Raw genomic sequence first — 72,089 nt, forward strand, 5'->3', positions numbered from 1 at the left:
AGTTTAAGAAGCTGAGAGTGTGGGCTGTGGAGGGCACAACAGTCAGACGTCCACGCTGTGTGTGGGGAGAAGACCTGGCACCTGTGGATCAATGGGGAGGAAGAGAGCTCCAAGCCCATGGCCAGAAAATTGCTTCATCTACAAAACTGCCTCCCTTGTATGTGGTTTGCTGCTGGGTGGGTCAGAGAACTCTAAGCCCAGGTCAAGCAGAGGCTGGGTTTCATAGCTTCATCCTTTCTTCGGGGTGATTTACTACTGGGAAGGGACTGAAAGTGCAGAGACTGACCCTCAGTGTTTGGCTCTGCTTCCAACCTCCATTTGACAACACACTTGGAAGTCACCCATGGGCCTGGAGTTTTGCTGTCCTTACTCAGGTGCTTCCGGATATTCATGTGTAGACGACTGAAACCAGACCGCTATCTATCACTTTATAGAAAAATTAACTCAAGTTTGGTGCCATGGCTCATGCCTGTAATCATAGCTACTCAGCAGGCAGAGATCAGGAGGATCCTGGTTTGAAGTGAGCCAAGGCAAATAGCTTGCAAGACCCTTTCTTGAAAAAATCCATCACAGAAAAGGGCTGATGGAGTGGCTCAAGGTGTAGGTCCTAAGTTCAAACCCAAGTACTGCCCCAAAAAAGGTTTTAACTATTATCACTGCATTGTGAGGCAAATCTCCTGAACTTACTTCTCCCATCCAACTGAAATACGGATTCCTTTGAATATTATTTTTGTAATACCCCAAGTCTTTATTTTTCTTTTCAATTTTTATTTTACTTATTTATTTGTGGTTGGATTGGGGTTTAAACTCAGAGCTTCATGCAATTTTTTGTGAGCACATGCTATTGTACAATGTGGGGAAGTTTACTGTGATATTTTTCACATGCATATGTACTTCAATCATATTTGCACCTGTACCCAAATGATTTTCTTGGAGAGAAAACAGTGTGTAGAAACATCCATCTGTCTGCAGCATCATGTCAAAACAACTGATGGCATTCTTTCCCCACCACTGTTCAGCTTGATTGAATGGGATGTGATTTGTCCTTGTTGGAGCTTGCCTGTAATTCCAGCACTTAGGAAGCATAGGCTGGAGGATTGTGAATTTGAGGCTAGTTTGGTTCCCATAGGGAGTACCCATCTACTCCCCCACCAAAAACAACAACAACAAAAAACCTCACATCAGATCTGATCCACTTTTCACATCTTATGCAAACATGAGCTCATAATGGATCATAGACCTAAAAGGAAAACCTAAACTTCCATAGTTTGAAAGAAAACATGGGTGACATAATTTCACCTTGAGTTACATTAAAAAAAATCATAACTGAAATAAAAATACAGGATTCATGAAAAACTCAGACATTAACATTATGAAAATTAAGAACTTCAGCTTCTTCAAATGCAATGTTAATAACATATGAAGTGTCATGATAGATTGGAAGAAAATACCTACAAACCATAATCAGATGAAGCATTTATATGGAGAATATATAAAGAATTCTCACAAAGTAATAATTAAAACAAAAACAATGCAATTAACATTTGACAGTAGAATAGTTCTCAGAGGCAACATGTGAAATGTCACTTAACATCATTATTCATTGGACAAGGACAAATTTAAAGCACAATTAAAATACAAACACACCTATGTGTATTTGAATTTACAGCAGGCATGGTGGTGCAGGCTATAAACCCAGCACTTGGGAGGCAAGGCAGGAGGATTGTGAGTTTGAGACCAACCTAAGCTACATACTCAGTTCCAAATTAGCCTGCAGTGAGGCCCTATACAAAGGGGAAAAATACCTCATTATTTGAGTATAAGATCATGGTTTCCTTGGTTGGAATTTTCTTATTGTTATCATATACTGTTAAGTTCTAAGAAGCCTAAAGAATTCTCAAAATAAATTGTTTATACTAAGTTTAAATGAATACAAACACGTGGAAGCCCCATGCAGGTGAATAAATAGGTCATGGTCACCTCTGTCGTGTCTTTCTGCATCCAGAGATGAGCAAAGGATGAATGTTTGGACATTCTTCATAGCTTTACCATCTACTTATCACTAAGCAGGGTAACCTTGTTTTGCTTCTTGTTTTTTTGAATGTTTTTATTGCCATTAATATAGCATCAGCATTGTGCTGAAAAGGTTTTATTGTTTCGGTATCTTTGTCTCCATCTGCTGCACATGGGTTGGCAGATGAGGCTGCAGTGGATCCAATTCACTCTCATTCCACTGCCTTTGGATCTTGAGTGCTCTTGGTTTTTTTGTTTTTGTTTTTTGTTTGTTTTGCAGTATTGGGGGCTTGAACTCAGGGCCTACACCTTGAACCACTCTACGAACCCTTTTTTGTGATGGGTTTTTCGAGATAAGGACTTGCGAACTATTTGCCCAGTCTGGCTTCAAACTGCAATCCTCATCTCTGCCTCCTGAGAAGCTAGGGTTACAGGTGTGAGTCACTTGTGCCAGGCTCTTGTTTTTTTTTTAACTTTGTTCAAAACATCATTCTTGATTTTGTTCCTAAGTGCTAATTTGTCATAATTGTTTCTACACAATTTGAAAAAAAAATCAGTTTTGTAGGTTTTGGTAACTTCAAATTTCATGAAAATATATTGCTTTATACTGATTACCACTGGTGGTGAACATTTGTAGGTCAAGGAATAGGGTCACTCTGTGAACATAAAGATGTTCAATGTTGAGACAATCTTCAGCCATACTTTAGAGCACACTATGAATGACAAACTCCTACTGGAGAAGAACCAAGTGAAAGTCATCAGTCCTTCATCTGTAAATGTTCCATTCAGAACTCACACTGGCCACAATCATGTGAGTGTGAGGAATATGGAGAAAAGTCATCCAAATGTAAGGAATGTGGAAAAGCCTTCAGTTTTCCATGTTTTCAGAAAAATGATAGGACTTACAGTGGAGAGAGAAGCCATGAATGTAAGTAGTGTGGGAAAGCCATCTTTTCTTTGAGTAATGTTTGAAAACATAAATGAATTCCCAGGGGAAAAATCCTTTTCATCTAAGGAATGCAAGAAAGCCTCCTCTGTGGTTTTTAGGGCCTTGCAGAAACAAAATTAATCCATACAGGGGCTGGCCAAGTGGCTCAAGTGGTAGAGCACCTGCTTACCATGCATGAAGCCCTGAGTTCAAATCCTAGTATCCCCCCACCCCCAAACAAACAAAAACAAACTGACAGTGCAGGGAAACCCTTTCTATGTAAGCAATGAGGAAAAATCTTTATTTTTGAGTAATGTTCAAAAACATGAACGAATGCATAGTGGAGAGAAACCCTTTGTATGTAAGAAATGTGGGAGAGCCTTCAGTGATCAAGTTCCCTTCACAAACACAAAATAACTCACACAGGAGAAGCCCTACACATGCAAGCAATGTGGAAAAGCCTTCTTTCTGTTGGGTGACATTTAAAGACATTCGTGAACTCACAGGAAGAGAAACCCTCTGTATGTAAGCAACATGGAAAAGCCTTCAGTTGTTCCAGTTACATCAAAGTTCATGAAAAATTACACTGGAGAGAAACCCTATGTGTCAGCAATGCAGGAAAGCCTTCTATGCTTAAATCAATTCTCCATGACATGCATGAACTCAGTGAAGAGAAAAACCTTCCTTTTTTTGAGTGACTTGCACAGACATGGACAACTACTGAGCAGAAACCCTATGTTTTGGTTTGACTATGAAATGTCTTCTACAGGCTCATGTCAAATGCTAGATCTCCAGTTAGTGGTGCTATTTTGGGAGGCGTAGAAAGGTTGGGAGGTACAGCTTCAGTGATCAAAGAAGGTCATGGCTCTAAGGGCTTGGAATATAAATTACAACACCGTGAGACAAAAGACCCCAATTACTCTGTTTAGGCTGAGGCTGGAGCATTACACGTTCATGGTTTGAAGTCAGAGGACAGCCTAGGGTACAGACTAAGACCTTGCTGAAAACAAACCCAAATGATAAATAGATGAATACATCTTCCATTTAAGTTGTTTATGTCAGGTATTTTATCATAGCAACTGAGAAAAGTAACTAACACACTTCAGGAGTGTAAGCAATGTGAGAAGGCATGCAATCAGGTGCAAAACGTGCAAAGCAGGTCCTCTAGTACTTGAGCCATACCTCCAGCCCATTTTGCTCTGGTTATTTTAGAGATGGAGGATCAAAGGAACTATTTGCTCAGGCTGGTCTGAAACTGTGATCCTCCTGATCCCACTCTCTTAAGTAGCTGGGATTATGGCATAAGTCACCGGTACCATTCACTTTCTCATGCATGAAAGAACTCACATTGCAGACTAATCCTGATAAAATGTAGACTTCATTATCACACGAGTTTCTAGCAAACCTAAGAATGAAGAGTGGAGAGAACTTTTATCCAATGATGTTTGATATACAGATATGACAAGTCATGACAGTTGTCTAATGAACAGCTCGATGCATAATAATATCTGTAGATGTCTCCAGAAAGGACAGCCTGAGGGAATATCCCAAGTTTGTCTAATACAGGTTTTTACTCTGTGATTGCCATGAATCTTACTAAAACCCATCTTTTGATGATAACAAGCAATTATGAAATGATAACAACTTGATGCAATCATACAGATAAGAACAGAAACAAACAAAATGACACATGCACACATTAATATACTTTTAGTTTATTGTAATTTGTTTTTCACTCATCATATTAAATACAACAAATTGGTGGGAATGCTCTCTTACCACACACTTCCAGGCCACACCTTTTGCGAATAAGATGCACTGAATTCTAGTAATGAATCTAACCTCTTTCCACATATATGGTTCATCATTTAGGGCAATCTCTATAGCGTTTCTGACAGGTTTGGTATGCATCTAGGGCACCTGATTGCTATTCAGTGTAGGAGGTGCCCCCATCTGCTGGATGCCCTGAGAGTATCTGTTCTTCTATTGCTAGCAATTATCACCGTTCTCACTTGGAAGGCTGAGTAATGGAATGAACATCTAGCTCAGGACAAAGATCTGTCAGTCCCCTAAGTGAGGAGAGGGTAGTAAGAATCAGATCGTAGCTGGGTGATGGTGGCTCACACCTATGATCCTAGCTACTCTGGAGGTGTACATCAGGAGAATTGCAGCTCAAAGCTAGACTGGGCAAATAGTTTGTGAGACCCTATCTCAAAAACCCCAACACAAAAAAGGACTAGTGGAGTGGATCAAGGTATAGACTCTGAGTTCAAATGCCAGTACCACACACAACATTTTTTTCCCATCTCCTTCAGTTGTTACATATTTTTTGGTGGGACTGATATTTGAACTCATGGCTTCATGCTTGCAACACAGGCACTTGTGTGCTAGAGCCACAACTCCAGTCCATATTATTTATTTTAGAAATGGGGTGAGCCAAGGAACTGTGGGAATGTACCAGAGGGAATTCGGGTTTTCAAGTGAAAGCCCAGGAGTTTGGGCTTCTGAGTCTTTCCTGGATTATTGGCACTTCTCAGAAGTTACATGTCTAGTTCCCAAAGGCTTGATTTCTCCTGGTAAGAGAGAGATGAGGGGCATGGTAGTGCAGAAGAGAACAAAAAGAGGATATGATAAGCCTGACTCATTGAGTAAGCCTGGCTAATAATTAGGAATAAAGCTAAAATTTTATCTGGGAGAATTTTTTTTGGTGTACTTACGGATTACACTCAGGGCCTCAGGTTTCTTAGGCAGGTGCTCTACCACTTGAGCCACTGTACCAGACTTATTTTGTATTGGGTATTTTCGAGATGGAGTCTCTTGAAGTATTTGCCTGGGTTGGCTTGGAACTTCCATCCTCTTGACCTCATACTCCCGAGTAGCTAGGATTGCAAGAATGACTCACAAGTGCCTGGCATCTTTGAACATTTGTGGATACCTTTTCCCTTTACAACTGGGTCATCAAAGTATTTGTTGTAAATGACAACTTTGCCATCATTTTCACATTAAAAAGGTTTTGATATGGGTGCGATCTTACATGTTGGCTAACTGAACACTTTGGAACATTCCACACTATGCTATTTTATGTTCTTGAATTCAACGGGGCTGACTAGAGGCTTTCCCAGTTTACATGATAGCCACTTACATTCCATATGCAGTGTCATGCTAGCTGGAAAGGTCACGTCATAATGAGGCCTTCTTACATTCTTTATTAGGAATTATCTCCTGCATGAGTTCACACATGTTTCTTAAGGCAACTAGAACAAATGTAGGACTTTCCACATTGCTCGCATTCATAGGGTTTCTCACCAGTCTGGATTTCTTCATGACTTCAAAGATTACTGAGCCAAATGAACACTTTGTCACAGTGCTCACATACATAGGGCCTCTCTCCACTGGGATGTCATTCACGTGCTCAAAAGTCACTTAAAGTAATGAATACTTTCCCACATTGCTTCCATACATAGCGTTTCTCTCCACTGTGAATTTTTTCATGTTTTCAAACTTCAAAGACAAGAAGGCTTTCCCATATTGCTTACATACATAGGGTTCCTCTCCAGTGAGGATGCTTTCATGTATCTCAATATAGAGGAAGTAAAGGCCTTTCCACAGTGCTTACATATGTAGGGTTTCTAACCACTGTGACTCTTTGCATGGTAAAGAAGGAAACTGTAATATAGGAAGGCTTTACCACACTGCTTACATATCCAACGTTTCAATCCAGTGTGAATATTTTTATACGTTAAGTTAACAGGCACAAATGAACACCTGTCCACATTGCATACACACACAGGGTTTCTCTACACTGTGTTATTTCATGCCTTAGTAGAGACACAGAACAAGCAAAGGCTCTTCCACATTGTTTAAAACTGTAGGGTTTCTCTCCACTGTGTACCACTGCATGAAATCAGAGGGAACTGGAATTAGTGAAAGCTTCCCACAAGACTTACCCACAAAAGGCTTCTCTCTCATGTGGCTGCTTTCATGTGTTAGAAGGGAACTGGAATCAGCAAAGGTTTTACCACAATGTTTATAGGCATAGGGCTTCAAGTGTCTGAAGGAATTCAGACTGAATAAAGGCTTTCCCATATTCCTTACATACATAGGGTTTCCCTCTCTTGTGAACTCGTTGATGTCTTTGGAAGGAACTGGAAGAAATGAAAACTTTCCCACACTGACTACATTCTCGCAGTTTCTCTCTAGTATGAGTCCTGTCCTGTATATGACTGGAACTGAGACATCCAAAGGCATCATCACACTGTTTATTATCATATGGGTTCTCTACAGTGAGAGCCATAGAAGGTATGCTTCTGCAGGCACTCAGGAGATATGGAGGCTTGTGCACACTTCTTATGTTCACACAGCTTCTCTCCATATTCCTGATGCTCATCTGGTATGTGCCCTAAAAGAGTTCTGTGGGGGACATTTACTGATGAATAAGCAATGAGGACTTTTTCACATGGGCAGTTTTCACATGGTGTTTTCTGTTTCACAATATGCACTATAGTCTGCTGGAAGAATTCAACACAATGACTACCTTGGTTACATTCAAAGAGTTTATCTGACACTGTACTTCTGTAAAAAATGAGGAGCACATAACGATTTATTTATTTACTTATTTATGGTTGTACTGAGGTTTGAACTCAGTGCCTCATGCTTGCTGGGTAGGCCCTGCAGCACTTGAGGTACTCTGCTAGCCCTTTTTTACGTTGGGTATCTGGGAGACTGGGTTTCCTAAACTATTTGCCCAGGCTGGCTTAGAACAACAATCCTGAATTTTGTCTCCCGAACAGCAAGGATTAAAGACCTGAGGCATGAGTGCCTGGCAGGAATACATTGTTAAGACTTTGTTAATGATTTGCCTGAAGAAGTGTTGGTTTTCTGCCCTGTAAGAATTTATGAACATGGGCTGGGGGGCATGATAGGATGCCTGGGTAGCAAGCAGGAGATCCTGAGTTCAAACCACACCAACTATCCCTCTCTCTCCCTCCCCCCTTCTCTCAAAAATTTTGATCACGGCTAGGTGCCTCTGGCTCATGCCTATAATCCTAGTTACTCAGGATGCAGAGATACGTAAATAGTTCATGAAACCCTATCTCAAAATCCTTCATAAAAATAGGGCTAGTAGAGTGGCTCAAAGTGAAGGCCCTGAGTTCAAGTCCCAGTGCCAAAAATTTTTTTATCATGATCTGACCAAATTCCCTGAGACATGGCACAGACAGCTGTGTTCTAAACAGTAGTACAGTAGTATTTATGTTCTGTACTCTAATATTGTCTCCCACAGAGGAATCTGGCAGTGAAAGTTTCTGAGATTATATAAATTTGAAGATAGATATATTTATATCGTTTCCTTGTTTTAAAACAAACAAAATTATGAAGAAACATTGCTATATATTGTGAGTGCAATTTAGCTTAGATTTTGTCCTGAAGTTTCTGTACTCATGTTCAATGTTTCACTATTCCTGGGCTTTTCCTAAAATTTAGACCCAGAAAACCCATTATAATTTATTACAACATTGTAGAATAACTCCTAAATTCCTGCTATCTTCATGGTATAAAGCCACCTTGCCTGCTGGATATTCACCAAAATATTCCTTTTCCATATTTCAAATCATGCAATAGCACTGATAACACAGAAACACTTGCTCTCCGAGTGACAAAGTAAGGGAATGCTAATGTCTTTACCTATAGCAGTCAGGCTCCTGAAGGTTTCCAGCATCACATCTTTGTATCATATCCTTTCTGGGAAGGATTCAACAGGGCCCACTCTTTCAGGGTGAAGTTCATAGTCACATCCTCAAAAGTCACGAACTCCTAAAACACCCCACATATAGTTCCAGGAAGAAGGGAGAGTCACAGTACTGTAGCTCTAGACTCAGGCCATAACCAGTTCACACTATGCTGTTTCCCAAAGTTTCACTCCACTACAGTCACCACCCTCTTACACTCCACCCACTCTCACAGCCTCTCATGCTGCAGTTCTGGTACTAGATGGGAATGGTTGGGCAAAGCAAAATCAGAACAGAGAAGCTGTCTGTGCTCATGGGTCACCCTAATTTCTCTTTGTACCCCGGTACTCTAGGAATTCTATAATAAATTCCTATCACTCAGAGCCCACAACAGAGGGAACATGAACTGTCCTGAGACTGCACATTCTTCCATGTGCTAGAGAGCAAAGTTTCTTTCTCCTGATGTCTGGGAAATCTTGTTTGGATGGGTAACTCACTGGCCTACCTATAAAGGTGGCTTGATTTTCTGAGTTGAGCAAAGTTGACACCTGTTCTCCCTCTGAATGTTTGCAGTATGCTCATATGCTCATTAGAGGTGGTCTACTGGTTAGAATTCAAGTAACACCTGCATGATGAAATGCCATCAGCTGGCATAACAAATATTATTTAATACTTCCTCACAACTTTCTTCTTAAAGCCTGGACTAGGGGCTCAAACTTTTAATCTCAGCTACTCAGGAGGCAGAGATCAGTAGGATCAAAGTGTGAAACCAGCCCAGGTATAGTTTAGAAGACCCTATCTCGAAAATAACAAACACAAAAATGCACTGACAGAGTAGCTAAACTGCTACAGCATCTATCTAGAAAACTTGAAGCCCTGAGTTCAAGAGCCAGTGCCACCCAAAACAACAACAAAAAAGGAAACAACTTGCTCCTTACGGAACTGGGCACATCCTTTGGGACTAAACTGAGAGGTAGAAATTGGATGTTTGTATGTGTCTTCTTACAAATTACTCTTAATGAAAAACTAGACAGGACTCCTAGATTCAGCACCCAGAAATATAGAACAAATAAGGTTTCACAATATGTGGCAATGAACATATGTATTCAGAAGGAACAAACAAACATGTCAATGGCCAAGTGACATAATTGTATACAAAAAGAACATGTCAAAGGACCCACAAAACAGTCCTGGGATTTCTGATCTTAATTTACAGAAATCCATAGTTTTACCCAGGTGCCATTAGTTCAGGCCTGTAAATCACAGCTACTCCAGAGGCAGAGATCAGGAACATGGAAGTTTGAAGCCAGCACAAGCAAATACTTCAAGAGATTCTAACTGAAAAAATATCAAACACCAAAAACAGGGCTGGTGGAGTACCTCAGAGACTAGAGTGCTTGCCTAGCAAGTATGAGTTCAAACACCAGTACCACCACCACCACCAACAAAACATTTCATGGTTTTATTATTATCTACTATAAGCAACTAATCTTGAAATAAGTTTCTTTTGTGTGTGTGTGTGGCAGCACTGGGATTTGAACTAAAGCCCTGTAATTAGATCATTACAGTGCTGTCAATTTACACAATAAACATCCATAAAATGTCAGATGACAGATGCATGTACTGTTATCAGAATTGAAATTGGGTAAATTTCAATTTACCCAGAATATACTCAATGCAGGAACAATTATTTTCTCACTCTTTAAAAACAAAAGGCTGGCAGAGTAGCTCAGCAGTAAGAGGACCTGCCTAGCAAGCAGGAGGCCCTGAGTTCAAACCCCCATACCGCAAAAAAGAAAGAAAAGAAAAAAAATCTTGATGCATTAGCAGTGGGTGCTAAAGTCAAGAATTAGATTCTCAGTAACCAACTGAAACCCTCCCATCACCTTAAGGCAGGCTGACTTCAGGGGACCATGTTCTCTGCTCTACCTTCTCTTAATCTGTTTCCTTCTCCCTAGAAAGAACAGCCCTTTCATCCCCACCATAGTGGAGCTAAGGGACCTAACACTTGGGCTGTGCCTATGACAGGATTTTAGGCAAGGTCAGCTCAGTAGAAGCAGCTGCCACCCACACAACCATCAGTGACAAGCAAGTTCAGCAGAAGCAGCTGTGACAGGCAAAACAATGAAAAAAATCCAAGAGACAAACTGCCAGTGGGCCTGGAGTCTTTACACCATTCCTGCCCTTTTCACCTCTGTCACTCAGATTAGGGAATCTCCCACCTCTTTGGTTTTTGATCCAATTCTGAAAAAGTCTGTACAAAGGTGAGGCACAGACCTCATTAGCACGTCATTAAAGTTGTGATTTTACAAGGAAATGCCTCACAAATCACCACCTAGAATCTGAATGGACCTTGTAAGGCGATGTTCTCCTTGGCTTTGGCTTCCTTTTAATAATACTTGCTAGAGAAATCCAGGGTCTCCATAAGTCCTTCCTTCTGTTGCACAACAACCACTGGCTCCCAGTGTCTGATCTGACTTGGGTTGTCACACCCCATTCAAATGTGGTCCCCTCTTTCTTCCATCAGTTTTACCTTGGTAAAACCTGCTCTAGAAACAGGGGAGCATGGTAAATGTGACGTCACAGAGGGTCACCATGTCCTCTCCCTCCAACTCTGGCCACCATACACGGGGACTCCTCCTCCTGCAAGTGTTGCGGGAGGCTTTTAGCTGAAATACAGACACTGATAAGGAAACCCAGAGAGAGATCAAAGCCGGGAGGAAAGGATCAAAGATGAGTAAAGCCCTTCCCCTTAGCCAGGGCCATCCAGGTATCTGGTTAGAACCTATGGATGCCCCTCGTCCACAGGTGGGCTGACATGATATATTGTAACCGTGAACAGCTAACCGCCAAGTCTGCTTCTGCACTACCTGCTTGCTTGCTGCAGCTTTTCTCAGTATAAAAACCTCACCCACCCTGAGCTCGGGGCCTGCGCCATTTTGGAGATATTCAGGAGCTGGCCTGCTGGCGTAATAAACCTTCCTTTCCTCCAACCACCTGGGTTTGAGTCTTATTCTCACTGGTCAGTCATACTTCCAGTACTGTTCCTCCAACATTTTGGAGGTCCCAGCGAGACTAAGCTGCCACGCCCCATTGGGCAGTGGGTCCCTGCTCCCTGGCCCTGTACCCTGCAGAGGTTCCTGGAACTGGGAAGTGCGCACCCACGGTGTGATTCCGGGGTCTCCTTCCAGACAACTGAAGGAGGCTGCGGAGCCAAGGACCAGGCCCTCGGACTGGTGGAGTGAAACGGAGACCTGCAACAGACGTCTGGCCAGGTAGGAACCCCCAGGGTAGTCAGTATAGGAGCCAGCATGGACTGATCCCCGCAGGGGTCTGGCTGAGCCCTGATGTGATTCCAGGGTGACACATCCCCTTCCTCTGGGACCAATGTGATTCCGGTCATCTGGTTTAGAGGCCAGCAAGATTCTAGCCAACTGGGTTGAAGGCTAGCCAGGATTTTAGGGGAAATAAATAGGGACTGATTGTTTTAAACTCTGAGTGAATGGTGTATGAATGAGCAGCTTGACTCGTTTGCAATTCAAGCTTGAATCTGTGGCTCCACGGCTGGGCACCTTTGAGGTCCCCTGAAGGCTATGGAGTCCGAATGGGCTCACCTGTGATTTCATGATGATTGACATATGGTCTATGGTGGGATTGGACTAGCGTCCAATCATAAGTCACCCTGTTGGGCTGAATCCACTCTGGTTAAGTCACATGGCTCCACTGTCTGGAGTTGTGGTCAGGCAAGCATCTGTGTTGACCCCTCCCTTGTCTGTCTTGTGACACCGGCCACTGTCAGGCACATATAAAATGGGCTCCTCTGGGTCAAAGCACCTGATGGTACTCCAGACTATGCTTGCTAACTTTAGGGAAGGCTTTTTTGGTGACTATGGGGTTAAAATGAAATGAGCCAATCTTCAGAGATTCTGTGAATTGGAAAGGCCCACCTATGATGCAGGATGGCCAGCAGAGGGCACTCTAGACTTGGCTATTATTGCCCGCATCAGAGACAAAGTCTTAGGGGACCCAGGCCATCTGGACTAGTTTCCCTACATCAACACCTGGTACATCCTGACCGCCTGCCCACCTGACTGGCTCCATTTTCATGCCCCCAGAGGTATGCAGTCATTTTGGTTAATGGCAAAATAAAAGAAAAAAATTTGAGGTCCACCACACCTCAGAATCTGAGTCATCAGATACACCATCATACGTCCTTCCAGTGCGCTCAGCCGCTCCGGCCTCCCCAAGATCTGAGTTTAATGCAGGGGACCCCAATGGAAAGAAGGAAACATCGGGCCCCCACCATGCCACCCAGCGGCTTCCTCATTATATCCCCCTTTATCTCCAATGGCCCCAGAAGAAGAGTCACTGGGGAGGTCACCAAACTCTGGGAGGCTGGCAAGCAAGAAAGGAGGGGCCCCATCAGCAGCCCTATGCCCCCTTTGTCAGGCTCCTGGGCCACCGCTACCCCAGGCAGATGGGTCATACACAGCTGGACCCATGCAACATGTGTATCAGCCATTCACCACCTCTGACCTCCTGAACTGGCAACAGCACAGCCCAGCATACTCAGAGGAGCCACAAGCTGTGAGAGAGCTCCTAGCCAACATCATGCACAGCCACCAGCCCAACTTGGATGACTGTTGTCCACTCATGTCCACCTTCTTCACTTCTGATGAGCACCAACAAGTATACGAGGCAGCCAGAGCCTGGCGAGTCACACAAGCACCATTGCAGACTGCAAATCCAGAGCGACGGGCAGATGAGAGAATCCCAGACACCAGACCAGACTGGGACCCCAACACTCCAGATGGGCTCCAATCCATCAGCACATGAGACAAGCTATCTTGGAGGGAGCCCACCAAGGGGCAAGAGGGGTAACCAATCTCGTCAGGGTCAGTGAAGTCACACAGAAGTCTGATGAGCTGCCTAGCCAGTTCTATGAGTGGTTATGTGATGCTTATCGTCGGCACACCCCATTCAACCACAAACCGATCCATGATTAACACCGCCTTCCTCCAATAGTCTGCCCTGATGTTTGCCGAAAGCTGCAGTAGATGGAGGGCTTTGCAGGTGCCAACCCTGACCAACTAATTCATTAGCATAGCAGCCAAGGTGGTGGCAAACAGAGAAGAAATGGCTAAAAGAGAGAAGAAAAAATATTTAGAGAAAAAGGCAAAGATCCTGGCCATGGCCCTCAAGGAGGGAGGCAAAGGGACTGAAGGCCAGAGAGGGGGCCCCAACAGGAAAGGATGGAAAAACCCTCTTGGGAGGAACCAGTGTGCATACTGCAAGGAAGAGGGACTTTGGAAAAATGAATGCCCTAATAAGGGAAAGAAGGGAAAGGAAAAGGTGACACTGGCTACCACTAAATCCAAGGAAGCCTACAACCTAGAGACAAACACAGCCTAGGGAAATGAGTCTGACTGAGACAGACTAGGCTCCCTTCTGATCGGCCCTCAGGAGCCCATGGTCAAGACTGATGGAGAGGGCTGCCAAGCAGACTTCATTCTGGACACTGGGGCAGCCATTTCCACCATGACCTCTCCAACCGGCCAGCTCACTAAGGACTCAATTACCATAGTAGGGGCCACCAGGAACACCAAGAAGTACCAGTTCTGTGAACCCCAAGAATGCACAGTTGGTGGACACCGGGTCAGACACTGATTTCTGTATGTACCAGAGGCTCCAGGCCCCCTTCTGGGAAGAGACTTACTTTCTAAACTGGGCACCACAGTATCTATGGACTTAGGACTGCCTGGCATGACTGCCTTGCCAGTGCTAATCTTAGAGGTCAGTCTTAAGGAGATTGGTACATACATACCCCAAGGGACAATAAACCTGCCAGTCCTCCACCATTCCAAGCTCACCTTATGAAGTAATTCCCAGGCAGATGGGACCAAGATGGGCAGACTGGGCTAGCAACAGGACACCCTCCAATATTGGTCACCATCAAACCAGGAGCCAACCCGGTGTGCCAAAGGCAATATCCAATACACCTGGAAGGAAACTGCACCACACATCCAACGCCTGTGAGACCAGGGAATCCTGGGAGTACAGTCAGCCTGGAACACTCCTTTACTTCCTGTCAGGAAGCCAGGGTTCAATGATTACCAACCAGTTCAAGACTTGCGCTGGGCAAACGAGGCAACAGAGACCATTCATCCAGTTGTCCCCAATCCATACGCTTTGCTGAGTTTGATTCCACCCACCACCAAGGTGTTCACATGTCTGGACTTTAAGGACGCCTTCTTCTGCCTGTGACTGGCGGAGGCCAGCCAGCCACTGTTTGCATTTGAGTGGGAGGGCCCTGACACAGGAATGAAAGGACAATTGACCTGGACTAGGCTCCCACAAGACTTTAAGAACTCCCCCACTATCTTAGGGGAGGCCTTAGCCCGGGACCTAGAGAACTGCCAACCAAAAGACTGCACCATCCTCCAGTATGTAGCTGACATACTCCTAGTGGCTCCCACTCCACAGGCGTGCAAGACTTGGACAGAGGAGCTACTCCAGCTCCTGCGGGAAGCAGGATACAAGGCCATACTAAAGAAAACACAGATCTGCCAAGAGGAGGTCATATACCTTTGGTATCACCTGAGCCAAGGCAAAAGAAGGCTAGGAACTAGGAGAAAAGAGGTGATCCTCCAGTACCCATGCCCAGAGTCCCAGAGGCAACTGAGAGAGTTTCTGGGTGCTGCAGGCTTCTGACATCTATGGATCCCGGGATTCTCAGCCACAGCCGGTCCACTCTATGAGGCACTAAAGGGGGACCCCACAGGACCGTTACACTGGGGCCCTGAACAAGAGGATACATTCCAAAAGCTTAAACGACACCTCGGTGAGGCACCAGCCCTGGTTCTTCCAGATGTCACTTGCCCCTTCCACCTCTAAGTCCATGAGAAGGGTAGCAAAGGATTAGGTGTCCTGACCCAATCACTGGGGCCAAGTAACCGACCAGTAACCTACCTGTCCAAGAAGCTAGACCCTGTGACCTAGCTTCAGGTTGGCCCCCAACTACAAGTCTCCCCAGGGCAGGGGCCCAGGCCCCCACTACAAGTCTCCGGGCATTGGCAGCAATAGTCTGTCCTCTTAATGCAAGAAGCAGATAAACTGACCCTGGGACAAAACATCACCCTCCTGGTCTCCCACCAAGTAACTTCTCTGCTCAATGGCACTGCCAGTTGGTGGATGACTGGGGAACAAGTGGCCAGATATCAGGCTTTATTGGGGGAAAACCCCCAGGTAAGAGTCAAAGTGATGAGGGCTCTCAATCCAGCCAAATATTTACCAGGAGGGGGAGCCCCTCCACTTCTGTGAAGAGGTTTTAGACAAAGTCTTCTCTTCTCGGCCCAACTTAGTGGACAGTGCTATTCCCAATGCTGACCTGGAGCTCTTCACTGATGGAAGCTGGAGCATACAAGAAAGAGGATACCAGATTGGGTATGCAGTGACCACTGTCACACAAATTGTGGAACATGAACAACTGCCAGACCACTGGTCAGCTCAACAGGCAGAATTACATGCCCTTACTCAGGCCCTCACCATAGCAGACGGGAAGGGAGCCAATATCTACACTGACTCCTGTTATGCCTTTGCCACCTTACATATCCATGGGGCCATTTACAGAGAGAGGCCTACTGACATCTGGGGGTAAAGAGATCAAAAATAGCCAGCAAATCCTGCAACTGTTAGAGGCAGTCAGGAAACCTAGAGCCATTACAGTCATCCACTGTCCAGCCCATACCAACTGAACAGACAAGGTCATCCAGGGAAGTGGACTAGTGAACAAGACAGCAAAGGAAGCAACCCTCTTAAAAGAAGTCCAAAGAGAAGATGCTCCTTCAGCCAAAGTATGCTTTGCCCTCCTCGTCCTCCCGGACCAGCCGGAGTCCAACCCACAAGAAAGAGAACAGGCCCATAAAACAGGGTTAAAAAGAACTCAGAAGGCTGGCTCATCACCCCAGAAGGAAGGATCCTGACACCAGAAAAGGCAGCTGCCGGCCTGGTAAGGCTGACACACAACATCACTCATTTGGGCAAAACCTTCCTACAAGAACTGTTACAAAAGCAGCTGGTCATTCCCCAACTGGCAACTCTAACTCAGCTGGACAGCAAGGCTTGCCTGCTCTGTGTGTCCAACACAACCCAGGGCAGGGGCCCAGGCCCCCACTACAAGTCCAGAAAAGAGGTGTCTACCCATTCCAACACCTGGAAATAAACTTCACTAAAATCCAACAAAGCAAAACTTATCGGTACCTTCTGGTGGTGGTCTGCACTTTTACAGGCTGGGTGGAAGCACACCCCACCCACACAGAAAAGGCTACAGAGGTATCAAGAGCACTAACCAAAGAAATCATTCCCCGGTTCAGGGTGCCTAGCAATATCGGGTCAGACAATGGGCCTGCTTTTGTCAGTCAGGTGATCAAAGAAATATCTCATGCGGTTGGCCTGACCTAGGACTTGCATACCCAGTATCACCCCCCAGTCATTAAGCCAAGTGGAGAGGATGAACAGAACTATTAAAACAGCTTTGGCAAAACAATGTCAAGAAACAGGGCTGCCCTGGCCAGATGTGTTGCCTTTGGCCCTATTCAAGATCAGATGCACGCCAGGAAATGCAGCCTCTCCCCTTTTGAAATCTTATATGGACAGCCACCACCACTAATACCTGGGCAGGCTGGAGACAAAGTTTGAGAATATGAACAGATAGGCCTCCACAAATTCCTAAGAGGCTTAGTACACACCTCTAGGGAGCTTGCCCGGCACCTAAGACACCCGAAGAGCCCAGAAGACTGGGTTTGGGTAAAAACCCCAGTTAGAGGGAGTTTAGATCCCCAATGGGAGGGACCTTACCATGTCATTCTAACCACCCCTTCAGCTCTTAAGGTTGCAGGGCTAAGACCGTGGATCCATCACACACACACTAGGCCAACAGAGGATTCAGGCCAGGAGTGGAGATCTCGAGCCAACCCAGAATAGCTGCTGAAGCTGACCTTGACCCAAGGAAGTCCGGATGAGGCGTCAGAAAGACCTGCTGATGACTGTAATCATAATGACTAACCCACAAGTGAAGCCTCCTGGCCCTACTGGGATCTTCCATAAGCTAATATGGGAGGTCAGACTCTTGGAAGGACAGGAGGGAACAATATTAATTAACCAAACCACCTGCGCCTTGTCAGGCCCTTGTGTTGTTTCCTTTAGGTACTGCCTAGACTCAGAAGTCAGAGCAATAGCTCACTTAGGGCCCACCACCCTGGTCTGTTCTGGCCAATTCAAAGATTGCTTATCCAATGTGTATGGCCAAACACCATGGACCTGGAATGACTGTGGGGGGCCCTCATGGTCCTTTTTACAATACTGGTCATGTGTTGATTTTGCTTCCTGGGGAGCTTGGGAAGGGGCCCCCACCAAAGGCCAGGGTGTCAGTATCCAGAGATTAACTGGACTTCTTCCAGTTAACAATATATGAATCTCAACGGTGGGCAGTTAGGGTCTTTGGACTGGGATGGTTCCTTAAACATAACTGAAAAAGTCGAGCAGTCTTAAAAACCCTTAGACTTTAAATTACAACAACAAATCACTCTCTCCCAGTCAGTAAAGCCAACTCTCTAGACCCCTGGGGGCAGGGACAAATCCTCCCTCCGTCCTTGGACAGGACTGATCAGCCCCCATTATACCCTGACACCCCTCTCATCAAGGTGATGGCTCGGGAAAACAGTAGCCATCAACTAATACTGCAAGCAAACCCTGAACTGGGTAGAGACTGTTGGATTTGCCTGAGGGCCAGTCAAGTGTCATATGCCAGGGTGGGCCTGGCTAACATATCAGAAATATGTAAGCTGGGCCTGGAAAACTCTACCCAGCATGATAATACCTGCCTCACAGGCCCGGCTGTCCAAATAACTGGAGAAACTAAATGCTTTGACAAAGGGAAAAACTACATTAATGTGATAAAAGAGGCCAAGGCACCCAATGGAACTTACTTTGCCTGCCAGGGCGGCATCCATACTTGTTATCCTGGGGAAGACTGTGTCTTAGTTTTCCTAGTCCCAGACCTAGACATACTTCCTGGGACTGAAGTTGCTCAGTACCTGAACCAGCAGACTGAAGGCCAGACCCACTTCCAACAGAACCCCATCCTCCTCCCAGTACTTTTGGGAGTTGCCCTGGCAGGAGTAATGGCTACAGAGGCTACTGCCATTGGTCTCCAACAAGTCCAGCATAGCCAGCTATCTGAAAAAATCCATGAGGATTTAGGATTAGTACAGCAGAGCATTGTCACCCTGCAAAATCAGTTAGACTCACTAGCAGCTGTAGTCTTGCAAAACCACCGGGGCCTGTATCTCATTACTGTGGAAAAAGGGGGGAATTTATGCATTTCTAGGGGAAGAATGTTGCTTCTATGCAAACCAGTCAGGAACAGTGAGAGGAAATGCTCACCAGTTGCTAGAAAGAATCAAGGCAAGAAACCAGGAAACATTTTGGAGTGCAGGGTGGAGGAGCTGGGCCCCCTGGGTACCTCCCCTGGTGGTCCCACTCACTATATTACTCTTACCACTACTCCTAGAGCCTCCTATGATAAACCTCCTCACCAGTTTCATTCACAACCGCATGGACACAGTTAAATTGCAGTTAGTGAGACTGAACCAAAGATTGCCTCTAGATGACATCCCAGAAACAGTCATAAGGGACTATGATGGACAAGAGGAGGGAATAATAAGGAAACTCGGAGAGAGATCAAAGCTGGGGAAAAGGATCAAAGATGAGTAAAGCCTTTCCCCTTAGCTGGGGCCCCTACATCCAGCTATCTCTTTAGAAACTATGGATGCCCCTCGTCCACAGATGTGCTGACATGATATATTGTAACTTTAAACAGCTAACCACCAAGTCTGCTTCTGCACTCCCTGCTTGCTTGCTGCAGCTTTTCTCATTATAAAAACCTCACCCACCCTGAGCTCGGGGCCTGTGCCATTTTGGAGCTATTCAGGAGCTGGCCTGCTAGTGTAATAAACTTTCCTTTCCTCCAACCACCTGGGTTTGAGTCTTATTCTCGCTGGTCAGTCATACTTTCAGTACTGTTCCTGCAACATTTCACTAAGGCAATTTAGCAGGAAGCAGCGTTTATTGTGCCAGCACAGACTCAGTGGACTCGTGTCCAAAGGCTGAGCCCCGAGAACAAAGGGGTCTCACCTTATATACCCTTGCAAGCAGGCTACAGAGGCAATAAAATTAAAAGAACAAGGTTTAACAAATATATGGTTAATACATGCAACTCTATAGGGTACTTCACGCTAGTGTTTTAGTGCCCTTCTACCCCTAGAGCTACATGACCTTCCTCATTTTTCTCACATTTTTCAGGTTTTACCTCTCTGCTATGCTGTCCCTTCCTCCCTGCTACTTTATCAGGACTCAGGCCTAGTCTGTTTTCTTCTGATCCTCTTCCCTGCTACACAAGGGCCTTGGGCAAAGTGAGGAGGACTTGGGAGTGGGGTGGGGTTCATGGATATCAGAAGCATGGCCTGGGGACAAGTCATGGAATTTAGATGACCCTTACCTGACCCTGAAGACTCAGGGAAACCAAGCATCACAGACAAAGGGACCCCACCCACAGCACAAACCTCCCCCCTAGGGGCCACTGTGACCGGAGTCACTGCGCCATTGGGTACATGCAGGGCCGAGTTGCCCACAGGAGAGGAGGTAGCCACTCACATCACCAAGGGGAAGGCTCCAACCCAGCCCAACCCTGCGACCCAGAAGAGCTAGGGACAAGCAGAGTCAGCAGGTACATGGACTGCTTCCGGCTGGACCCCCGCCGCTGCTCCGTGAAATCTTACCATTTTATACCATTGTCCCTAGGCTCCTGCAGTCAGAGGACACAGAGCCAAGTACACTAGGGCTTCTCAGGTCAGAAGCAGGTTTCAAATATGGTGACTTGGGAAACAAAAATCGTGCTGTGGGCAGAGGATGTCTCCTTATATCCACACTCCTTATAGGACAGTTGTTTCTGCCACAGAACCCCCTCCCCTTTAAGCATGACTGATAGAAGTCTTGTCTGCTACCTGGCTATGAAGAACCCAAAGGACATATTCAGCTCCCTGCTTGCAGCTATCTACTTCTACTTGGGCGAAAACAAAACAAACAAAAAAATAGAACAGAAGCAAAGAAACTGAAGAAGGATGGCAAATATACCATCAAAATCATAGAAGAACTTTGCAAGTTTCAGAAGTTTGAGACGTGGAAAGATGTTACTTTGTGCTTACAACTACAGATTTTCTTTTCTACATGTAAAAATTTACTTTTCATGCACATATTGATATACTTTTAGCTTTGTCCTCTACTCATCATATTAAACACCTCAAGCTGGTGGGAATGCCCTCTCTCCAGACACTGCAGGCCACAACTTTTGTGAATAGGATGTATTGAATTCTAGTAATTAATCCATCCTCTCACCACATATGTGGTTCATCATTTAGGGAATTCCTGACAGGACTGGTGTGTGTTTAGGACACTGATGGCTATTCATTGTAGGAAGTGCCCTAATGTGCTGAATGCCCTGAGAGGGTGCTGGTGTTCTATTGCTGGTAATCATCACAGTTCTCACTTAGTGGCTGAGTAAAGGAATGAAGGGATATTTAGCTCAGGACAAGGATCCATGTCCTTTCACTGAGAAAGGGGGCAATTTTGCTACATAAGAATCACAATGTAGCTGGGTGCAGGTGGCTCACACCTATAATCCTAGGTACTCGGGAGGTGGAGATCAGGAGGACAGTGGTTGAAATCCAGCCTGGGAAAATAATTCCCGAGATCCAACTTCACAAATACTTGTAACCAAAAAAAAAAAGAGGGGCTGGTGGAGCGGCTCAAAGTGTGGGTCCTGAGTTTAAACCAAGTACTGCAAAAAGAAAGAAAAGAAGAGAAGAGGAGAGGAGGGAAGGAGAGGGAGAGGGAGAGAGAGAAGGAGAGAGAGAGAGGAAGGAAGGAAGGAAGGAAGGAAGGAAGGAAGGAAGGAAGGAAGGAAGGAAGGAAGGAAGGAAATTTAAAAAAAGAAAGAGGATCAGAATATACTGTTTTACTATTATTAGAGAGACACATGCACAGGATGTCTTTATTTTTACCCTGCTCCATCCTGGTAAGTGAGGAACACCATGTCCTGTCCGAAGTGTGTTACATATATCTTCCAAGGAGGGCGCCAACTCCAGGCTTTTGGACAGGTTTCTGATTACTATCTAAACAATGCAGCAAGAATATGCTCCCAAACTTCTGAAATGGTTACACTCTGATAAACCCACAAGAAGGTAAAAATGTAAAAGACAAATGCATTGATACATTTAACCTAGGGGACATCAAAACTGAGCCTAGTCTACATGAAATAAATTTATTTAGCCAACTGTTAAGCAAATCTTCTATCAAAAAGGCTCTTTTGCAATGCAGTGTTGAATGTCTCATGTAACTCATGAACACTGTACCTGTAGAGTACATCACCGGTTTTTTCGAATGTGAACCCATGGCTCACTGTGCTGCAGCTCAGTGCTACTACCCAGCATCGTCAGACAGTATCACCCCACACATCGCTCTCCAGCAAGAGATCCAATTTTGAAACTTAAAGACCTTTTATTATGGGCATTTACACCTTCCCTCAGTCCTAATATCATGTGACACATCATGTCTAAGAACACAAGCCAGTGTCCATCCTTATCTCACTTAAATTCACTTACTCCTACGCAAGCTATATAATATTTCTACTTAAATCTCTGAGCCTCAGGAGAACGACGTGTTGAGGTACTACATTGTTGGGAGTCCAAGTCCATGAACGAAGAGATGATACCCTATTCATTCAAACTTTCATTCCTAAGAAGCTATGCTCTATCAGGTATTGAAAATAAGGTTTCTGAGACAGGATCTCACAATGTAGACCTGGCTGGTCTGGAACTATGAATGAGGCTGTTGTAGACTAATTTATAGGTATTGCATGTAGTTGCCTTGTCCTTTTGTCCTTCCCCCCACCCTTTTTTTTGGTGCTAGGGATTGATCCCAGGCCCTTGTGCATGCTAGGCAAGTGCTTTACCAGAGCTACATCTGAGTCCTATTTTTCATTTGTTTGAGACAGGGTCTCACTGTGTAGCACAGGCTGGCATCAAACTTTTCCTCAGACTCATACTTCAGCCTCTCAGAGAGCTGGAACCTAAGGCCTGATGGGCCTTAAATACATTTTCAATGTATGATGTTTTCAACTTTCCATGAGTTTATTATAACATTATCTCATTGTCACTCAAGAAATATCTGTGAAATCATTTAAATTGTTAGTAAAATGATGATCACTACGATACCAATTTCAGATTCTTTACTTGTTAAATGCTGTATTAATGAGTTCTCCAGAGGAAGAGAATCAATAGACTATCATGAATGTATACAAATTATAAGAAATTCACTAGAATGCCTCACAAGATCAGAGGCTGAATAGACCCATAATCCATGTCTATAGGATGGAGAGCTGGATAGACAGGTACCCGCTCAGTGCAAGAATTTAGAAGCCTCAGAACAATGATGCAGCCTCAGTTTGAGGGAGAAGGCACTGGTGGCCAGCACACATTGAAACATAGATACGTCTGGAGTCTGATGTCCACAGGTGATGGCAGCAGTGCTGCTCTCAAGAATGTTTTTGTTGTTTCAGGGCTTCTCTCCACTGTGAGTCATTGCATGGGAGAGAACAGAACTGCAACAGGGAAGGCTTTATCACATTGCTCACACACCCATTTCTCTCCAGTGTAAATAATTTTATCCTTTTTAAAATAGTAACTGGCACAACTGAAACTTTTCGACGTTGTATATACATTTAGGGTTTCTCTTTGCTGTGAGTTGGTTCATGCTTTCGTATAGAAGTAGAACAGCAAAGGTGTTTCCACATTGCTTAGAACTATAGGGTTTCTCTCCACTGTGCATCACTGCATGAAATCGAAGGGAACTCAAATCAGTGAAAGCCTTCCCACAAGATTTACACATATAGGGTTTCTCGCCCAGGTGGCTCTTTTCATGTGTCAGAAGGGAATTGGACAAGGCAAAGGCTTTGCCACAATACTTACACGCACAGGGCTTCACACCTGTGTGAATTCTTTCATGTGTCTGAAGGGAATCAGAATGAGTAAAAGCTTTCCTGCATTCCTTACATACATAGTGTTTCTCTCCCTTGTGAACTTGTTCATGTCTTCAAAGGAATTGGAAGAAATGAAAACTTTCCAACTCTGCTTACATTCCCAAAGGACCACAAAACTCCTGGAATCCCTGAGCTGAATTTACAAAAACACATAGTTTTAGCCAGGCATTATTAGCTCAGACCTGCAATCCTTGCTACTCAGGAGGTAAAGATCAGGAACATTGACGTTCGAAGCCAGCCTTCACAAGACCCTATCTTAAAAACAACCCAACACAAAAAACAGGGCTGGAAGAATGCCTAAAGGACTAGAGCACCTGCCTAGCAAGTGTGAGACCCTGAGTTCAAACACCAGTCCTGCCAAAAAAAAGTATGGTTTTATTATTATCTACTCTAAATAACTGAACTTGAAATGACATCAGAACACATTTACATAGTACAGAGAAACAGAAGGAGGGAAGAAAGGACAAAGAAACGTAGAGAGAAACTACTCTCACCATCCATAAAAGCCCAAGTATGAAAAATGTTTAATGCCAGATGTAAGTAGAATAACACAGCATATGGTCATACAGAAATGTTCTGTAAATCTAGATTAAAAATGAATTAGATTACCAGTACTGCCAATTCACACAATAAACACATGCATAAAATGTCAGATGATAAATGCATACACTACCATCAAAATTTCCCACTAAATTTGAATTTATCCAGAATGTGCTATACATAGGAACAATTATTTTCCCACTTTGTAAAAAGAAAAAAATCCTGATGCATTACCACTGGATGCCTACGTCAAGAATAAGATTCTCAATAACAACCTGAGCCTCACAGGCAGAGGAATGAATAAGCAGGGTACAGTTACAGACTTTACCTTTCACAGTATGTTGAAGGGATTAAAGAAAAGAACCACAAAAAAGGATTTCCAGCATAATAGTGATGTTATATGAATGGCCATATTACACAATACAAAATTCAAGAGGGGAAACCAAGGAATGTTGTTCTTAGTGATTAAAAGCTAGAGTGGCTCAAAAATCCACAGTGATCTCTCTTGGCGATGAATCAGGAGACCCATCAGGAGACATTCAAGGTGACTCCATGATGTTTATGTTCTCATTACACCTTAGTATGAAACAAAAGACTTATTTCAACAATTCTCTTTGCTTCTTCTGACCTCCTCATTGTATCTGTTAATGAAACTGGTACAGACTGACATCAGAAGACTACCAAAATCTTTGTGTCCAGCAGGTAAGAATCCATTGCAGGACACATGGGTATAAACAAAGGTTTATTAAATGTTAGGGAAAGGGAAATACAAAGGGGAACATGATGGAGCTTAGGTGGAGTGGACCAGCAGACAGGGGAGAGAGAGAGAGAGAGAGAGAGAGAGAGAGAGAGAGAGAGAGAGAGAGAGAGAGAGAGAGAGAGAGAGAGACAAGGAAGGAATCGGGTAAATTCCATCCAATAATCAACAAGTAGGGAGGGGCACGCGTGGTTCCTGGCCAGGTAAGGGTCGTGTGTCCCTGGGCAACCTACATATGAGTACCAAACTTTCCCTCATTCTAGTCTGTCTCATACCCACCCAGGTTCCATGCAATAAAATCACCATCTTACACTCAATTTGTAGAAAAAAAATATGAAGCACTTTAGTGAACTGGTGTTTTGTAGAAATGAGATTCTCCACAGCAAAAAAAGAGGCAGCAACCAGAGAAAACTGCCTCCTTCACCCACATTACACAAGAGAATCCACACTGTTCTGAAGAGATTGGGAGGTTGACTGAGAGCAACTTAAAGGAAAACAATTCAAGACACCCTTATTCCACAAGATCTTGGGGCTAGCATTCCTGTGCTGAAAACTGGGACAATGGCCAAATATTTCATGTACTACACACCCACACAAAGACTTTTCTATGCAAAGAAGTGTTACATGCTGGTGTGAAATGTTGCAGGCCAATGTCGAGGGTTCTTGCCTTCACAGGCCAGAGAACTGGCTCGTGAGGCAGCTGTTTGACTTGAGAGGCAAGGCTGATACACAAAGTAGGATTTACCAAACAGAAAGAAAAGGCTACAGTTAGAGCAGCACAGCGGAGCCCAGAAACTGGTGGCTCCCTTTCAGGAGAATGCTGAGGCTTTTATGGATGTTTTAACTCTCGGTTTGGGTAAGGGTTAGGTGGGCTCTTTTCATTGACTGTGGATTTGCAGGCTCTCTTAGACGGGCTGGTCTGTTTGTCCCTTATGGGAGGGGCCCTGTGGCAGATCTATGAGACCCTGTATCTCCTCTTCAGGGTGCAGGAATGCAGATTTACAACTCCTTCTCAGGATGCAGGAATCTTAGTGCTCTCCATGAGGGATGGGAGACTCACTCATCTGCCCTTTAGGGCTCCAGACCCAACAAGTCCCCCTCTGAGACAAGTACCCAACTGCTTTTGAGGAGAGGGATGATGACTCATCTAGCTGATTCGTGCTGGCAATGGGGTGACATGAGGTAGAGGTGGTGGTACTTTTGTCTCAGGGGTTGACCCGTGTAGTCTCCAGAGGCCTCGATAGAACAGGATGGAGGGCTCATGTGTAGGGAGAGGTGAGTATTCCTTGACTAAGAGCTGGAGTTTGATCCATTGGACCTGTTGAGATATGAATCTGGAGATAGCATTTATTATGCAAGGCCTAAAAAGGAGGATTAGAAGAGGCATAAAAAGGGGCCAGCCAGAGGCAGTGCCCAAGGAACCCAGCTCCATATGTTACTCCAGAAGGACCACGAATTGGCTGGCTCTTGTCTCCTTTTTGTAACACGTTCTTTTAATTGTCGGGCCATGTCTCTGACCACCCCAGATTTGTTAGTATAAAAGCAACATTCCTCATTTAGGAAAAGGCATGTTCCACCCTTTTCAGCAGTTAGTAGGTCAAGGGCACATCTATTTTGAAGCACTACTGATGCATGAATCTACCTCATATTGTAAAGCCTCTATGGATGGTGTGACCCATTCCAGGTCATTAGTAAATTCTATTGACAGCTTTTGTATGACTGATGAGGAGATGCCCCCAATGCCAGTACCTATTCTAGCCATGATCCCCATAGCTATCAGTAGGGGAGTGACTTGGATAGCTCTCTTTGATCAAGTGGAGGCCTCTAGAGGAATAGGAAGGGACTGGTTACCAGGAACAACATCAATTTGTGGGGTTAGGAGAGCCTTAGTACAGATTCCCTTACAGCCAGGAGTAAGGAGTGTAAGGAGTGTAAGCAAGTGTAAGGAGCAGTTCCTGAAACAAAAGAAATTTCAGGAGAAAACAAACACTGAGTGTCATTTCTTGACTGTGTGATATGATGCAAAGGTTTTTGGAGGTTTCCCCCAGTGGAATAGACCCCTGTAAACTTTGGAGGCACTGGGGAGCAGGATTATGTTGGTAATATTAGGTCTTGTTAGGGGAGGGCTTAATTTATTACCTTATGAGGCCTCAAGTGAGTCCATGGGGGTTGCCAATACCTGTGGAAGGCTCGGAGAGAGACAAAGGCAGCAATTCTCAGCCAAAGTGGGGTTTGTAGAGTTTAAAAGATGATGGACAGAGTTGAGTAACTGGTACAGCTGGGTATCTAGATTTATAGGTGGCTGAGGCTGCAGGGGTTTTATTGTTCTTCTGGGAGGGGGAGTGGGAAATGGGAGTCTCCGTCATACATAGTTTACATGATCCTCATGTGACATGTCATCCATTATTTCGACTTTAGTTTTTATAGTTTTCTTTGTTTTTTAATTTTCTCCCTCTGTCTCTCCCTATGGCCAACAGACCCACTGGCCTGCTCTCCGAAGGCATTCGGTGGGACCACACATGCTGACAAAACCTGTGCCTAAGGATTTTCCGTATAGTTGTCCATTTCTTAAACAGCGAAAGTTGCTGTTGGAACAACCAGGTGCAGCACTGTAGTAACTGCAATCATGGGGGCAGGGAGGTGGAACCTGCAGCCAAGGTGCAGACTATAAGAGGGAGGAGAGCACAAAGAGCAGGGTACACAAAATGAGATACCCACCGCTTAAGGTTATTTGTTGGGGCCATAACCACTTAGGGGGAGAAGTTGCCCACAAACCAACACTCAGAATAAAGAGAACCAGAATGTAAACAGCTCACAAAAAGGGAGAAAGTGAATACATAAGTCACGTGCTTGAAGTGTTCCTATTGAAAAGATATTTGAGGTCTTCCACTGGCTCACAGGAGTAGGCTGGTGGAGCAGGGTGTGGCTCAGGGTGGGTGTGTCAGGCTCTGGTGTCCAACATTTGGCTGGGGAGTTGTGAGTCCAGGAGTCTAGCCCAGCAACCTTAATTCCTGCGGGGGTAGATAACAAGACCAGGAATGGCCCTTCCCAAGGGGCTTCAGAGAGACCCCAGGGATTATGGGGAAATTTGATAAGGACTAGATCTCCAGGACAAAAGGCAGCCAGGGAGAGGCCTTGGGGTTCTTCCCTCCCTACTTCACAGAGGACCTGCTGAAACTTGGCTAGTTGTGTGATATGACAGCCTAGGTTAGTTACTTTGGGGTCTAAAATTAAATCTTTTTGGAAAAAGGGTCTCCCATACAATGCTTCAAAGGGAGTAAGGCCCATTTTATTTGGGGTATTTCTAAGTCAGATTAAGGCTAGAGGTAGTAATTTTTGCCAGGGAAGGTGAGTTTCTTGAGCCAACTTAGAACCCAAGGTATCTTTCTCCCATACTGCCCCTCACTTTCTCAATTAGGACAAATTACACCCTGACAACACTAACTCATTGTTTCCACAACCAAGAGCTGGAAATGTCCACTTCTACCCAGAGTTTGTAATCCAGGCAAAGAGTTGTGATTAAAGACATCCTACCATCCCACTGCTGAGGAGCAGCAAGCAAGTGCAAACAAACACTCTTCCCCTTAGACTTACATGAGTCCTCCCAGTTTTCTTTTTAAACAAACAAAAAAATCAGGCCAACTTTCCTTAAGTTTCTCTGCTTCCTCCAGACCTGGGCTTCTCATCCACCCTTGTCCTGAGACCCGCACATTATTTCTCCAGTACCTTTGAGGCAGGTAAGACTTAGGGAAAGTTTGGGACTCTTAAAATTTCGGGTTGAACATTCTCCCTTTGAGCCTTCTTTTCAATTCCAAACGTATGTAGTTGTTTCACACCCTAGCTCAGGGACAACTCAAACCATCCCAACCTGGCCCAGGGACCACCTATGTCCCTCTCCACTCATTGATTATTGGTGGTTAGATTACCAGTTTCTTCCCTTCCCATTAAAATCAATGGAAGAGAGAAGCACTCTCAATCTCTGCTTCAAGCTGGGGTTCACAATGCCCCCTTTTGTTATTCCTTTCCTGAACTTCTAATAAACTCCATTGCATGTAACCTGCCATGGATTCTTCCACATGGAACACAAAGACTTTGGAAATCTGATTAGAGACTGCATCACTGCCATTAACACCACCACCCTAAGGACAGGCTAACTTCAGAGGACCACGTTCCCTGGTCCAGGAATTGATGCTTGCCCCACACACCACCACCTTCTTTTAACCCTGTTTCCTCCTCCCTAGAAAGAATGGCCCTTTCAGCCTCACCATAGAGGAGCTAAGGGACCTAACATTTGGGCTCTTCACAGGACAGGATTTTAGGCAAGATGGGCTCAGTAGAAGCAGCTGCCACCCACACTACCGCCAGTGACAAGCAGGCTTAGCTGAAGCAGCTTCAACAGGCAAAACGACGAAAAACATCCAAGAGAGACAAACACCAGTGGCCTGGAGTCTACACTGTTCCCGCCCTGCTTTTAACCTCACTCTAATACATCGCGTCACTCAGTATTGTCCATCTCCTGCTTTTTTTGGTTTTTGGCCCAGTTCTGCATAAATTCTGCAAAAAGTCTGTACAGAGGTGAGGCACAGACTTCATTACCATGTAACTAAAGTTGTGACTTTACAGAGGAAATGCCTCACAAACTGCCACCGTGGTCCCGAACGGACGTTGTAAGGCACTGCCCTTCCTAGCTCTGCCTTGCTTTTAATGATGGTTGTTGATGAAATCCCAGTGTCCCCACCCCAAGTCCTTTTTCCTGCGAGACAAGAACCGTTGCTCCCAGACTCTAACCAGCCCTGGGCTACAACACAGCTGCAGCCACACCCCATGCAAAAACTCCTGTCTCCCCATCAGCTTTTCCCTTGTAAAACCACGTCTGGTAACAGTGGAATTCGGTAACCGAGACGTCACAGAGGGTGGCGGTGTCCCCTCCCCTCCACCACCAGCCACCTTGCACGGGACCGCCCTTTGCAGGGCGTCGGCGATGTCGGAGGACTTGGGAGGGGGGGTGCATGGCCAGCGCCCAGAAGCACGGCCTGGGGACAGGTACTGGAGCTCCACGATCCCTCCCCGACCCTGAAGACTCCGGAAAACCGGGAGCCACCAAGGAGACACGGTGACCCCACCCCACGGCGCGCCCCCGCGGCCGCCGTCACCGCGCCCTTGGGGACACGCGGGGCCAAGCGGAGCCAGCAGCAGACGCTGACCGCACACCAGGGTGGAGCGGCAGGCCACGCCCTCCACCGCCCCTTCCGGCTGCTTTCCCGCCGCTGCTCCGCGACTCGGCCGAAATCTCACCATTTCACGGCGATCCCGTGTCCTCCCAAGGCTCCGGCAGTGGCGGGAACACAGAGCCACAGAGGCTGGGACACCTGTGCTGTCTCCCAGCTCAGCCGCCGGCGTCGAATACGCCCCGACCTCAGAGGCAGATGGCGTCGTGCGCAGGCTGCCTCCTAAGATCCGCGCTCTTCATTGGACACATTCCTGCCGCTTCACGACCCGGCTCCTGATTGGCTACTAGCCCCGGCCCCGCCCCCTCAGGCTTGAGTGACAGGAAACCGCATTGCTACCAGGTTCTACAAACCCGAAGTACCATTCCCTTCAGCGGTTCCCCAGTCTAGGGTTCTTCCCCTTGGGCGAATCTGCCCCAGTCTTTGCACTGACTGTGTTGAGCCAAACTGGCCTGCGCTTTCCAGACCAGACACCTGCTTCTTACACCCTCGTGAGCATCTTATGCTGTGCTTAGAAATCACTGCTTTTATCAAGTTTCTGGTGCTGGAGGAATTGTTCACATGGTAAAGTGCCTGTCTTGAAAAAGGAAACACGTTTGTGCCACAAATAAACTGGCATAGCCATGGAAGAATTTACATGTTTTCCTCCTCCTGCTAGTCAGACCTGTATTACCAGCTATACCTCTTGCTCCAAGGTGTTTCCTTTATTCCCTCTTTTTAAATTTGCCTATGTATATGTAGATAGATAGATGTGTAGATAGATAGACAGACAGGTAGATACCTGTGGTTTTCCGCTTGAGTGTAGACATGTATTAGTGTACATCACTTCTTCATGGAGGTTTCATTGAGCTTTTATCATAGAACACATAATGCACTTTCATCACTTTCACCCCCTCTAGTACGCATCCTTACCATCCTTTCCCTTCCTCCCTGCATTTTAGAATTAATGTGTTTCATTGTGCTGTTTTCATGGATGCTTATGCACTGGTTCATATTCACCCTCTCACCAAATTCCGGCTTCCCAATGGTTTCCATCCTAAACAGCCCCCCTTGTAATTCATGTAAAAATTTTAGATAGTACGTATGATATAAAACGTGAGCCCGTCACCGGTGGCTCATGTCTGTAATCCTAGCTACTCAGGAGGAAGAGATCAGGAGGATTGAAGTGGGACGCCAACCTGGGCAAATGGTTCCGAGACCCTCTAAGAAACCCATCACAAAAGGCTGGTGAAGTGACTCAAGGTGTAGCCCCTAATCCAAATCTCAGTACCGAAAAGAAAATATGCGACTTATGTCTCTGAGTCTGGCTTATTTTGCTTAACATGGTGAACTCCAGCTACATCCATTTTTCATGAAAGTTTCATAATTGCATTCTTCTTATTGGATAAATAATATTACATTTTATTATATATATGTAAGCATACCTGCTGTTTTTGTTACTGTGGCTGTATATTATAAATTCAAAGTCAGGTATTGTGATACCTACATCATTTTTTTAGCAGCATTGCTTTTTTTGTTCAGGATTGTTTTCTCAATTTGGGGCTTTTTGTGCTTCCATACGAATCTGGATTTTTTTTTTTCTATTCCTGTAAGGAGTGTCATTGGGATTTCAATAGAGTTGCATGGAAACTGTAAATCCCTTTCAGTAATATAGCAATTCTCACAGTACAAATTTTACCCTACATGAACTTGGGGTGGGGAATCTTATCACTTTACTTTGTATTTTAAAATTTCTTCTTTTGTAGATAGTGGGGTTTGTACTCAGGGCCTCATGGTTTCTTGGAGTGCTTTAAATATTTGAGCATATCTGTAAACCCTTCCATGTGTGCTCTTTCTCCTGGTATAAGTTTTGGTAGATGGCTTCTTTCCTTTAATTCATTCATTTTGTCCACATCATCAAATTTATGGGCATGGAATTATTCATGATTTCCCTTTAGGGTCCTTTTCAAGTCTATACTATTATTACTAGCAGCTTTCCTTTCATGAGCACTATTAGTAATTTGTGTGTTCTGTTCTTTTTTATTTTTTTAATTTAAGGATGGACTTTTATTTTAAAAAAAAGTCTTTTGAGGACTACAAATTACAAAGTAAAAGCAAATCATTACATAGAAATCTAATGAATACATTTTGCCTGTGCATGAAAACCATCAAAATCATTCATTTAACAAATTCACCCCACTCACAATGTTATCAGTTATAATGCTCTTAAGGTTACTATACCTTTATTTCAAATTATATTACATGTCTTTCCCTCAAGAAGAACTTTTAAACACCAAATTCTTAGCTACTAAGAATAGTACCTTCACAAGGGGGAATTTCCACTTGGTCTCTGGTGGCATTATTTGAGACTATTTTCTCTCACCAATTAGAATACTCACTTTTAACATGACTTTCTACCCCAAAATTTGGCTACACTTTCCTCCCTACTGACTACATACACAGATGGATAGCAACAAGAAAAGAGAAAATTAAAGGCAGCCATTACAGTAAGTGGACTGATAATTTATAATATTTGGCTCATGGCAATTAAAAACTGGAAATTCAGTTTGTAGCCAGATGCTTGAGTCATTACTGAATGTTAACAGAATGAAGGCAGTCCAGTACAACCAAGTGGGAATACATAGTTACATCGCACTTCATTCTTTACAACAAATACTCTAAGCCATTAGGAAATGTAAGTCATATTTGCCTTTTTACTGAAGTTAGTACATCAGTCATTTCCTTTAGTCATACTCCTTTAGAAGTCCTTTCTTAACAATCTAAGTGTATGCTAAGCATAAAATATTTTAATTAAAATTTTTTTAACTGATAAGACTTTTCTCAAGTGTATTTGAAAATGCTTGTATGAAAAGAATACCCATTTGTTTTGCCTATGGTAAGAGTCAACTGAATGCAGAAGTTTCTCAATGGGAAAAAGCTCAACTTCCTTCTTCCCAGTACCTCTGGCACATTTGATTTCTCAAGCTTCAGTTTGTCTCTTTCCTTCACTAAGGATAACAAACCAGAGACCAAACAACTGAACTTAAGGACATTCAGGGTTAAAACTTAAGGACAGCTGGGATTAAAAATATAAGAAAATGTTAACACGTAAGCAATGGTCCAAATACTCAGAATATATGCTAATGAATTCAATTATTGTAGAGGAGATTTTCATTGATGAACAGGGCTCTGGGCATACCAAACTATCACACAAATCATGGCTTTTTGAGACTTTGGATACTTTACAGTTTAATTTGCAAAACAGAAAGTTTATAACAAATCATTTTTAACCAAATCATATCTTGAAAATTATTTATATAGAAAACCCAGGGAATAAAGTGAACTGTTCATTGTGGAAGGCCTTAAATTACATTTTTACAATAGAAAATACAGGAGGTAGAAGGTAACTGAAAAAACTAATGCAACATTAGATTCAAATCTATAGCTCCTGTAGCTACTCAAAACATGGTTTTAGAAACGAAACCCAACATTTCCAATAACCATAGAAACAGTTAAAATAAAATTTGCCATGAAAGCCCTTATATCATTCTTGATACAGGGAGGTAGGAAGATGTAAGAACCAGGACACATGATACATGACATTTTATCTACAACTCCTGTTTGCTTTACTGAGGATGTGGTTTCAAAATTTAGTCACCTTCTTTGGCTTCAGACTCAGATTCTTCTTCAGCATTTTTGAGCCATTCTACAAATTTTTTCATTTGCTCAAGGAAGACACTTTTCCCCTTTGCAACATGTGCATCTTTATACCACTTCAGAATGGGCTCTTCACTCAGGACTTCAGCTTTATAAAAAAGCACCATTATTTTCTGGAAGGCTTTCATGAAATGAATGTTGTCATAGCAATACTCCTGAATCTTCAATAACAGAGTCAGCTCAGACGGACCTTGAGTAGTAAAGGCAGCAAGTAGAGGGCTGTATTGCTTCAAGTGCTTAATGGCTTGCTCTGCTACAGGCTCCTCTTTTTTGTTCCACTCATCACACTCGACCACACTATCCCAATAACAACAGACTCTGGGATGTTATTTTTTTTCATCTCCTCCTTGACATATAAAATTATATCCTTAAATAGATCACCATGGGACATCTGTTCTTGAAGTTCTTTCTGGAGCTCCTTACCAGCTCCTATGGTCTGCTGATTCCAAACATACTCTGAAAATTCTTTCAAGCCTGCCTCAGTAAAGTATTTCGTGAAATGTTCAATGCTTTGCTTATTGGCAGGAAAAAGTTCCATCAGTCGGTTATCCGTGCTGACTTTCCGAAGACTTGCAGCTACTGCATTGATGTCTTTTTCATTTATCCATGATTTAAAGAGCTTTACAGCAAAAGCTGCTGAAACCCTTTCTTTAACCAAATTCTCATTCATTACAAAGGCTATTAAGAATGGATGCATTAAGTGTTCCATTAGCCAGAAGAATACCCGTCAACATAGCCAGCTTGTGCCTCTCTGACTCTGAGAAACCCTTTAAGAACAGCAATAGCTTTTTTACTTCATCTTCAAAACCTTTCTCCAAGTATTTGTAGCGCCTGATTAACTTGATAAAAACCTGAGCAAATGCTTGCATGGTCTCTAGGTCTTCTTGTGCTGCAAACACACAGACATCTGTATGCATCATGTCATCTGCCAGTGTACCACCTGGAGCCAGCATTCCACCAGCCGCCAGAATGTCAAAGAGTGTTTCTGCATAGCGGTGGTAGTCAAGTTTTGCTCCAGAAGCATCAAGAAACTTAACTACTGCTTCCAAATCAGTACCAGTTTCAGTTAAGCCTTGAATAATACAGTCTTGAAATTGAGTAGGGTCCAACCTCTCCTTTTCATCTCTTTTTCTGGTTTTAAAATGCTGGCCTGATAGTGTTGGCTTTTGCTGCTTTTGATTATTCATAAAAGACACCCAAATTTAAGGCAAAGAGAAAAGAGCCAGAAATCCCCACGAGGCGGTGTCTCCTCTGCTCTGTTCTTTTTTAGTTATCTTGCCTAATCAGTTGATATTTCTAGAAAACCAGCTTTTGGTTTTATTGATTTCCTGTCTGTAATGTTATTGATATCTTTCCTAGTCATTATTTATTTATTTACTTTGCGGTACAGGGGTTTGAACTAAGGGCCTACACCTCGAGCCACTCCACCAGCCCCTTTTTCTGTGATGGGTTTTTTCGAGATGGAGACTTGTGAGTTATTTACATGGGCTGGCTTCAAACCATGATCCTCCTGATCGCTGCCTTCTTAGTAGCAATGATTAATACATGAGCATCAGTGCCCAGCCTAATCATTATTTCTGAGTACTTGATTTACCATTGTCTCCATCTTCTTTCACAGTTTCTCTTTAAGTAGAAGTTTACATTGTTACATTTAGTTCTCTCTTTTCTTCTAGTATATTCATTTCTTGGATTAGATTTCTCCATAACACTGTGTTCTCTGAATACTAGGAACTTTGATTCAAATACAATAAATTTTGGCAGGGGGGGTGGAGAAATGACCCAAACATTGAAATTTAATTAATTTTTAACTATATAAAAACAAATCAAATACAATAAATTTTGACTCTGAGTACTATAAGTTTTGAACTCAGGACTCAATGCTTGATTAGGCAGGAACTCTTCAACTTCAGCCACTCTGCCACCACTTTTGGTGTTGGGTATTTTTGAGAGAAGGATTCCTGAACTATTTGCCTGGGGCTGGTCCTAATGTCTGCCTCCTGAGTATATAGAATTACAGGTATGGCCACTGGCGAACCACTTTTTTCTTTTTTTTAGGTACCGGTGTTTGAGCCGAGGGCTTCGTGGTTGCTGAGCAGGTGACTACCATTTGAACCAGGATTCCAGTCCCTCCATTGCTGGTTATGAAATAATTGCTGTCTAATATTTACTGTGAGAACATGTTTGGATTTCTGGAGGTGAAAATTTTAAATTATGGTGTCCTCTGAATCTAGATCTCCTTTAGTTTTTACCTCTCATTAGACATAAGCAGTTAATCAGGTACAGTTCAAGTTTTCATTTCCTTCTTGTCCTTGTGGATTTCTGATCTGATCTAGTAAGTTATAATTCCCTGGGCTGATCTCTTTATCTCCCCACTTAGGAGACAATTCCTTGCCTAGTGACCTTAGTTGCCCTTGATTTTTTTGAACCTCCCATGCTGTCTGTATTCACATCTTATATACGTGGGCATTTTTCGTTACTACCTTTTCTCTGCTCCATCAGGATATCAAGTAGACTCCCTCCAATTTGTTGTAGTGATTCCCCAGTGGTAGTAGTGTTCATTTCCAACCACTCTAAATCCAGCTTAAAGTAACAATGTGCTGTGTCAGCAGCAGGGCAGAGATGACAGAATATTCCCAACTCCTCCTTCCTGCCCCATTGGTTTTGTGTGCAGGGTTGTATGTTCAGTTAATTATATTTGAGGCATTTTTCATTGCATTTGATTCACTTACCTTATTCTGTAAGCTAGTACTTTTTTTGGGGTGTGGGATTAGTGTTTGAACTAAGGGTTTTGACCTTCCAGAACAGGTGCCTTACCACTTGAGGATACTTCCAGTCCATTTTGTTCTGCTTTATTTTGGAAATAAGGGTCTCAAACTATCTTCCTGAGCTGGCCTCAAACCATGATCTCAACCTCCCAAGTAACTAGGATTACAGGTATACTCCACTGTCGCCTGGCAAAGGTAATGCTTTCTTTTAATTTTTTGGAGGTACTGGAGTTTGAACTCAGGGCCTCACATTTGCTAGGCAGGTATACTAACACCACTTGAGCCACTCTGTTATTGAAGTCTTCCTGTATTTGGTATGTAGGAATTTTCTCCTGCATGAGTCTGTACATGTCTCTTAAGGGAAGCAGAACAAATGAAGGGTTTTCCACATGGTTTGGATTCACAGGGTTTCTCACCAGTGTGGATTTGTTTTTGTCTTTGAAGATTATGCTGCCAAATGAAAGCCTTGCCACATTGCTCACATACATAGGGCCTCTCTCCACCGTGACACTGTTCATTTGCTCAAAAGTAACTTAAAGAAATAAAGGCTTTTTCATATTGCTTACATACATAGGGTTTCTCCCCACTGTGAATTTTTTCATGTTTTCAAACTTGAGCCAAAAACAAGAACGGTTTCCCACTCTGCTTACACACATAGAGTTTCTCTCCAGTGTGGACTCTTTCTTGTAGTTCAACGTAACTTGAGGAAGAATTAAAGAAAGCACTTATGTTTTGGTGTCATTAGCTGCCCAAAGGAGATTCCTAATGTGTAAAGTGGGACCACAAACCATTCCTGAAGAATCAACTTTGGAAACTTCCAGCTACTGATGAGTCATGTCTACACACAGGAGTATTGGTCTCCTAGAATCCATATGGACTTTAGTTATTCCTGAGCTTTTACCTTATCCCCTATATTGATAGATCTTCAATAGTCAAGTTTACATCTGAATTAGAAGTGAGGATAGTCTATGTTTGAATTAGGAGGTCAGAGAAGAGCAGAGGCCCTTGTCCTGGCCTGTGATTACCAGGAGGTATCTAACAGAAATGTGCATCTTGGGAACTGACACAAAGTCTGAGGTACAACCATGGTACTCCCATTTAAACATTCTCTGCATTGGGCAATTGTAGAGAAGTGGGGTCCTTTTATACTAAAGATGCCCTGAGATCCTGTTAGGTATTCAGTAAAGAGCAGGAAATTAATCTTTGGAATTGGGTCCATGAAGTTGGTGGTCTTGACAAAAGCAGATTTAGTACAGTGGCAAGAATACAATCCACTTGAGAGCACTGAATGAATTCAGTGACAATGTGGAGATAGCATTTACAGGCCCCCAGTCGGCTTGGCAAAGGATTGGGGAAGGGGGCATGTAGGGCTGCTGAGTCAAGGATGGGAGGTGGAAAAGCTAATTTAGGAAAATGCTGATGAGGGGAAAGAGTAGGAGCAATGCAGCAATGACACTATAAGGTGAGAGGGGCTGACATCTGGATTATGGATGGAGACACCAACATTTAAACAAGGAAGAAATATTGCCTTCACCTTAATAGTGAGAAAGAAGGGGATAAGTACTGTTGCAAATTGGTTTGGATCTGCGATTTTGAGGATGAAGGAAATTTCCTGTCCTTTGATTTCAATGTTCATGACATTGGGTAATCAGCTGAAATGAGGAAGAAAGAAATTTCTAAAATGTTGCAAAAACAATGATGGAGTCATGTCAAGAAAACATTTGAGGTCTGATATTTTGATTCTTGTCCTCAGTAGGGTGCCCTTCATGGAAATGGCAAGAAAAGTCACTCCACTGATTAAATTTTAAAAAACATACAGCATGGAGAGAAAGAGGGCAAGAGCACTGAGTATATATGGAAGAGAGAAACTGTAATAACGCATCATGAAATGTAAGCTGAAAAGAAGGGAAGTGTGAGGACAAATGAGCTAAAGTGTTAGGAATAAGAATGGGATCTAAGGACCAAATGTCTTACAATGAGAAGTACCAAAACCCTAGCAAGTTGTAGTGGAAGAGAAGGGTATATGCATGTGGGATTTGGGAGTGGGTAGAGATGAAAAGGTTACTGTGAAAAGAAGTGACAGTGAAGTCAAATCAATGTGAGCCCTGAGAATTACAGGAGTGTAGAAGGAAATGGAGATATTGAGTGCAATTTTGTGTGTGTGTTTATGTGTGTGTGTGTGTGTGTGTGTGTGTGTGTGTTTTGAGGCCAAAATTTAATGAAAGAAAAAAAGTTGCTAGGAAGAGGTCTGAAAATAATGGCCACAGGAAGGTAATGGTCTATGGGAAAGGACTAAGCTTCAAAGACACAAAGAAATAGAATGGAGGAGAATTTTAGTCTAAGGGGAGCACAGGATAGAGAACAACAGTTCTGTTTTCTTCTCAGTCCTGAAAGACAGAGTGTGCTAAGAATTAGAAGGAAAACTCTTCTTCCATTGCATGTTGTAAGAACCTGTGATTTCCTTCTATCCACAAAAATCACCTTAAGAATGTTCCTTGAACACAATACTTGGTATGACATACAGCTAGGCTGAGAGTTTTCAGATCTTTACCTTATTATTACCCTTGGATATCAGAATTTTTTGGGGGGTGGGCAGGGTATTTCAATGTAGCCTAGGATGACCTCAAAGTGCTGAAATCACAGGTGTGCATCACCACACCTAGCTTAACATCCATCTTTATGTGGTTTCTTTCTACCTTTTTCTAGAAGCCAGAAAGAGAAGCCGTCACCTAACCAACACTGCAGCTCATATTTCTTTGACCAAATATCCTCCTTCATCACTTGGAAGTTCTCCACTCCATAAAGTTCTAGGACACAGAAATCATTCAGCCAAATGCTTTGCCACATGGTAATAAGGATGGCTGTTTCCATCCCAGTTTCCAAAATCTGAGGCCTCCTGGGAGTGGCCTGTGCTGTCTGTATCTCCACCAACATTCTACTCAAAGCCACTTATGTATGAGGACTCAGGGTATCCTCATAGCTCTTCTGCCTGGGCCTCATAAGAATTGCCATTTATATTTGATTCAGAGCAACAAAGGCTCCTGCTTTAATCATATCAAAACTGCTCCAGCATGTGTCATAGCCCAGCTCCAAAGCCACTTCCAAGTCAGTGTACTTGTTACAAAGCCCACATGTCTTTCTTCCATTCAGATTTTGTTAGTCCATATTGTGTGCATATAAAATGACACCCAAGTTGGGGTATTTTACAAAAAATAATCTTAGCTGGGAGTGAGGCTCAAGTGGCAGAGTGCTTAACTAGGAACCCCAAGAACACAGTAGAATCACAATACTGCAAAACAAACAAACAAACAAACAAAAACATAAAGAAAACACTAGAAATTTCTTTCCTAACAACTCTGGGGTTGGGGAAATCCAAGATCACACCATCATCACCTGCTGAGGGTCTTCTTGTTCAATAATCACCTCAGAATGAGCTTGTGCAAGAGAACTTGAGTTCACTATCACATGTCCTGTCTAGAGGGGCATTAATACATAAGGCCAAGACCTCATTGCCTAAATACTTCTCAAAAGTCCCCACCTCTCTACACTGTTTATAAGCTGTCAATGAACAATGCAGAACTTGTGCCCGAGAAGCAGTCTCCTGTTACTAAGGCAAAGATGCATCACTCATGTGGGGAAAAAGGAACCCTCTTACACTGTTGGTGGGAATGTAAAGTAGTACAACCACTCTGGAAAAAAATTTGGAGGCTTCTTAAAAAGCTAAACATTGATCTACCATTTGATCCAGCAATACCACTCTTGGGGATATACCCAAAAGACTGTGACACAGGTTACTCCAGAGGCACCTGCACACCCATGTTTATTGCAGCACTATTCACAATAGCCAAGTTATGGAAAGAGCCAAGATGTATCACTACTGATAAATGGATCAAGAAAATGTGATATCTATACCCAATGGAATTTTATGCAGCCATGAAGAACGAAATGTTATCATTTGCTGGTAAATGGATGGAATTGGAGGACATCATTCTGAGTGAGGTTAGCCTGGCCCAAAAGACCAAAAATCGTATGTTCTCCCTTATATGCGGACATTAGATCAAGGGCAAACAAAACAAGGGGATTGGACTTTGAGCACATGATAAAAGCGAGAGTACACAAGGGAGATATGAGGATAGGTAAGACACCTAAAAAATTAGTTAGCATTTGTTGCCCTCAACGTAGAGAAATTAAAGCAGATACCTTAAAAGCAACTGAGGCCAATAGGAGAAGGGGACCAGGAACTAGAGAAAAGGTTAGATCAGTAAGAATTAACCTAGAAGGTAACACACATGCACAGGAAATTAATGTGAGTCAACTCCCTGTATAGCTATCCTTATCTCAACCAGCAAAAACCCTTTCCTTCCTATAATTGCTTATAGGAAGGAAATTGCTTATAGGAATTCAACAAAATTAGAGATAAGGGCAAAATAGTTTCTGCCGGGTTCCATGGCATGAGACATTTTCAGTGTTACTGAATTTCTATACCCTGGACTGAATTTCTAAAACAAGAGTATGGTTTATAGAGAAATGGAAATAAATCTTTATTAATTTCCCATTCATTCTCATGACTATAGCTATGCAATGAGCCAAGGAAATATAAGGTTATACCAAGGGGAAGTAGGGTTTTTAAGCCAAATCCCAAGAGTGTTGGGTTCCTGGGTCTTTCCTGGCTTACTCACACACCCCAGAAGCTGCATGTTCCCAAAGGCTCCACCTCTCTTTTCAGTGGTATGAGGAGCACGATGCTCCAGAAGGATGCTGAAGGAATGATATGAATTCCCCAGCATGGGGGAAAGAAGAGAATAAAAAAAGAATACAAAGTTGAATCATTGACCAAGGCTGGTTCATAAGATGATTTATTAATTCTGCTAAAATTATACCAGTGAACATTTTTTGGTAGTATTGCGGTTTGAAGTCAGGGCCTAAGGCTTGCTAGGTGGGTGCTCTACCACCTTGAGCCACTCCCACTCTGTCAGCCATTTGTTCTACAAGGTATTTTCAAGATAGGGTCTCAGAAATTCTTTGCCTGGAATTGGCTTCAAACCTCAATCCTCCTGATCTCTGCCTCAGTAGCTAGGATTACGGGCGTGAGTCATAGGCATCCTATCTTTTCATCTTGGGTGCATTCTTAGATGGTGGTTAAGAGAAAACCTTGAACCATCCCTTCTACTCAGGATTTCTTACCATAGTATGCTATTTGATGTTCTTGAATTTAACTGGGTTGAGTACAGCCTTTTCCACAGTTTGCATTATAGCCATTTCCCTTCCCTATGTAGTGTCATGCTTCATAGAAAGCTCATGGGATGATGGGGCCTTCCCACGTCTGTATTTAGGAATTCACCCCAGCCTAAGCTTGCCATGTTTCTAAGGGAATCACAGCAAATGAAGAATTTTCCTCATTGCTTGCATTCATAGGGTTTCTCACTGTTCATGAGAACACTCAAACAAGACAAGGTTGTCTCACACTGTTTACTGGCACAGATATTTTCTCCACTGTGATTTCATTTATGTCTTCAAAAGCTACTGCACCAAGTTAAAGCTTTGCCACATTGCTCACATACCTGGGGGCTCTCTTCGCAGTGACATCTACATATACTTACAAGTGACTTGAAGACACAAAGGCTGTCCCACACTGCTTACACACACAGGGTTTCTGTCCTGTGTGGATCCTTTCATATGTCAGAAAAGAACTAGAATAGGCAAGTGTTTTCCCACAATGCTTACATGCATCGGGCGTCTCTCCTGCATGAATTCTATATATTGTTGAAGGGAATCGGAATGAGTAAAGGCTTTCCCATATTGCTTACATACATAGATTTTCTCTCCATTATGAAGTTTTACATGTCTTCAGAAACACCTGGAAAAAAAACCTTCCCACACTGCTTACATTTCTGTTGTTTCTGTAGAGTGTGAGTCACTTCATGTATCTGACAGGAACTGTGATGCCTAAAGGCACCATCACAGTGTTTATTGACATAGTTTCACTACAGTGAGAGCCATTCATACTTCTGAAGGCAATCAAGAGACCTGGAGGTTTGCCCACAATTTGTATGTTCACACAGCTTCTCTCCATATTCCTGACACATATGGTTTGTGTTCAATGAAAGCTATGTGGGGGACATTTACTGATGCATGAGCAGAAAGGACTTTTTCACTCAGGCCATGTTTAGGTAGTGTTACTCCTGGATGAATTTTCTGATTCAGAATTTCCTCTGGAACCTGGTTGAAGAATTCAACACTATGACTACCTTCGTTATATTCAAAGAGTTTCTCTGCTACTTCACTTCTGTAAAAAGTGAGGAGCACATTATTATTTCTTTTATCTGGTGGTACTGGGGTTTGAACTCAGAGCCTCATGCCTCCAGGCAAGCCTTCTACCACTTGAGCACTCTGCCAACGGGTTTTTGGGTTGGGTGTTTTTGAGATAGGGTCTCATAAACTATTTGCACTGTCTAGTCTGGAACCTCTGTCTTCTGCCTGATCTGGTCTGCCTCCTGAGTAACAAGGATTATAGGCCTGAGCCAAAGGTGCCCAGATGAAATGCATTATTAAGGTTTTGTTTGCTAATGATTCACCCGAAGACGTGTTGACTTTATGCTGCGTAAAAATTATTGAACATGGTTTAGGAACATGGTAGGATGCCTGGGTGGCAAGCCAGAGGGTCTGAGTTCAAACACCAATAACTACCTCACACACACACACACACACACACACACACACACACACACACACACACACAGAGAGAGAGAGAGAGAGAGAGAGAGAGAGAGAGAGAGAGAGAGAGAGAGAGTCTAAAACTTTTGGTCATTCTCAGACTGAATTTCCTGCAATATGACACACGCACAATTATGTTCTAAACACTGGTATTCATGTCAGGTGCTGTCATACTGTCTCCCACACAGGTTTTCTGGCAAACCCTGAATGTCTATATCACATTTAGGAAAGTTGTCTAGTTTTGATTCACAATGCTAGAGACCACAGGAAGCATGTTGGATTCTGGCTTTCCAGGCTTCAACTGGCACTTTGTTTTTGAGATGAGTGACTTGCCCTCTGCCTCAGGGAGGAAAGCCAATCTCTGACTGGTACCTTTGGGGAGCAGGACTTGAACTTGGTCCTGTTTCCACCCTGCATCAAAACGCTTACTAATTCTTTGATGGAGGATCTACACCTGGACCATCTCCGTAGCCTTCCCAGCATCCTGCCTGTGGTGCACTACACAGTAGCAGTTCATATTCACAGCAAGAGCAGAGTCCACACATGAAACTCTACGAAGAATGCCAGGGTAGAAGGATGCTGTGTGCCAATGTCCTCACTCTATAGTGTGTTCCATTCTTTTGCAATCTCAGAGAAAATGACATGAAAATAAACAAATGTGTGAAAGAAGATCCTTTTCCATTTTAAATTACTACACATAAAAGTTCTGCGAACTACTAAGTTCTATATTCTTGAAGAAGCAAGAGTCTGTTTAATACAGATCCTGAAAAAACACGCACGTGGACGTGGGAATGTTGGTAAGTAGCAGAAGAGACAAAGTGGGCAGTTTTTTTCAGATATTATCCACTTGTTTCATACTAAGTTTGATGGTTTTTAGGGGACCAACTCATAATCCCATTGTGAGACAAATGAAGTCCTACTCTTACAGACACCTCGTAAATAGCTATGACTTTGTGAATGATACCCTGTCTCTTATGACAGTTCAGAGGGAGATTGCTACCTATACTTGATAAGCCACAAGAAGTGTCACACTCAAGATGTCCTCCTTTCACTGTTTATAAAGACTCCTGAGAACTATGAGTGACTTTCTGCCATTAGAAGAATGTGGGGCAACTAGAACTTTGTTCAGTCTTAACTTAATGCCGGCATCAAAACTTTGGTTGCCTTAGGTACTCCTCCTGCACTCAATGGAGAACTGCAAAGAAAACTGGTTTGGGAAGACCCAAGTGTACAGCGATATAATTCAGCAAGACTTTGCCAATTTTTTTCTACACTTTTACTCTTAAATTCCTTCTGCAGTTCAGTTGGGCAAACTCCTTTGATCTACATGGCAAATTCTTGATGCCTGCTGATGATGGCATGTTTTTTCACATGCCAAATCTTATTGAATACCATCATGGGTTAGAACAAACTGGTGTTCAAGACTTTTGGATTGGTTATGTTCATTGTGGCACCCCTCCCATTAGGGTAAAAGCATCAAATACTACGTTTGTTATGAAATGTACCAGAGGCCAACTACCCTGTGTATGGGGCTGGCACTGCCTATGCCTTCTCCAGTGAAGTGGCTGACAAAGTCCATGAGGTGTCACAGGCACTGAATTCTATTCTTTGTATAGATGATGTGTTCATGGGCCTCTGTGGCAAAAAAAATGGGAATAGTAGCAGTGTACCATATGTTTTTCCTAATGAAGGTAAAGCTCATTATCAACCTTGCATCTACATAAAAATGATGACATCTCATGGACATGTTCAATACCTTCTGCATCTTTGGAAGGATACTACAGATCCTAGGGGAAATATTTCTAAGGGTTTTGTAAAAAATATTGCAGATTCATTGAGATAGTTCTCCTACGCAAATTGACCTATACAGACACATATCCTTGCAGGGCTGCATTTTTCTAATAGTACGTGAACACTCTGATATTTTCAATGTCACTGAGCCAACACTGGATGAAAACACTTAAATGTTTTGTATACCCTAAGTAAAATGAATGTGAAGGACAAAGAGAGATTCTGCAAGCACAATCTATCAAAATGTGTCTTTCATTATGGAAGCTATTCAATGTAACATCTGATTCATGGCCTAAAGTCATTTCAGAAGAATTCAAATTTTGAAAGGGATAATATGAGTGAAAAATCAAATGCAAAATTCAAGCTTTTGTTTAATTCCACATGTATATATGAGATGTGGGGAAATTATTAAGAAACCTCAGTATTAGAATAACAGCTTTTGAAAATACCAAGTGAATGTACATTACAGCATTTCAAAGAAATTAATGTACCTTATTTTTGCTAAAGAGCTCTTGGTGGAGGTAGTGGGGGTGTGGGGGTATGGAAGCATTGCCAGAGAACAAAGTACATGAATCTGGTAAAAGTCTCTTGTTCTTAGGAGACAGAGCAGGAAACTATCTGCACTTTCATTGTAAATGGCTGTGCTGCCTGTGAGGCTCAGCCTCAGAGCAATAGAGCTCTTGCCTAGCAAGGCTCAGACAAACACACAGATCATTAAAAGCCTCTTTCCTGTATAAATTATATAATATTAGTGTTTAAATACTTGTACTAATTAGTAAAATTAGCCCATCCCTTTCCAACATCATAAACCACAGTATTTTGTCCCAAGTTCAGAGTTTTAAATTTAGAATAGTAAATCAAAGCTGTAGTATCTAAAACAATCTATTCTTGACTCGAATAACTATCAGAGAGGATCTTTATCTTTTAAACATGTCAAACTTGAAAGTAGCATAAAAGTGATGTAGAAATTGCCAGAGACTGAAAACATTTGTAAAGCTGCGTGTTCTTGGTTATTGAAGAGTTATGCCTGAGATCTATAAATAACTTAGACTTATTTTATTAAACACAATAAAAACATGTTCATGATGCAAACAACTCACTACAGATGTCTGTTTCTAGGGACATTATATAATCTCTCAAAGGCAATATAGTGACTTTAGCAAAAACAGTTGAACTGATTATCAAAACACTGGCTTCACAGGCACCTGTTTGAGAAAACTCAGATGCCTCATTCATAAGATGATGCCCCAAACACACAAAAGACCAAACTAACAAAAATTTCTCAGGGTATAAACCTGCATGAAGACATCTGTAATTTTACCAAGAATATATTCGTTTCTGTTTTGGCAGCACTGGGGTTTGAACTTATGGCTTCATGCCTCCTAGGCAGGCACTCTTGCCATTTGAGCCACTCCACGAGTCTTTTTATGTGATTTTTTTGGAATAGGGTCTGCCACACTATTTTTCCAGGGCTGCCTTCACATCAGCATCCTTCTGAACCCAGCTCTTGAGCAGGTAGGATCATATGTTTCAGCCACCAGTCCCTGGCTACAGGTAGATTGTTAATGTTCACAGAAATCTTTTCTACGTCTATTCTATTTTGAAATGTGAGGTTTGTTTAAATTGCTTAGGAAATTTGGTATTTTTAACTATTATCAAGACTACAGTGTCAAACATTTAAGAGGTAGTTACTTTCAGAATAAATTCAGGGTTTTAGACCATTGCAGTTTAGATTTTCTGATGACTTTTAAAAACTGTAAAGAACAAAGGACTTTTGACAAAGTGGGTTTATACTTAATCTTTATTAGTTAATTCTTAAATACCTATTTGCCTTAGGGCAGGCTATACCCTGTGTATCTATACTTGGATCTGTTAAAATTTGCTTCCTAAAAAACACTTTGTTTCTCTGATTTCCTTAAGAAAATTATCTCAAAGGTTTCTGTTAACTTTAAAGTGTCAGTCTTTCATTTACATCATTGAACAGTCTACTCCCTTCCTGAAACGTGCAGAACCTCATTCCTTTACCATGGATGATTCTGTTATCTTTATGGACATCAAGGAAACAGCAGTGGTACAAGTCCTACTGTGGCACTTAGGGCTTGTTCTGGACATTGAGTGATTGCAAACAACGGGCTTCTCCTGCCTCTGTGGGGCAATTTTCTTGTCTAATTTCTTACAGTCAGTTTGTTCCTGCTTCCTGACTGCTAATCTGCTCTCAGCTTGGAAATGGGGTCACCAAGATATTTCCACTGCATCAAATAAGAATAGATAGGTAGAAAGGGAGCAAATGAGGGCCTGATTTTTAGTAAAATGCATGGAATAGACTGTAGAGGGAAAAGCTGAGAAAATGTGTGGTGGCATCACAGTGTAGCTGGTGCTGAAAGTTTTAGATTTGCTTGTAGACATCATAATTTAACTCGTTAGAAACTTTGAGAACCACTTTGGCTCACTTTAGAAGCAGTTTGACCTCTACTCAAAACTGAAAACTGCAAATCTATCTATTTTATGTTGGGGGACAATATGTACAAATATCAAGTTATTAATTGGAAGAAACAGCCTTCTTCTGATTGGCCATCTGTAAGTGACAAAAGAGGAGTGTTCAAATTTCTCTGCATGATTTTATTTCTATAATATGAAACCACGCACATACACACACACACACACAAACACACACGCACATGCACACACATACACATGCACATACACACACGCAAATACACACACATAAACACACATACACACATATGCACGCACGCACACAGACACACATATAGAGACACACACACATGCACACATGCACATACACAGACACACATACACACGCACATACACACACATACACATACAGACACACACATACATGCACACACACATACACACATGCACATACACACACATTTACACACATACACATACACAGACCTACACACATACACACATACACACCATCATACACATTTACACACACACATGCACATACACATACACACGCACGCACACACAAATACACATACAGATGTACACACACATACACACACATACACGCACATACACACACATACACATACAAATACACACACATACACTCGCACATACATAGGCACATACACACACATAGACACACACATACACACATACAAAAGCACATACACACACTCACACAAGCACACACACACACACACACACACACACACACCCGCAATCATTCCCAGGGTAATTAAGACCCAAAGCTTTATTAAATTAAGAAAATTATTCACTAAGCAGCACAGAATCTACACTGTATTTTCGTCACCTGTATCTAGGCGTTTTGTGTTGGGTTGTTTCATTTTGGCATTGATTTCACAACACAGTGCATGGTGATGCTGTGTCCAGTGTTTTCTGAATTTCTCCTCCGTGACTGTCCCGTTTCCTTGATAATCAGAAGGCAAATATCACCATTCTATGGCCAATGCAGACTCTAAATGGCGATTCCTAGGAAAACTTAACACCACTGTGTGGAAGCAGGAGGATGGGGATGTGGACCAAACAATGTGTACACATGTGAGTAAATTTTAAAATGCTAAAAAAAGAAAAATACTTATGTGACAGTCATTAGTTGGCAACAGATGACTATTGGGCCAAGATTGGGTAAAGCAACCTCTCTGTTCAATTACCTCACCTGGAAATTTGAAGGTGATGAAAACAGAGTGTACCTTTTTATACATACAAAACTATATGAACTTGATTCATGCCCATCTTTGCCAGAAGTAGACTGAGCAGGCTATTGAGTCTTGTGAGCATTAGTTTTGCCCACTATACTTTGAGGTAATCTGTGACTTAAAAACTTTATCTGTAAATTATAGCTACAAGAGCTGAGCCTTATCCTTGAAGTATATACGAGATTGTATAGGTTATGACAGCAAAATGAAATACTCAATTGCTAATGAAATTTATGGAATAAATGATCTTATGCAAAAACAACCATGGTGTTTGATAGAAGAAGAAATCTATTGCCTCTTAGAGATGACTGAGCACTATGCCTTACACATGTGGGAAGGACCAAGTTCTGCTGGAGGTAATTATCAGTGTGAAAGTGAGCTGTTCACAAGTACAGAGTCTCCCATGACAAGGCAGAGACATCAGCCACACTTATATGATAGCTCTGTCATGTGTGAAGATGAAAATCAACAAAATTCTAACATTTCTAGAATTCCTCGAGGGATTAAATGTTCAGTTCCCCTTCTGCCTATTAAAAACACAAACCCACACATTATGAGGCCGTCTCATAAAGAGAAAATGACTTATTCAAGTGGAATTTTTAAAAACAATCTCAGGCATCCTGTCTACATATTTGTGAGAGTGGTATGCATTCGATCTCACCCAAATAAAGTCGTGTATGAACTGGCATGGATGAGTACTATCTGTTCCAAATACGTAGAAATACTTGGAAAAATATGAAATAGCTGAGATCCAACTGAGAGAAAATAACACTTCAAGTGTATTTCTCAAGTGTGTAATCAGAAGTAAAATCAGAGGTTCAAAAAAGTCTGTATTTACTGACTTAGGTTCTGGACTCAGATAAGAAGAGTGAAGAGTGAGGAGAAGTTTTATTAGTACTGAAGTGGGAACAGGAAATGAGAACTCTGGCTTGCATGAAGCAAGGAGCAGGAACACATGAGAGACACCTAGCATAAAACCTGTAACACCTGCACTGTTCGTGAAGCTAGAGATAGAGAAAAATGATGGGGAAGGTGGATTGCAGGCAAACCTAAGTCACAGCTAGAAAGAGAAACAGTGGTGAGAAGTGAGTGATCTCAGGAAGGGTCAGGATATAGAGCCTTTGCAGCTTAGTTGCCTTAAAATATCAGAATGTGTCTATGACTAATAAAATTCCTTCTGCTTTAGAAGGCTCAAACTCAAAATACAACCATAGAATATCTCCACGATGCAATTTCATAGAAAATAACTCCACTAGTAGAGAACGTTCTCTCTCTTTTTCACACACACACACACACACACACACACACACAGAGAGAGAGAGAGAGAGAGAGAGAGAGAGAAGAGGAGTTAAGATTCATGAAAAATAGAGTTCAGTTTCCTTTAGCAGGAAAACAGGAATTCAAAGATAAGATTGCAGGTAGTGCAAATTTTCCAGACTTAAGTAAATACTGACATTCTCAGATGGAAAGAATGTTGTGTCACAGATAGAAGAATGTAAACAGTAATCAATAGTTGAAATTCTGAGATAAACCAAATCCTCAAAGTCAAAGAGGAAAAGCTCACATCTCAGTGGATAAGAGAGAAATCTAGGACGTACTTTCTATTACTTTCTGACCATTTCCACTATCCTTGAACTGCTAAGAACTCCTCACTCAGGTTGACCTTATAGATTGCACCTGTGGGTTTGCTCCCAGGCTTCTGGTTGGTGTCAGTAGCACCCCTTCAGAATCCCAGGTTGTTGACCCTTCTTGCAATATCAATACTAATTCCAACAGATTACTTGCAGATAAAAAGAAAATAAGATATTATAGATTTCATTAGAAATAACAGAGAAGTCCCCTCCCAAATTAAAGGACTCCAGGGTAGGGATTCAAGGTAAAAACATATTTGTAATGGAAATATTGCTCATGAGTAAGTAAAAATCAAAAAGACTAACCGAACATCCACAATGTGAACTAGTGATATTAAATATTCTTAAAGATTAATAAATAATGTGCTTCTATTAAAAAGAAAAGTGATCTTGTCTGTGACTTGGTATGAAAAGTTTCCACCATGGAATTTCCATGTGTTTTGACATAAATCAAGTCCAAGGCAAATGTGGTAAATAACAAATTTGCATTAAAATGCTTACTCAACAATGGGGGAAAACAGGGTCATATTTTTCTAAATTTATTGAATCCCTTAAAGAGGATTATAGCATTAGTTGGTACCTATTCGAAATCAAGTAAGTGTGTTAAAATGTTTCAGAAAAACATTGGGGAATTTAAACAGAATTCATATTTTCCAAACCAATACAGGGAGTGAAGGGGACAATATTTTTAAACACAGAAAGAATGATGGGGAATTAAACATTTTAGAACCCACTACATTGCAATGTTGCACTGGGCACTGTTTATTCCCAAGTAAGAGGGTCAGAAAGCTCTTCTATGTTATTTGCTTTTATATTTTGTCTAATTTTGCCACTGATTTTCAGCCTAAAGTCACTGTCATTACGTTCCTAAAGTCACTAATGCTATAATCCTCTTTAAAGGATTCAATAAATTTAGAAAAATATGACTCTGGTTTCCCACCTTGTTGAGTCAGCATTTTAATGCAAATTTGTTATTTACCACATCTGCCTTGGACTTTGTTCATGTCAAAACATATGGAAATTCCATGGTGGAAACTTTTCATACCAAGTCCCAGACGAGATCACTTTTCTTTTTAATAGAAGCACATCATTTATTAATCTTTAAGAATATTTAATGATCGCTAGTTCATATTGTGGATGTTCGGTTAGTCTTTTTGATTTTTACTTACTCATGAGCAATATTTCCATTACAAATATGTTTTTACCTTGAGTCCCTACCCTGGAGTCCTTTAATTTGGGAGGGGACTTCTCTGTTATTTCTAATGAAAACTATAATATCTAATTTTCTTTTTATCTGCAGGTAATCTGTTGGAATTAGTATTGATATTGCAAGAAGGGTCAACAACCTGGGATTCTGAAGGGGTGCTACTGACACCAACCAGAAGCCTGGGAGCAAACCCACAGGAGCAATCTATAAGGTCAACCCAAGTGAGGAGTTCTTAGCAGTTCAAGGATAGTGGAAATGGTCAGAAAGTAACAGAAAGTGGGTCCTAGATTTCTCCCTTATCCACTGAGATGTGAGCTTTTCCTCTTTGACTTTGAGGATTTGGTTTGTCTCAGAATTTCAACTATTGATTACTGTTTACATTCTCCTATCTGTGACACAATATTCTTTCCATCTGAGAATGTCAGCATTTACTTAAGTCTGGAAAATTTGCACTACCTGCAATCTTATCTTTGAATTCCTGTTTTCTTGCTAAAGGAAACTGAACTCTATTTTTCATGAATCTTAACTCCTCTTCTCTCTCTCTCTCACTCTCTCTCTCTTTCTCTCTCTGTGTGTGTGTGTGTCTGTGTGTGTGTGTGAAAGAGAGAGAGAGAGAAACGTTCACTACTAGTGGAGTTATTTTCTATGAAATTGCATCGTGGAGATATTCTATGGTTGTATTTTGAGTTTGAGCCTTTCAAAGCAGAAGGAATTTTATTAGTCATAGACACATTCTGATATTTTAAGGCAACTAAGCTGCGCAAAGGCTCTATATCCAGACCCTTCCTGAGATCACTCACTTCTCACCACTGTTTCTCTTTCTAGCTGTGACTTAGGTTTGCCTGCAATCCACCTTCCCCATCATTTTTCTCTATCTCTAGCTTCACGAACAGTGCAGGTGTTACAGGTTTTATGCTAGGTGTCTCTCATGTGTTCCTGCTCCTTGCTTCATGCAAGCCAGAGTTCTCATTTCCTGTTCCCACTTCAGTACTAATAAAACTTCTCCTCACTCTTCACTCTTATCTGAGTCCAGAACCTAAGTCAGTAAATATATACTTTTTTTAACCTCTGATTTTAATTCTGATTACACACTTGAGAAATACACTTGAAGTGTTATTTTCTCTCAGTTGGATCTCAGCTATTTCATATTTTTCCAAGTATTTCTATGTATTTGGAATAGAGAGTACTCATCCATGCCAGTTCATACACAACTATAGTTGGGTGAGATCGAATGCATACCACTCTCACAAATATGTAGACAGGATGCCTGAGATTGTTTTTAAAAATTCCACTTGAATAAGTCATTTTCTCTTTATGAGACGGCCTCATAATGTGTGGGTTTGTGTTTTTAATAGGCAGAAGGGGAACTGAACATTTAATCCCTTGAGGAATTCTAGAAATGTTAGAATTTTGTTGATTTTCATCTTCACACATGACAGAGCTATCATATAAGTGTGGCTGATGTCTCTGCTTTGTCATGGGAGACTCTGTACTTGTGAACAGCTCACTTTTACACTGATAACAACCTCCAGCAGAACTTGTTCCTTCCCACATGTGTAAGGCATAGTGCTCAGTCATCTCTAAGAGGCAATAGATTTCTTCTTCTATCAAACACCATGGTTGTTTTTGCATAAGATCATTTATTCCATAAATGTCATTAGCAATTGAGTATTTCATTTTGCTGTCATAACCTATGCAATCTCGTATATACTTCAAGGATAAGGCTCAGCTCTTGTAGTTATAATTTACAGATAAAGTTTTTAAGTCACAGATTACCTCAAAGTATAGTGGGCAAAACTAATGCTCACAAGACTCAATAGCCTGCTCAGTCTACTTCTTGCAAAGATGGGCATGGATCAAGTTCATATAGTTTTGTATGTATAAAAAGGTACACCCTGTTTTCATCACCTTCAAATTTCCAGGTGAGGGAATTGAACAGAGAGGTTGCTTTACCCAATCTTGACCCAGTAGTCATCTGTTGTCATCTAATGACTGTCATAAGTATATATATTTTTCTTTTTTAGCAGTTTAAAATTTACTCACATGTGTATACATTGTTTGGGCCATATCCCCATCCTCCTGCTTCAAGTCAGAGCCTGTTCTCCTCTCTTGTTCTCCGATTTTGTTGAATAGAAAACATAGGAGATAATAAGAAAGATGTAGCATTTTTGCTAGGTAGAGATAAAGATAGCTGTACAGAGTGATTCCTACCATTGCTTCCATGCACTTATGTATTACAACCCACATTGGTTCCTCTCTATCAGACCTCGTCACAACTTGCTAGTCCCCTTCTCATAGTGGCCTCTGGTTATTGAAGATTACTTTATTTGCTGCTCTAGAGTTAGCACATCAACCACATTCAAGTTTTAGGTTTCCTTCTCTTTCCCTATTACTCCTGTGCATGTTCTCCCCTTAACATAAATATATTTTCCACTTTAAATTATTTTTCAAATTTAGAGGAAGTACTTTCCTCACTTTTCTTTGTCCAAAGTCCCTGCCCCCCTACATTATGGGACGCTAACTATGATGGTTTTCTGCAGCACTGAAAGACATATATGAAGAATCTAGCTGCAATAATTAGTGGATATCATGGATCAGATTCGGAGTCAACACACAGTCTTTGTATTTGCATTAAATACAGGAAAGATGGTATCTGTTGGGAAGCTGAGCACAGTTAATACCACAGTCCTTGGTCTTTGTAAGCTCCGATGAAACAGGAAAAATATGCATACGGTCCATAGATTAAAAGACAGTAGAAGTGTGAAAGGTGTCAAAATTAAAACAGAATCACTTAAGTCCAACCCTAACATAACCAGCCAGGAAGAGATTCCTCGTGCACATTTTCCTTGTCACAAAAACTATTCCAAGAGTCTCCACCAAATCAAATCCACAAAGATTCCCAACCTCGCCCAACAGCCTGTGTGATGGCATTTTCTCAGCACCTGTCAACCTGGACCAACGCTCTTTGCCAGAGTTTGTGACCAAAGATGATTATATATAAAGAGCATGTATAACTTTTCTCACCTCTTCTTTTTTATTCCTTTACATTTTATTATCATATTATTGCTGTATTGGTGATACACTGTGACATTTACAAAAGTGCTTACAATATAACATAGTTGAATTCACCCCTTCCATCATTCTCTTTAATCCTCTGGGGAGTGGGTTTCTGTGCTGCATATACGTGATGAAGGTGGGTCTATAGTATAGTCCCGAGCAAAATCATATCTTGGTGAAGGGTTTGTTAGACTTTATCTTCAGCAGAAGGATTTCTACCACTGCAATATGGTACAAATTTCCCTGTTCAAATAAAAGTACTCATGGAACCATGTAGATCTCCAAGCAGTTTTAAAATACTTCTTTCACCATCTCAAAAATATCACTGAGTGCCTGCTTTATTCCAGAAGATATTGGGTAACAGATTTGAAAAGAAAAAAATGATTCTTGCCTCCAGGGGTTTTAAGTCTAGTGAGGACTCATTCATTAATCAAGTGAACTAAAATATACATAAATCAAACCATCAAATCCCAACAATTATGAGGGCTGTGACTCACGGAGACTTGCTTGTTCTGTTCCCTTTTCTGCTTGCCCATGGGATTGAGGAAAGCCTTGTGTGAGCAATAGATGCGTGATCCACAGTCCACAGAATATAAAGAATTTACCAATGAGAACTGGGGAAGAAGACTGTTCCAAGCAGAGGGTCAGCATGGGTACAGAATTTGTGGATCTTCCCAAGGACATACCATGGAATTAGACTCTCGGATGGCACTGCAGCAGAGAGGAGAGGATCAGGATGAAGACAGAGCAGGGTGGTAAGGACAATGCAGGTCAGACTTTGCAGCCCAAAGTTAAAGCTCTATTGGCACACCATGAGAAACTAGATGTGACACATGATAGACCTGACAACAATATGGAAAACGGAGCAGAGCAGTGCCAGAATGAATGCAGTTGGAAAGTGGGTGACAGGTCTTATAGCAGTCCAGGTGAGAGATAGTGGAAATGACATGGTTTGGTGCCCGTGAACCTGGAACCACACACACTGCATCACAGAGGCTTTCTCATTCTCTACTAAGCTCACAGAAACTGTTTCTTCTATTTTCACAAAACCAGGTTCAGGGATTCTTTACTTGAGAACGTTTTGCTCATAGCACAAGTCAATACTTCAGACACTGGATCTAAGACTGTTGGATGAATTATTCCATATTCCAAAAGCATAATATGCCAAGGAAGGTACCCTGCTAATTTAGGACAGCTGGTTATTTTGAAATGATGATAATATCCCACACAGTGGTGCTAAGTTTTCCTAGGAATCGCCATTTAGAGTCTGCATTGGCCATAGAATGGTGACACTTGCCTTCTGATTATCAAGGAAACGGGACAGTCACGGAGGAGAAATTCAGAAAACACTGGACACAGCATCACCATGCACTGTGATTGTGGAATCAATGCCAAAATGAAACAACCCAACACAAAACGCCTAGATACAGGTGACGAAAATACAGTGTAGATTCTGTGCTGCTTAGTGACTAATTTACGTAATTTAATAAATCTTTGGGTCTTAATTCCCCTGGGAATGATTGTGGGTGTGTGGGTTTGTGTGTGTGTATGTGTGTGATTGTTTGTATGTGTGTGTGTATCTGCACCTGTGGGTATGTGTGTGTGTGTGTGTGTATGTGTGCATGTGTTTGTGTGAGTATGGGCGTGTGCATGTATGTATGTGTGTGTAAGTGTGTATGTGTGTGTCTGTGTATGTGTGTATGAGTGTGTATGTGTGTGTTTATGTGTGAGTAGGCGTGTGTGCATGTGTATGTGTGTATCTGTGTGTATGTGGTTGTGTATGTGTGTATGTGTTTTTATGTGTGTGTGTATGTGAGTGTGTATGTGCATGTATATTTGTGTATGTGTGTGTATGTGTGTATGTGCAGGTGTGTATGTGTGTGGATGTGGGTGTGTATATGTTAGTGTGTGTGTGTGTGCGTGTGTATGTGTGTGTGTGCATGAGTATATGCATTTGTACGTGTGTCTGTGTACATGTGTGTATGTGTGTTTGTGTGTGTATGTGTGTGTATGTGTATGTGTGTGTATCTGTGTGTATGTTAGTATGTGCATTTGTGTATATGTGTGTATGAGCGTGTGTCTGTGTGCATGCACATGTGTGTGCTTCTGTGTGTATGTGCGTATACGAGTGTATGTGTTTGCATGTGCGTGTGTGTATGTGGGTATGTGTGTATGTGTGTGTATGCACGTGTGTATTGTTATGTGCGTGTGTATGTGTGCATATGTGTGTATGTGCGTGTATGTGTGTATATGTATATGTGTGTCCACATGTGTATGTGTGCATGTGTGTGTATGTGAGTATGCGTGTGTGTGTATGTGTGTATGTGCGTTTGTATGTGTGAATATCTGCACATGTATGTGTGTATATGTGTTTGTGTATGTGTGTATGTGTGTTTATGTGTGTGTGAGTGTGTCTGTGTGTGTATGTATGTATGTGTGTGAGTGTGTTTGTGGGTGCATGTATATGCTTGTGTATGTGTGTGTATTTGTGTATGTGTGTATATGCATGTATGTGTGTGCGCATGTGTGCGTAAGTATGTGTCAATCTGTGTGTGTATGTGTGTGTGTGCATCTGTGTATATGTGAGTGTGGATGTGCATGTGTATTTGTGTATGTGTGTGTATGTGTGTATGTGCGTTTGTATGTGTGTGTACATGCATGTATATGTGTGTGTATGTGCGTGTGTATTTGTGTTTGTGTGTATGTTTATGTGTGTAAATGTGTGTATGTGTATGTGCATGTGTTCACCTTTGTATGCGTGTGTGTCTGTGTATGTGTGTGTGAGTGTGTATGTAGGTGTATGGTATGTGTGTGTGCATGTGTATTTGTGTATGTGTGTGTATGTGCGTGTGTCTGTGTGTCTGTTTGTGTGCACATGTGTGTGCATCTCTGTGTATGTGCATGTGTATTTGTGTATGTGTGTATGTGCATGTGTATGTTTGTATGTGTATGTGTATGTGTGCGTATGTGTGTGTCTGTTTGTGTGAGTGTGTATGTGTGCGTATGTGTGTGTCTGTTTGTGTGAGTGTGTATGTGTGTTTGTATTTGTGTGTCTGTGTGTATGTGTGTGTGTATGTGTGTCTGTGTATGTGTATAAGTTTGAGTGTGTATGTGTGTATGTGTGCCTGTGTGAGTGTGTACGTGTGTGTGTATGTGTGTTACTGTGTGTGTGACTGTGTGTGTGTGTACGTGTGTGTATGTGTGAATTTGCATATTTATGTATGTCTGTATTTGTGTATATGTGCGTGTGTATATGTGTGTATGTGTGTGTGTTTGTATGTGTATGTGTGTGTATGTGTATGTGTGAGTGTGTATGTGCGTGTGTATTTCTGTATGTGTGTGTGTCTGTGTATGTGTGTGTGAGTGTGTGTCCCTCACAAACCAGGTCAATTTGAGTAACAAACTGAATGACAAAAATGTTCAATTGTAATCCACAGATTAAGATAAACAGCCATACATCCCTGACAAAGAAATTTGATTTAATCATTGCAAAGAATATTATTCAAATACTAGGGAAATCATTACTATCATTAGAAAAGCACAGTGATAACTGATACAGGCTACATCCACTGATGGCTCCTGATATTGTGAGGCAAGTCTATACATAACCAGATATTTCTCCAAAGACGCTCATTAGTTACAGAAAGAGGTACGGTAACTTTAGAGTGGAGAAACACGGGGACAGCTTCTAAACCAAGGGAGCAATGGCATCACCAATAATAGCATTCATTTGTATTGTGTACCTTGAGATGTTGCTCCAAGAAGAGCAGGTCATGGCATGACAGTCATGTCAAAAGCGCACAGTTTGGTCTGTGTGTATAATTCCAGCAGGATTGAATAGGAGGATCCTGAGATGAAGGCCAGCTGAGACTACATAGTGAGTTTAGAAAATAACAACTTCAACAGAATAATTAGTAAATACCACACAAAATTAAATGAAGTCGCTCTCCACAGGACAAGTGAGCAAGGTGCTTAAAAATGTAAAGATTGTGAAAGATCTCCTTCCTCAAACACTCTGGCCAGAGAAAAAGGAAGGAAGGAAAGCAGGGAGAAAAGGAGGGAGGAAGGAAGGAAAGGAGAAAAGGGAGAGCAGGACTGAGAGACTGAGGCAAAAAGGATGGAAGAAAGTGGAGAAAAGGAGAGGGAGGGAGGGAAGGAAAGGAAGAAAGAAAGAGAAGTAAGAAAAGAGGAAGGAAGGAAGGGAGGGAGGGAGGGAGGAAGGAAGGAAGATGGAGGGAAGAATGAATGGAAGGAAGGAAGGAGGGAGGGTAGGAAGGAAGGAAGGAAGGAGAGAGGGAGGGAGGGAAGGAAGGAAGGAAGTCAGGAAGGAAGAGAATGATAAAAAAGAAAGAAAGACCCTGTGGGTTGCAGAAGTTTGAGGAGAAGTTTTGACCTCAGACATAATGTGGAATCTGAGTTAGATTCTGGGACAGCAAATGTAGATTGGAGGAAAATAGGAGTAAAATTTGAATAAATTGCAGCAATGAAAATGTCTTGGTTTTTAATCATTGTTCTATAGTTATTTAAAATGTTTAACATTAGCAAAAACCTTGATGAAAGGTACCTATGAACTCTGCATCTCTTTTGATAATATTCTGTGAGTCTAAAAATTTTTTTGAGAGAAAAGTGAAAAGTGGAGTCGATCAGAATTGAGTGTTCTAAATTGGGCTATACAGTTTTAGTTTGGAAAGCAGTCCAACAGAAAGTTCTTATGCTTTAGATTTTGGGTTTGGAAAACTTACTTTTATTTCACTAGTTCTGATTAATCTACAATTTTCCAAGAAGCATCAGAATTAAAACCTTTTTGCAAAATTATATTGAACTTCAACAGGAGATCCTCACTTTCACAGCTAAATGGAATTTTCATCCTAACCACTTCTCACTTCATTCTCTGGTATCTCCTTTGTCACCCTGAAGATCCATGTACCCATGGACACAAAATAGTGTGCTCCCCACCCAGTTAAGCATACCAAGTCATCAAAGGGCAGGATTGGTGAGTGGAGAACCCAGACTTATCACATCCTTTTTGACCAGTTGGACATATTCAAACATGGGACACATTTTGTAAGTCATCAAAAATCTTTAGAATAACATTATGACTTAAATTCTTGTGTAAGCCAAAGAGAAAGAAAATATTTTAACCTCCAAAGAATGCCTGAAATAAGCAACAATTTCTTTCATTTTTATAGGTCCCTTGATACCCAATAGTAATTACAGAAGAGTTGTTAGAAGCCTCTAGGAAGGATCTGAAAGCTCAGTAAGCTTAGAGCTGTTTATCCAACTTTGCCATATATAGCAAATGTACGCATATGTTTCAGGGTGGAAAATGGAGGAATTTTAATGCCTTGATGTTGAAGTTAGTTAGGAAAAGAAAACATACTTCTCAAAGCATTTTAAGCAACAAAGCAGAAATGGAAGAAAACGGTAGAGGAAAAATAGCAAATTCCAGCCTCTTACTGGTAGGATGGAAATTTACGATGGTCTCAATATTTAATATTTGCACACACAGTGTCTCTCTCACACACAATTCAGTTTTTACAAAGTAAAATAGCCAATGAAGATTCAGAAATTTGTTTTCATCTTGCTGAATTTTAATAATTTACATGAAATAACATATTTCTCACTGTCCATAAGAAATTTCTATTATATTTTGTCTGAAATATCCACCCTATCAGATGTTTATTTCTTCCTCAAATACCCAACTTCTTCATCCAGGCTCTCTTCTGGCAAGGTGTTAAGTCTGATGTCTCTAATTATTTTTGCAATGACAGCATTCTCTGCTCCTTTTATTCTCTTATCTCTCAGCAGTTACCCTCTATCCCTTCCTCTACAGCCACACTTCCCTGCAGTACACTCTCTCCACTTTCACACCCCATGCTCAACTCTCAGCCCACCCAATGTGGCTTCTATGTCTGCTGTCTTTGAAGGTTGTGCATTTATTCCCTCTAAGAAGATTCGTGGATAAAGCATAACAATTATTCTACACGACATCTATCGCAATCATCACTATCACCACCTCTCTCTCTTGTGCCTCCATCTTACTCTCATTTGAAATTTACCCTCCTCTGTTAGTCATTAAATAATGATTTCCTTCAAGGTTTAGCCCAAATTCCACTTCTAACTGCAGTCTGTAATCTTCCTCTGACAGACCCCAAATACCCACAGCTAGAATCATCACCTAGATGCAAATCCACTCACCGCACTCAGTCACTTAATGTACCCTAGGAATGTTCTAAATGTATGATTTTATTTCTTTGTTTTTCTGGAGCTGGGGATCAAAGCCAGAGCCTGTGTATGCTAGACAAGTGCTCTACCTTTGAGCTACCCCACCAGTGCTTGCTTTTATGAGATTAGGCCTCACTATGGAGTACAGGGGGGTCCCGAACTGTAAATCCTCTCACCGCCTCAACCCCCAAGTGTTAGGATTACAAGTGTACATGGACACATCCAGCTGCTCTGATATAAAACTTAATTTGATCACAATATGGTTAAAGAAGCCATGTTTAATGCTTGAATTAGGTCAAATCTCATACATTACATATGTAAAGTATGTATTACATACATATCTCATTACATATGTAAAGTACATACTCAATGAACCATTCTTTATACTAATTAGCAGAATTGTGGTTATACTTTCTTCTGGATGTTTTGATTACCTTATGAATATCTATATCACTTTATGGTATCCCGGTTTTAAGATGGCAAGAAAAATGTCTTTCTTTACCACAGTCTGTACATTTTGTACCATACTATGCACTGAGGATATCACTATTACTTGAAGTAACAAATGTATGGATAAATGAAGTTAATATATTTGAAGGTAAACAAGTCTCTAGTGTTCATGACCACCTTCCTTCTAAAATATTTCTATTGCCTTAGAAAATGTTAAAATAGAATATTAGATATTACTCCTTATGCTCGTGTGACTGTAAGATCCAAAAAAATTGAATTCAATTAGATTTACCATCAACATTTGCAAGTGATTGCACTTGAAAGCTCTTTAAAAAAACTACACAAAAGTAAGCCAGGAACTGGCGGCTCACACCTGTAAGCCTAGCAAGATAGGAGGGTGAGCTCAGGCAGATCACATTTCAACATCAGTGGAGGCAAAGAGTTTGTAAGACCCCATTTCCAAAATAACCAGAGCAAAATGGATTGGAGGTGTGGCTCAAGTAAAGCACCTACTTTGCAAACCGGAAGCCCTGAGTTCAAACCCTAGTCCCATCCCCCATCCTCAAAAACAATAACCTACACAAAAGAAGTACTACTCAGTCTTCAAAAACCAGGAAATTCTAACATTTACAACAAATGGACGAACCCAGAGGATATTATGTTAAGTGAATATGTTAGTAACTTTCTCTCACTATGACAAAATACTGAAAATACTTGAGATAAACAATGGGAAGAAGGAAAGTTTATTTTCACTCATGGTTTTGGAGGTTTCAGTCACAGTCATTTGGTTTTGTGTTCTTGGGCCTGTGATGAGGTACAACATGGTAGAAGGCTGTGATGGAGGTAAATTACTCATCTCATGGCAGCCAGGAAGCAGAAAAAGCAAAAGGACCAGGGAGTTGATGCAACCACCCAGAGCATATATTCAATCACCTTCTACCTCCAATTAGACCCAACTTCTAGGTTCTACCACCTGCTATAATGCTATCATACTAAAAATCCACAGAGGAATCAATGCACTGATGAGATTAAAGCTTTCATGATCCAATCATCTCCCAGAAAGTGACAACCACTAGCTGTTAACCAAATTGTTAAGACACAATCCTTTGGGGGACATCTCAAATCAAAACCATAGCAGTGACAAATGCTGCATGATCTCACTTATAGGTAGAACTTTAAAAAGCTGAACTCACACAGGTACAGATTATAGTATGGGTCACTAGAGGCTGTGTGTGGGGTGTTGGTGACAGGATAAACAAAGGGCACAGGACTTCATTTGAACAGGATAATAAGTTCCCGTGGTCTATTGCATGCCATGGTGACTACAGTTAATGATAATTTGTTGAGTATTTCAAAATAGCTGGAAGAGTAGGTTTTGAATGTTATTCCTATAAATAAATGATGAGCATGTAAAATGATAAATAAAATACTTAGCCTAATTTGCTTATTGTGTGACTTATACACACATGAAAATATCACATTTTACCTCAAAAATATATACAATTTGTCTATTAAAAATAAAAGAAAGGTTTAAAAAGAGCAGCATCTCATTATCATGCTGTGCTTCTGGGATCATTACAGATGGTGACATAGCCTTCATTTTTTTTTCTGTTCAGCTCAAACTTCCTGAGCCCTTGGAGGTTACCTGCAGTGAAGGGAGCAAACATAGAGATGAGAAAACACTAGGAGCTCATCAGAAGGTGAGGTGCATGCATCATGGAGGGGAAAGCCCAATGTAAAAGCTTTTCAAAGACCACTTGTGAAAATATTGTGTATTTTGTCGTTTGCAGGAAATAATGACTTTGGGAAGATGGCGTTATTGATGACAAATGCAATGCCATGCAAAAGCGCTGGGAGGTCTTCTCTATATCCCACTTAATCTGGCTCTCTGGCTTGTATTATACAGTCAGCTCTCAATACCTGTCAAATGAATACAGAGCCTAGACTTCATTGTGCAATTAATTTAGTAGTTAATGAATGGAATTAAAGAATGAATGTTTCTAGAAGGTTTGATTCTTTTATTAAGGATAAGATTTGTGTGCTATTACTAGGGTTTAAACCCAGGGTCTCATAATTGCTAGCCAGGAACTCTACCACTTGAATCATGCTGCAAGTCCTTCTTGCTTTGTTTTTCAGAATGGGTCACTTTTTTACCATCTCAGGCCATGATCTTCCTTCCTCTTCCTCTCATGTAGTTTGTATTACAGGCATGAATCACCAAGCCTGGTCCAAAGCTAACATCTTAATTATGTAAGTGATCAAATAAAATGAGACGTTTTGAGTCAAAGTATGATAGTGGCTGAAATAAGTTGGCTCAGAAACTCTGTTGAGGTTTTTCGAGGTGACCACTTAATAGTGAAATGCTTAAAAGTATTTTGAAGAAGATTAATGATGCTACTATTCTAGAGTTCAATATTGCCTAATAACATGATTTTTCACAAAAACATTAAAATTAGAATTACTGAAACAGAAAGTATGACAAAACAGAAATTGAAAAATAATAATAGACCAAAAAAGTATCATACATTTATCAGAAATACATTGCTATATTTAAAATCAAAATCAGTACAGATTCTAGATATTCTTAGTTTGAAGTCCCAACCACAAACTGTTAACAGTGCCTTGTGTGAGCACAGTGGGTGCCGGTGAGCACGGTGGGTGTTGGAGAGCATTGTAGGTGTTGGGGCACACTGTGGGTGTCAGGGAACACTGTGGGTGTCGGGGAACACTGTGGGTATTGGGGAACATTCTGGGTATGGGTTTGTGGGTTGAGGGCACACAAACTGAAGAGAACATTTATGGTCTGGCTATTCTTTTCCTTGTCACATTATGTCTTTTTATAAATGACAGAACTCTTGAGGCAACCATAGCCCATGCAATCTGAGAACCCTGTAGATATTCACATTTTCCAGAATAAACACTTAAAAGTGTCACTGGAGATAAATATCCAAATGCCAAGAAGAACCTCAAGGCCAATGGAATACCAACTTGCCCACAACTTCTGTTCTTAGTAGGTGAACCCAGGATTGTGTTTTCTACTTTTCCCAAAATTACTTGACACTTTGCCATGAGAATTGATTACTTGCAACTTTATAATATACAAGGGCAAGCAAAAAAGCAGTGATCCAGATGTGGGGGACCAGAATAACTTGTAGAGTTAGCACACATTTTCTCAGACACTTCATATAAATCTTGATGTTAACAAAGAAATGTAAACCAATCATCAGTGCCTTTTCTAAATCAGCACCACACATCAAAAATTATTTGCAAGATACGTTTTTGGTCGGATTTCACATACAGTCTCTTGTGTAAGCAATGAACGTGAATCATTAGTGAAAAGGAAACTACTCCCATCTTCAAACATCTCCCTGTCGTATTCCGGAGACTAAACGAAAGTTTATATGGAAATACGTCCCATGAACTCATGGATTCAGGTATATATACTTTCATAGCTCAACCAACAAGAGATAGAAACAGATTTAGGCCTGCCACTGGCTCTTCTTGCCTTACATGATAATAGTCAGTGCTGGCAGATTGTAATAGCCTCCACCCAGGTGTTCAAGCATCCCAGAAAAGAGTTTTCTAAGAAGGAAATGTTGATATATTACACAATGGCAGTAATGTCTCTGAAAACTGCTTCATCTTCTATTCTAAGGCATTTGATTATTACAGACTCATGACAGAAGTTGGTCAGGTATGAAATTCAGCAGATTATGTAATAGTGTTGACAGTTATTGAAATGATCTGTCTACGATGAAATTGGTAACAGATATTCTCTTCCTGAAGAGGTGGTTTAATTTGCTTATTTACCTGAACAAGCTGCTTAAATATGGTCCATGTACTAAAATCATGGAAAAATTCTTTTACTTGACAAATATGTTGCAATACTGTAGTTACGAAAACCTCTTTGCAGAAATAATTTAAGGTAGTGTACCACAGTAGGTTGTGGAATAAATTATTTGTTTGTGTCTTTGCAATATTATCATTTTGATCTCCCTTGTTTGAAATATAGTTTAAAAAACTTCCAAAAAATTGATTTGACCAAACAAGTTTAATATTGATCTGATAATCTACAACTGACACAGGATATTAAGAAAAATTCAACATCAAAATGGAAAAAAAAATAGTGTTTGTGTGAGTTGTCATGTGACGGCCTCTCAGCTACAAGCATTCACATTAATGTCCTTCTGTGGCATTGGAGATGGCCAGGAGTGGGCACTGAGAGTGGGGCACTGCAGGTGGATAGAGCTTCTCCTCAGCCTTCTTTTGACCAATTTGCTGCCTCTGCTGTTGAGGGCACACAGCAGCACTTACTCATGTGACAGCTGCTCCTAGCCCACAGACTTCCACCAGGGCAGATTTTCCTGACTCTGGCTATCAACTTGCCAATCTCCGCCTTCTTTATCTTGAGAAAGCGTTTCCTCCTTGCCCATCAAGCCCATGGGTTGAATTCAACCAGGCTCAGCCCTCTTGTGTTCTAACACAAGGATTCCAGCTTGCCAGGGTCTTCCCTGTCCACTGAGAACAGTGTAGAATAAACCCTATAAGGTGTGTATGGAGCAGCCTCAGGGACCCCAGTGAGCTTCCTGCTATCCACCAGACTGCATCCTTCCTTGCCCATTGAGCTATGGATCCCAACATGGGGTAGGTGGGCCACCTTCCAAGCTTGTTTCATACTTGGGTACTCCTCTCAGTCCTTTATTGTTCTGTCCTATCTCTTTTTAGGATCTAATTCCCTGTAAGCAACATTTTTTACATTTTATTAGCATAAATTAACTGTACAAAGGGGTTTCGTTGTGATATTTCCTTGCATGTAATGTACTTTGATCAAATCTGCCTCCTCTATTACTCCCTCGTTTTTAACAAATTTAGTTTCATTAAGCTGTTTGCACACACACACACACACACACACACACACACACATAAAATGTAATTCACTCCTATTTGTCCTTCATCTCCCTCTCTCCCTTAGTCCCTGATTCCCCACAAAGAGTCTCCCTTTACAGTCATGCCACACTACTTTTTTTAGGCTAGATTTTGCATGAGTGAGACTATAGTGGTCTTTGGTGCTTGACTTGTCTCATTCAACATCCATTTTCCTGGGAACATTAAAAGTATTACAGGAAAACACTAAAAAATTATATTACAGCTTTCATTGCTGACTACAATGATCAGTGTACTTTCTACAAAGTGAAAATTTCTTGTATCTATGAGGATAAAACAATGGCTAATATTATTGCGAAGATAACTTGAAGAGTAAAACAGCCATCAGCCTACCCTCGGCATCATGTGTAGTATATTACGCTCGTATCAGGGAGCCTGAATCATTTAAGAGCAAAAATAAATTACATTATAGTATCCATAATCACTTTTAGAAGGATTTGACTACAAAACCCTATAAATAATAACTGTGAATGATAGAGGTGGACTCACTTCTTGAGGAAATCACTTACATTGAGCATTACAATCCCCTAGTGTCGGTTTTACTGCTCTGTAAGTTGGATGTGATGTCAATATTCCACTTACATTCTGGATAAGATCCTTTCTGAAGTAATTCCCTGCAGCAATTTTCTCTTCTTATCTTTTTTTATCATCATTTCCCCTCCTTAATGGATCATTTTTGCCAGTAAATCAACATGTAATAACATATCTTATCTTAACAAATACTTAATTTAATCACAAAATCCCCCTCTTTGCTCCATGTCTTCCTTCACTCCTCAATCCATTTCTCAGCTCTCTATTCCAAACATAAAAAATGTTAGGAAACATTGACTCTAGCCCTTGTCTCAGTTTCCATCAGGCACACCCCCTCCCTCTGAGACTTCCCCCTCACCTGTGCTGTTAAGTCATCAAAAACTCTGCATTGCCAAGGACCATTCTCCGACTTCTTGGCAGCTAGCTACGCTTCTATCACAATGACTTGCCCCCTCCATTTTGAAACACTGTGCCTTTGGCCTACAGAATGCAAAGCTCTGTTTAACAGAGTGTAAGACTTTTTCCTTTTCCCTGCCCACTCCTCCTGACTCTGCTGCCGGAACTTTTCAGAAAACTTCAGCTACTAAAGTGCATAGAACTCATTCCTAGGACTTCTTTTCTTGTCATGCCTTGATCACATACAATGTCAACTCAGCTATGGATAATAAAACTCACTTTAGCCTTGAAGTAACCAGAATTCCAGGGTCAAATGATTGCTAACCATGCCCATTTATAAGTCCAAGAGCTTCATTCTTGTACATGGAGGGACCAGATCCCTGCATCCATGCAGTGAGAAATAATGATGGACTAGCTCTTCTGACTTCTTGGTAATGTTTTATAAAATCCCGGTGTATGAGAATGGGTTGCCAAAGTGCAACAGAAAGGCTGAAGAATGAAAGAAACACCAGAGATGAAAGAGGAGGCAAATTCAAGACTGCACCAAATACATCCTATTAGGGTCTCACAGACCTAACGTCCGACCCTTTCTTTCCTGGGTAACAGAAAGACTGGAGGATACTCTCACCTCAAGGCCAGAGAAAGAGGTTCTTATGCTAAGTTAGACAAAAGTGGTCCAGGTCCAACCTGAGTATATCAGGCTTTCTCAAAAACCTGTAACATGTCAACACATCCAACAGTCTGGATGTCAGTGGCTAGCACATAACACTTGCTTCTTGGATTATTTTAATGACTTTGTTAACTTTGTTTATCTTCTAAGATTTAGAATGCATACCAGGGTCAAAACAGAAGTTATGACCAAATGGCTGTAGCCAGTCTGTAATCCTAGCTATTCAGGAGGCAGAGAGTAGAAGGATCACAGCTTGAAGCCATCCCTGGCAAATTGTTTGTGAGACCTTAACTGGAGAAAGACATCACAAATGGGTTTTAGGAGTGACTTAACGTAGAGGCCCTGATTTAAAACTCGAGTACTGCAGGAAAAATAAAAGTGACTGGAGGACTGTGCTGAAAACCTTTGAAGAGATCTGTACTTTCTAAATATCTTTTCTCATACAAAATCTACTGCAACCATATTGTGGTCCTCATGTGTGTTGTCTTAGAATAGCAGTACAAATTTAATGTAATGATTCACATTGTGAAAAATAGCAAACTTATATTCTTATACACTCTTCTGTGAATTTGCAGTGTGTTGTCATTCCTTGGTGTTGAGTATTTCAGTATTGTACCTTAATACTGTACGCTTGTGTCAGATATGATGGGGATTCCTATCCTTAAAATACAGAAGTTTTTAGGCTAATTCATAGATACAAACACATACACTCATTCAGAGGAGTTTAAAATTTGATTTGTTTCTTTATTAAAAATTAAATATGTTGACATTTAGTTTGATTTTTGGGTGAAAACCTAAACTTATGATGAGTTTATCTACACATGAGATATGTAACCCCATTTTTATGTAAGTTTTTGCAATTTTATTTTATCCTAAATCCACAAATGTTCCTTTCAAAACAAGTCCAAATGTGAAACAACACATGCATGTGACAGTACATGAAACTTAGGTTGTGCTAACACTATTTGTTGTACTGGACATAAAAGACCTAGAGTGAGGCTGGGATAAAAACCTTGCCCTAAACTTCCATGTTTGCCTCACTTCTTTTTATTTATTTTGGTGGCACTTGCATTTGAATTCAGGGTCATGTCCTTGCTAAGCTGAAGCTATACCTCCTGAGCCACAGCTTCATCCATGTTTTGAGTTGGGCATTTCCAGTGGGGTTTGGTGAAGAATTTGCCTGGACTGCCCTCCACCATGGTCATCCTGAACTCTGTCTCTCCCGTAGTTAGGATGGTAGGCTTGACCCACCTTGGAATTCTACTTTGATTTTTGATACAGGATCTTTCAATGTAGCCCAGGGTATCGCAACACACACCATGTAGCTCACTTACCTGAAACTAGTGATCCTGTTACTTCCGATTCCTCATTGTGGTCTCCATATCAGTTTTGGATAAAATCCTCACATGGTTTTGTCACTCACACTCAGTTCTAAACAGCTTTTGATGTCTTTGGATGGTACTTTGGTTTGAACTTGACCTCATACTGGTTAGGAAAGTACTAAACCACTTCAGTGTGACCCTTGCACTCCACATGGACATCCAGTGATTTTTCAGTTGACCTCTATCCATTGCACACTGATACGATTCCATGGCATTCCTGGAAATGTTCCTATGAGACATAGCACACATAGTTCCTTTTTTGCCTGATATTAATCTTTATAGATACATCAGATGCTTGCATATTTAGGTTCTGAGGTGTGTTGTCTGAGATGAAGGACAGAAAGCTGTCAAACTGGTATGATGACCTAAGGTCTAACCAAATCTCCATTCCAAGGTCTAAGTGTGGGGGGCATTTATGGAAAGTATCAGGTTTCTATTAGCATTTGAGAAATAGCCACAAATGTGCCTGCTAAAACACTCTTAGCTGAGGATCAAGGTCATATCCTTATAGGTCCCACACTCCTAAAACACCATATATAGAGAGTTGGACTGGGAGAGACAGCACAGTATCTCTTATTCAATTCATGGGAAACCCCCATGATTCGGATCCCCAAACTCGATATCCATGACTTGGTGATCAGGATCTTATTCTCTAAATTCAGTTCTCTGCCTGTAGTCATTGACATGTAGAATTGAATTATTGTTAAGGGCGAAAAAGCAGCATAGGAGCCCCTCTCTGCATTGTGAGTCATGTCACTATCCTGGCATTAATACTTCTAGTAAACCTGTACAGGTAACACACCTAAAAAACCAGATAGCATTGGTTGCCCTCAACGCAGAGAAACTAAAACAGATACTTTAAAGCCACTGAGGCCAATAGGAGAAGGGGACCGGGAGCTAGAGAAAAGTTTAGATCAAGAAGAATTAACCTAGAAGGCAACACACATGCACAGGAAATTAATGGGAGTAAACTCCCTGTATGGCTATCCTTATCTCAACTAGAGAAAACAGTAGGTCCTTCCTATTATTGCTTAGACTCTCTCCACAAGAAAATTAGAGATAAGGGCAAAATCGTTCCTGCTGGGTAACGAGGGGGTCGGAGGAAGGGACTGCATGGGGGGGTAAAGAAAGTGGGTGGGGGGAGGGGGGAGAAATGACCCAAACATTGTATGCACATATGAATAAAAAACAACAGTAAATATTAGAGTACTGACACTGCTCTCCCTAGTGAATGCCTGCTCATCACATTGACCTTGACTCCTATCAGGAAAATCAAGCACTAGAAGGAGCCAGCTACTGGACTCTTACAGCTGTACTTCTTGCTACAGTGGAGACAGAGATCACAAAGTTTGCAGTTCATAGCCAGTGGAGGAAAATCGTTAACACCCTATCACAAAAATACCTAATTACAACAGAAATTAGAGTGCTAGAGTGGGGCCAAATCTCACATTCATGTATGGGGACTGTTTATTGTATATTGGATCTGTCTTAGGGCTTGCCTGTTTGATTGACCCACAGTACAGACTCCAACAGAATCTCTGTTCCTTTACTACCTACTGGCCACAAAATGACACAAATCCAGAATCTCAGATCATACATTTCTTTTCACTTGACAGTACTCAGAAGGAATCTGTATGTTGCTACTGCTCTTACTTAAGTGTGCCAAGTACCACATTTACCAATCAGCTGCATGGCCCTTCCAGAAATTATCCAAGACTTACGTATCAACAGTAATTCCCGAGAGTTTTTTCACGATGATTGAGGTTTACAACAAAAAAGGTATAAAACTATTTCACAAATTTCTTGACAGCTGTGGCCTCATGCACGTGCACAGCCCAAGGGAGAAGCAATCTTCAATATGAAATGCCAATTCTTCTAGCAGTGTAGGCTTTCAATGCTAGAGAAATTTCATGTCATTCAACTCTATTCTCATCTAGTTGCAGCAGAGAAAATCTAAGTGTCCCCTAAAAAGCTCTATGAGCTTCTGAAGGGTGTCATTTCATAGTATACATTGATTTTCCTCATTATTCCCGAACCTCAAGGTTTTGGATGGAATGGTTTCTCCTGAGATCTCTCTCCTTGGTTTGTTGTTGTCATCTTGATCTCTTCCTTCTCACGTTTTTCTCTGACTGTCGATGTTATTTACCTTCCAGTTACAGGGAAAGTACCTGAATCCTACTAGGGCCCAACCCCCAATTAACTGAATTTCTTTGAGTTATCAATCGGAGGGAAATATGTCGAACGCATTGTCCAGTCTGAAGTACCATTGCAACGGATGCAATAAGCCTGGGTCGTCGTGACAAAGACAAGACAGCAAGATGCAGAAGGAAGTGCTCGGGAAGCTTACATTAGCTCATAAATGTGGCCATAGTAACTGTCTTGTCACGTTAGAGTTTCAGCTGATAGATGACCTCCTGTTCCAGGTTAGCCCCAGGCTGGTTGCGGCAGTTCCTGCAGCTGGGCAGGAAGCGGTGTGGTTTGTGCTGCTTGTGGAGGCCCTGGGTGAATTCCGCTCTTAGCGCAACTACCAGTCTTTGATGTGCAGCCGAAAAAAAAAAAAAAGAAAAAGAAAAACACAACTTCCAA

At 41.7% G+C, this 72,089-nt stretch overlaps 2 pseudogenes; one reads left to right on the forward strand and one right to left on the reverse strand.

Moving 5' to 3' along the window:
• Window positions 1-33,171: 33,171 nt before the first annotated feature.
• On the reverse strand, window positions 33,172-35,238 carry LOC109677792 (eIF5-mimic protein 2 pseudogene; annotated as a pseudogene).
• Window positions 35,239-44,291: 9,053 nt separating this feature from the next.
• On the forward strand, window positions 44,292-45,423 carry LOC109677796 (lactosylceramide 1,3-N-acetyl-beta-D-glucosaminyltransferase-like; annotated as a pseudogene).
• Window positions 45,424-72,089: the final 26,666 nt, after the last annotated feature.

The sequence above is a fragment of the Castor canadensis genome, chromosome 14 (assembly GCF_047511655.1).
Source record: "Castor canadensis chromosome 14, mCasCan1.hap1v2, whole genome shotgun sequence".
In the NCBI taxonomy this organism is placed as follows: Eukaryota; Metazoa; Chordata; class Mammalia; order Rodentia; family Castoridae; genus Castor; species Castor canadensis.